Consider the following 72,089-nt stretch of genomic DNA (forward strand, 5'->3'; position numbering starts at 1 on the left):
AGTAAATAGATGTTGGGGTCTTCACCCATGTAGAATTTCTAGGTTGAAGAGACAGAGTGAAAAGACATGTTGGAATAGAAATAGCAATGTAAAATCTATGAAAAATTGTATGCAGGTTGGTTATGGATGGACCAAATGATCTTGTTGGTAGAAGATGCCAAAGATATTGAAAAGGTTGTACAAACCTCAATGTCAGTATGTCAAAATAAAAAGTGGTGGATCAAGGTTGTGATGTTTGAATGAAGTAGTTGATGACTACTTATTTTAATTGGCACATGAAAGTGTTATGAGTGTTCTCTATACCAGAGAAAGAAGTAGAAAAAGAGCCTTGTGACATCTCATGAATGAGAGAATTTGATAAATAGTTAGTTGACTTCTATTAGAAGTAATATTTGAGTCTATTAGACACTAGTAATGAAGAGTTTCACTTTGAGATGAAATGATCAAATTGTGAGCACACTAGGCATGATCACATTGTGAGAACACTCAACATCAAGGGGGAGTACGTTGATAATTAATGCTACTGAAAAAATAGATTTTTTCCCTTAAGAATGCTTTAGTTAGCTTTTTAGTTTTTTATGCAAATAAGAATGTGCTACATACATATATTCATGATACATATATTTATGCAAATAAAACATGTGTAGATACATGTGCATATAGTTTTTTTCTCATTTTTTCTTCTCGCTATGAATTCTTTATATTTTTTCCTTTGTAACCTTTTTTAGAGAGAGTTGCAATAAAGTTTTTTTTTTTTTTCTCTAAAATTTCGTTCATGTTTCAATTCTATAGAAAGAACCATATTGACTTCTTCACTTGTTACTAGAAATTTGAAAAAATAAATTAGAAAATAAAAATGATAGAAGGTAATGCGAATGTGTTCTCAATGAAAAATTAAAAAAATTAACTTTTCTTTTGTTGAATCTTGGTGGTTATTCTTGGTAGTCTCATCTATAGACTCTAACTCTTCATTTAAATGTAATCTCTAGAGATTGATCTCAATTTGTCAAATTTAAAAACAAAGTAGAATTAAAATTATTGTTTACCTACTCTAATGTAATATTTTTAAGCCTGTGAATGGATCATTTGAAGACCAAAAATGTTTACATCATTGTCTATCAATATTCTATGGTTTAATTTTTTAGATTTTTGACTCTAGAGGTACAATGACATAACACTCGGTTTAGTTTTTTCCCAATATTTTTCTATTATGCTAACCTTCATAATTCAATTCTTTTATTTTAATAGACCAAAATTAATTATGACTTGAAAAATGACTTTCATCATAAAAATCCTTCCCTGCTTGCGAGTTATGTGGAAAAATAAAATAAAATAAAGACATATCATTTATTTTTTTCGAATAGAAAAATATGAGCCCTCAAAAACTCGGGCAACTCAGTATCCTAGAAGTACTTAAAATATAGCCTTCATCCGTTTAAGGAGCTCACCCTTAAATTCACACCACACATGAAGAAGTCATTCCAATGTCTTTTCAATCCTTGCAATCACATGGAATTTTTCTAAGACATCTCTAAATAGGGGTTCCTTTCAATCAAAAAGAGATTTGGCAGATTTGTGTTATTTGGCATACTCAAAGGACCTTGAAACCTAAAAAACATATTAACATGGAGAACAAGAATAAGGTCTGCGTGATTTCAGAAGATTGATGATTCCTACATGTTGGTGAACAAATTTTTCTTTTCAAATTAAAGAAAAAGAGTGAAAGATCCTATGCCCCTATTCATAAGATAGATACCATTTCCCAACAGTTGAGGAGTCTTCACATTCATGATTCATCTCTAAATTTTGGTAAGGTTGAGCACCCTTATTAGATTTTGAATCAAAACCATCTCTTTACAAAAAAATTACTTTTAAAATGAAAGTAATAAGGCTCTTCATCTATTCTTGGATAGAGGAAACAATCTAATTAATTATAGTATAATAAAAAATATGAAAAAAGAAGAGAAAACAAAGTTTCTCTATTGATCACATTCCAAAATATAAACAAAATTGAAATATAATCACCATGAGAAAAGAAATATCCAGCACATGTGGAACCATTCAATAATTCAATATTGATTCAATACTAAATCAATAATGAACTAATTCAAAGCATACATCTCTAAAACTATCAACATTTCCTTTTGAAAGAACAATACTATTCATATATTGTTGGAAAAACATAGGAAGATATTGCATAAACATGAAATTTTAAGTAAATCAATCAGAGCATGATATTCATCAAAAACTGCTATCCCTTAGCACTACTGAGTTTTAAGCTTAAATAATAAGTTTTCTGTGAATCTCCTTGAAAACCAAATTCTTAGACAGTTAAATGTTGTTATCAAAGCCAATATTGAAATAGGGTACGCAAACCCAAAATTTAACTAATAAGAACTAAAACAAAAAAGTTTGATCAAATTAAGAGAAGAACATAAAATAACTGCTGATAAATCAAGTGATTTATTTGTACTCCTCATCCTCAGCTTCTTTAGCATCTCTTTGTCCATGCACCAATTTCCATGTCCTTAATTTGTTAATGAACTCAATGATGGTGGTTGTGTTTGGATTTTTGATGCTTTGAAGGTGACTTTTCCAAATGTCTTAATCGATCTTCATTTTGCTCACTGTGTCTAGGTAGCTTGGTAGTCGCAAGGTATAGGTTCTTTCCATCAATTCACTTTTTTTCGAAGAAGTTAAATGATGTGAGGTCCATTTTTTCCTTAACAGATTTCATACATTCTTCATGCTCCTTGAAAAATTGTCTCTACATCAAAACTTCCTTCTGTAAGGGGGCTAAGCAAAGGTAAACTGAAAGACTATAAATCTCTATCCACCTACTCTAGAAATTCTTTGAAATACCTTTCACAAGATTGCATTCTTCAAATGGTAGTATTGCAGTTGGATACTCTCCTATAAATATTTTTCCTTAAAACCTAAATTAAACCTACGAAGCAGGTTCTCTTGAAGGAACTTCTCTAGCCAAAACTCATCTACTTCTACTAGCTGAGACACCATAGCTAATAGTTTTTCAAATTCTATTTTCCATGTCCTGATTGACTATGGGATTCATTTAGAGAAACCCATGCTAGGGAAACAATCTCATGCACATTTTGCATATGTTTGGCAACTTGACTCATTTCCAAGCTAATCTAACTAAACACTACGAACATCATCATTTTTCCTTTTTTAGGTCTTCTAGTAGCTACTGGTTTTTGGGAGCATTGGAATCAAAGGTAGCTTGTGACTAATTACCAGAAATAGAGCTTTGTTATTTCAATGAATTTATGTACTCATCCATCACATTGTTTTCAACTTTAAGCCTTTTCTTTTCGATTCCATACTTTTGTGATTGTAGCACAATTTTTTTGGTGGAGGCTTCTACCCAATACTCCTTTGTTTCATGATTCATTACCCCTAGGTTAGAGCGAGTAACCTCAAAATTTCTCAAATCTGATTTTTCAACTCCTTCTTTACGATTATAAGTAGCCATTTCAGCAATGCTCCTTCTAGTTGCACTATCAAAAGTTATCCTTGTAGTGCTTTTGGTCCTCTTGGGTTTGGAAGCCCTATTAGTGTACTTATTTAAAATGTCATCCAAAGGGAAAGAAACTAGGACCAAACTCCCTTTCTTGTTTATTGAGGCCACAAGCTAGTTAGGAGTAGAACCATCCCATTGTGATATAGTAAACACTTATGGAGTAGTTACAGCATGTACCCTCATCTAAACTCTTTGACTATTGCAAATAAATTCTCTGCCCTTGTCTTTGTCTTACTCACTGCCAACCTAAATAACTTGCTAAGAGCTTGCTAGATTTGACATTCTAGCCTTCCTATTGGAATGTGTTTTCTATACAAGGGGATGTTTGTGAACCTTTTTCTCATAAATTCTAGAAGACCTTCTACTACCTACAATGGGGAGACTAATGTTAGAAATAGAATCAGCCCTGACATTAGCACGAGTGCCCTTTTTCAATTGCAAAAAAGATTTTGTCCTTTTAAATATATTAGTTGTTATTTTAAAGATATTGTCTTATTCTTTAGATTCCCAATTTATGGCAATATTTACAGGTAGAATTTCTTGAGAAGTTAGAATATTTGTTCCATCATCCTCTATATCTATGATATCTATTCCTCCCTTTAATTTAAATAGAATAATTTGGGAGATGGTAAATCTTGATAAACCCCACCTTTTCACTTCTATTTCATCAGTATAGTCTTCCCATAAATCATCCACTATAGGAACATGGGTAATTTTAGCTTGGCTATCAAACAAGCTATGGATGATACCTTTGCTGCCAAAGTTTGTTTTTGATTGATACATACTAAAACAAAACTTAACCAGATCAGAACTTATACATTTGGCATCTTCCATGCTTCCACATGTTAGCTTGGCTAGTTTGAGCGGGAAGACAAAATCATAGGCTTCTTCGCAAATAAGAATTTTTTTATCATAGAAATTAATTGTCACCCTACTTTCACCAAGATGAAATAGTCAAACACAAATCTAGGAAGATGCATAGGTTCTTCATCAATGCCTACTATTCTCAAATATGTAAACCTTGGGAATTGAACATATAGGCTACCAAAAGATTGGGAAAATTTATGAGACTTGGGTGAAACTTTGTGTTGCAAAGAACTTTTCAATTCAAAACATGATTTTCTAGAGAAAACATCATGAACCCTTCTAATATCATTTAAGACTAAATATCTTTATGCAACAAAGGGCAATAACTATATATGGTTATCTCCTTAGTCTAAGGTTCATGTGGCAATTGTTGCAAATATTGAGTGGTAGCTAACATGTAAAAGTATTTTGATTAAAATAATTTTATGTAAATTAAACAAGATGGTGTAAACAAGGGCATGCCCCTTTTAATGTGTATAATATAGGATTTTGGTCCTAGTCAAGAGTTGAGGTTTTCTTGCCCTATTCTTTCCTACCTGCAATACAAGGCTTTAAACATTTACTGATAAATTAAAAAAATTCAACATGTCCATAAAAAAAATTGTAAGCAAAAAGATAAGAACAAAAGTTTTGAATTATACCTTTTAAGTTAAAGAATCATTCAAAAGTTAAAAATCCTTTTATAAATTATTTGCTTAGGATATAGAAAACTTGAGTGGAAGATTAATAGTTAAGTACAAAATTTGAAATGAAGAATAAGATGAAATTTATTAATCATTGAAATTTTTTCAGCTAATCTTATTTTTAATTAAAGTTTAGTTTTAAAAAATAATAATTAATTTATAGGATGGAGAAGTGGATTTTTGGAGGATAATAATAAACATTTATTTTTTCATATTTTTGATAATTTTTGGGTTTATCAGTCACTTACTCAAATCATATGTGATCCCAATTTTTTTAACTTTTTTTTTGGTAAGGTGGAAGGGGTTATGGAAATTTACACTCATTGACTTTTTGGCCTATCACTATCAAATAATTATCCAAAGTATGCCAAAAGGCTTTAGCTTCCTTGACTCATGCAATTCCAACAAGAGAAGATTCATCAACAAATTGAAGATGAGAAAGAGAACGTAAGCCATTCCCATAGTGCCACCCTTGGATAGAGTTTTGGGATACTTTATTGTTAATGAATCTACAAAAACCCTCAACCATAATAATGAAAACATAGGGGAAAAGTAGATCAGCCTGGTGGAGATAGCTAGAAGTACCAAATAACTTAGAAGGTTGGCCATTAAGAAGAATACAAAAAGAGGAAGAAGTGACACAACTCATAGTCCAACTCATCCACTCTGAGCTAAATCTAAAGGAAAGAAAAATATTCCTTAGAAATTTCCATTTGACACTATTCTAGGCCTTAGCCATATCCAACATAATAAACATAGATCACTCCCTTGAGCTAGCCATGGAGTGGATAGGTTCAGTAGCAATAACCACCCAATCTAAGATTCATCTTCTTATGATATAACCTCCTCGTTCTTCTTGGATAATAGTCAGAAATCACCTTTTAAGTTTCTCAACAATCACCTTAGTAATAACTTTGCAAGACACATTACATAGAGAAATAGTTTTAAAAGTATCCAATTGATTAGCCCCATCTTCTTTTGGAATCAGAATAAGAAAGTAGAACTTAGTGCTCCAAGAATCTTCTTTCTAGAATAAGATTTCTTAATAACTTGTATCAAATGCTACTTAATGATGTCCTAAAATTCTTGTAATAATTCAATGGGAAAGTAATCAAGGCCAGATGATTTTGATTTAGGCATACGAAAGACCACTTCCTACAACCCAGCCAAAGAGATTGGGTGCATAAGATAATCATTCATTTCTTGATAAATAAGGGCAAGAATAAAAGATAAAATAATATGATCTTCATTATTAGCAAGATGAGATTCCTCAAAGAAAATGTTAAAAAGGTACGCAGTTGTTGGTCTTAGATTGGTTTTCACATCTGAGTGTCAACACACTTAACCAATTTTCCTATACATGCCGAGTATACTACATATGCCGAGGTACAATATGTGTCGAGCTTGAATTTCAATAGGTGTTGAGTGAACAATAGACGTCGAGTGATATATAGGTGTTGATTCATAGTTGATGCTAAGCAAGTTAGAATGCAACATGTCTCGATGAGCCTAAAACATACATGTGCCAAGCAAGACAGAGTGCAATAGGTTCCTAGAAAACCAGGATAATATATGTTTTGAGCACCAATAATCTAGTATGTGTCAAGTAACATAGAATCTACATATAAGTTTGTGCCTTTACAAATTTAGATGCAAAACCATTTTTTGATGATTCAAGAAGGGATAAGAAGATAAGATCAAATCTCTTACTTTACCTATGTTATCAACATGCAGCTAAATAGAAAACTGGAGACAACATGCAACCAATAGGCTAAATCTAAGGATTTGAGCGAGAAATTTGTGAAATCATTGCAAATCTTAAGTCTACAAAGCCTTTATAAGAAGGCATAAATCCCATGATTTTGAGTTGTTGAGAGAGAAGTTAAGGAAGTTGCTAAAGTAGATAGAAAATTGTAGAACATGGCTAGTAGCATGGGTGTCAAGGACTTCATGAATTGAACAACAATGACATATCTAGTTGATCATAACAGAGCAAGGACTATGAATAGATATCAGATCTGAGAGGGTAAAGATCATAGAGAGTAGATCAAGTGCCTAAGTCTAGCAATTGAAGATCACATGCTATTAGGTTAATGATTCTAATACTTTCTAGCCATTGTATTAGAAAAGGAAATCCTATATTGATAGGTTAGCCTAATAGCTAGGTGGGAGAGTGTTTGAGAAGGTGATTGAAAGTCCTATGGATTTAAGTGGGCGTAACATCCTTTTGTAAATCCTTTAATAGGGTGACACTTGATGTAAAGTGTTTGCAAATCTTTTAATTAGGTCACTATTGACATAGTGTAAAGCCTTTAGCAAGGCAAGCCTTTAATAGCATAGACCATTAGAAGTGGTCAAAAAATTATTGCTATAGTGATTTTGTGGGTATCATCCCCACCCCAGTTTTACCTTCTTATTCCTGAAGGATTTTTGGGTTAGAAAATTATGGTATTATGTGTGTTGAAGCATGTGTTTACCTTATGTTCATATGATATGTTTACGTGCATGTAATTTAGTTTTAGTTATGTATTTTAAAGAATTTGAAAAGGTTAAAGTGTGTTACTTTTGATTCACCCCCACTCTCAAAAGTACTCTTCCAGTTTAAATATTCCAACAATTGGTATCAAAGCAAGGTTCTCATAACGAGAATCCTAACAACTTAGAGAAAAGATCTGAAGATTGAAGTCTTCAAACTTGGGAAGATCATAGATAATCAAGTGATTGATGTGTACCTCGCTTTACACAAGTTAGAGGAAGTTAAAGAGGAACTGAGAAAGTCCTTGAACAGAAAGAAGGATATAGCCATAGCTAAAAATGACACACACTACAAGGAGATTGATACTAGACAAGTGTTTGCCAATGGATATTCCAAGGAATTTGATGCAGCAATAGCAGAACTAATGGAGAAGAATAGAGCCTAGGAAGAAGAGATAAGATCTCTTAAAATTGAGCAAGAGTCATAAGCAATGATGCTATGTAAGATAATTGAATGAAAGAAAAGAGCCATTGAGGACAGGGATATGCTTGAGGATGACAAAAGAAACCTTGAAAATAGGCTTGAGGAGAATTCCATAGAGCTCAAAAATATTTTCAACATGCAATTAGATACCCTTAGTCAAATAATGAATTCTCATCATGAGCTAAACATGAAGGATATTGAGATCTCCACCTTGAGAATGCAAAATGAACAATTGTAGAATGAAATAAAAAGGGAAAAGGAGATAGCATAGAGCTTCAAGAAATCAAGTGAAGCCATCAAGCACATTCAACAATTGCTGAAATCACCAAGATCAAGCAATGATACTTTAGGACTAGGTTTCACATGTACTGAAGAAGGAGAGTCATCAAAGAGTGCTAAGCAAAGTAGTGACAAAGGTAAGAACTCTAAACCCACTTGTCATTTCTGTGGTCAAAAGGGACACATTGCTAATTTATGCAAGAGTAGGAAGACCAATTAGTAGGAAAGACCCAAGAACAAGGGTCACTCTCACAAGTGTAATAAGTAAGGACACCTGACACAAGACTGTAGGACCAAGACCATGAGGACACCAAGATTTGATGGTCATTGCTACAACTGTAAAAAGTCCAGACATCAAGCCTTTGAGTGCAAATCAAAGCCTATGTGGACACCAAATCAACCTACAAGGAGGAATAACCATGCACACCACTATAACTGGGATTACAATACCAAGTAGAGCTATCATTACTATCAAGAATATGGGCATGTTCATGAGAATTGCATAAGAAAACATTTTAGAGGGAACTATAGTAGGTGGTTAAGTCAAACCACATGTTTTAGTTGCTTGAAGACTGGCCATATCAGTAAGTATTGTCCAACAAGGGCCAAGGCAACCAAGTCAGAAGTCAACAAGGGTATAGAGAAGGTTGATGTGGAACACATCAAGGTAGAAATGAATAGGACATGGCAAACAAGGAATGGAGCCAGTACATCCAATGGAGGGATCACTTCACCTAAGAGGTCAAGTGGTCACATCTCATCCAACTAAGCAAGGATAGGTGTATGGGACTGATATACAAAGTTTTATCATACATCAATCCCAAGACAAAGAAGAACTACAATGTAGAAATCAGCATGAGTGAAGATGCCAGGTCAAAATTTTGAAGTTTTTGTAGAAACTACCGAGTTGTCCTCAAATCTTGAGTAAAGCTCCAATGCATGCTAAGTTGCCAGTAGTGACCAAGTTGTTAGTTAGCACCAAGTTGAGAAATGTTAGTGGAAGCCAAGTGAAGTGCAAATCTAGTGAATGCTAAGTAATGAAATCCAATTGAAACTAAGCCATGTTGAAACCTTCAAGTGTCAAGTTTATAGCTATATGCATTATGCAATTAATGCTAGGTTTTCAAAGGTCTATGGTCTATTTTTCAATCTTTTCAAGCCATTCAAATGTAGAGAAAAGATGAGAAGAGCCTAGAAGTGATAAAACAACAACCTTGAAACCTGTTGCATCATTTTCAATAGCAATTCAACACAATTTTGTCGATCTAAAGGTATTCATCAAGTGCTGAGCTATGTAGTTTTAAAGTTTGTAATATATTGAAACCCTAGATCAGTAAATGGATTCTAGTTCTAAGAACCCCAAGGGAAAGGAAAGTCACAAGGTTCAATTGGTAAGCAATAAGGTGAAACAACCTAACTTTAGACCCATTCCTGAAGTGGCCTACAAAAATGACCTTGCCAGCACATTGTCCATAATTCCACCCAAAGTTCTTATGGTATAGGATGTGAGGTAGGGCTTTTTTTAGTGGCTATTATTCACCAATTGGCTAATATGTCCTGATTGGGCTATAGAAATTGGCTAAAAAAAACACGTTATACTAGTTGACTGGTTCGCCTAGATTTTATAAAATACTCATATAGTGGTCGAAACATTTGCAATTATTATTACGTAATTTTAGTTTGGTAGTCGGGTCCTTCGCCCATATTTCTCTTTAATATTTACTCTTATTCGCCACAAAATTAATTGAGTGTCTCTTTCGAAGATCATCATTCGCCAAATTCTCATTTTCCTATGTGAATTTGTTTTTTTAATGAGTGACCTATACTCCACAAACAACTTACCTTGATACGTGTCAATATTTCAATGACTACCTCGACAATTCTTCTTCCTTCAAGAAATGTTGGCTGAAATTAGACCTCAGCCATTGATCTTAGATCATCAGATAGTCTGAGTTCTCAAATAATACATTTAAAATAATTACATTTCAAAACATAATTCGCCATCAACATTAATAATTTTATTTAAAAAAATAATTATAATCGCCATTATTTTATAAAAAATGTCTAAACTATTTAAAAATTCGCCACCAACTATCCATCGATTGATGCATAATTCGCCAACACTATTAATTTTTTTTCACCCAAATGACATGTGATTCGCCACAATTTTATAAATTTTGGGAGGGGGGGGTTCCTTAAAGTTATCCCTGATGTGAGGAAATGTTACAACTGCAAGATAGGTGCCATAGGAAACCTAGAAATCTTTCAGGCCCATGATAAATTGTGTGACAATGGAATTATGAAGGACGAGTTTCAGATAGTTGAGAAGAAGGGTTTGAAAAATGCCCTAGTTTACCCAATGGTCTTTAAAACTAAATGGATTAGGATTGTCTTGAGCAAAATTTATGATGGATGTTTGTGGTTAGAAATAGTACCAGTTAAGATTACCAAGAAGATGGTACATAAGGTTACAAGTTTCCCAAGCCTAGATCGGCCTAAGACCCTAAGAAGTGATAATAAAGAGGCCACTGAAAGAAATACAGGGGCAAAATGGAACAAGAGGGGAAAGACCATTGATACTGTAACAGATTCCCTTCTAGATTTTGTAGTGAGAGGCATTTCTCACAAATTCTACCAATCTAGTAGATTGAACAGTGTACCATGTATAGTTGTAGATGTATCATACAAGCTTGTGAAGAAAGATCATACATATGATCTAGCATAATTAATGCTTCAGTAGATAAATGAGAACCTAGGAGTTATTAGGAGGTCAAAAAGTGCGCAATGCAAATTTGGTTTAGTGCTTGTCTACATATTCTTTTATGTCATGGAAGAGTTCCCATTAATTGGGGAAGTAAACTGGAACACAAACAAATCTGCAATCACACAAATCAATGAGTACATAGAGTAGATGGATGACAATTTTGAAGCCTAAATGACAAGCTATTTTGAGGATTTCAAGAAATCCATGAACCAAAGGATGAGGATAGAAATTTCCTTTGTAGAAAAACATGTCAATGGTATCTGTTTCTTAGTAGGATTAACTAAAGACTAAATACAACTTTGATTCTTAAGAGATTGTAAAGTTCAATGGAAAAGGGAAATTTTCTTGTCACCTTGTTGGAATTATAGATGGAGTAACTGAGAAGGGGGGTGAATTAGTTACCACAAAAACAAATCCACAGATCCCTTAGATGTCTTAAATAACTAGTTACTGCTGATACTCGGTAAATAGTACAAAAATGTTGTAACTTGGTTAATTAATTTGTTACTGATCTTCAAGCATTCATAATTATTAACATGCATGCAAAAGTAAATAACATGAACACAAGAGACACTAGATTTAATGTGGAAACCCAATATGGGAAAAACCACCAAGTAACTAGCTACCAATTTTCACTGTTCTAAAGTGAGCCTTGTTAAGAGCCAACCCTATTAAAGGTTACAAAACACACCGTTAGGTGTGACCCTGTTAGAGGATTTAATCACCCTATTAAGAGTGGCCTTGCTAGAGGTCTTTAGAACAATTCAACTAAACTATCACCTTGTTAGAAGATTTACAAAATGGCTGCTAAACCAACTCTGTTAAGATATTTCAAAATCACTACTACAATGGTTAGAAAGTAACAATGAATTGACTTGAATAAGATGTTGAGATAATGGGTGTTGCACACATTGCATAATATTGTTATTTTATTATTTTATTTTTATTATGTAATGTTGTACCTAGATGGACATGCAACATGTAAAGATTCTCATGAAATATTCTTGATGAGTTGTATTGTAACATTGTGATAATATTTTATGTAATTATTTAATATTGGGGAAAATAATTAAAAGCCCAATATTAAATGTGGGCTCAGTGGGTTAGGTAGCACATGGTTTTAGCACATGGTTTATGTAATACCACTTGGTGCTTTTGTGGGACTTGCTACTATATAAGAAGCCACAAGGGTAGTTATTGTGTGTGTGAGACAGAGAGAGTGACAAGGAGAAGATAAAAGGCAAGAGTAGAGCAGGACAAGGCTTGACAGGTTAGCCAAGGGAGCATTTGTGAAGGTTGAAGCATGGCATGGGATGTGTGGATTCATGCTTGTTCACATAGTTTTCTCGGTTGTGGCTATGGCCATGAAGGCTTCCATGGTTGTATGGCAATGGTATTTTTTGCTGAATAATACATGGTGATGGATGCTTTTGGAGGCTGGGTTTTTCCCTCAATGAGGGTTTCCCAGGGTATATCTTGTGTCACAATTTTGTGGGTATGTTGTCTATTCTCTTGCATGTGGATTTTAATTTCGTGTTTATTTTAGATTTATCTATTATGGGTTCTGTGGAAACGGTTATATTCTTTGTTGCCAAGTTTCCTTACATAAGATGCAACTAAATTTGTTGATTACAGATCTCTATTCTACACCAATAGATCCTCCTTGATCAAATAAATCTTTGCTACTCCTCAATGATCTCTGATCATCCTTCAAAAATTTTTCTCTCAATAATCAATCCTCCTTCACATTCATATCACATCAAATTCATTGCACTCTTAGAATTCTCAACTTGACTTCTTATATATACCATTCAAATTATCAAGTTGGCTCATTCACAAGTTACATTTACTAATAAACCATACATCAGTTGGCTACAAATATTACATTAAACAAATAAAATTTATTTCACAAAACAATGAAATCCTTCATTGGCCAACCCTGCTCGATAAATAGTACTCAAAAACAATTTCCTGAGTTAACCATCTCAGCTCAGTTAACACTGTAATTTTTGCGAAATCCTTTGGCTACCAAGTTTCCTTCCAATTTTAATTCCATGTTTATTTTAGATTTATCTATTATGGGTTATGTGGAAACGGTTATATTCTTTGTTGCCAAGTTTCCTTACATAAGATGCAACTAAATTTGTTGATTACAGATCTCTATTCTACACCAATAGATCCTCCTTGATCAAATAAATCTTTGCTACTCCTAAATGATCTCTGATCATCCTTCAAAATTTTCTCTCTCAATAATCAATCCTCCTTCACATTCATATCACATCAAATCCATTGCACTCTTAGAATTCTCAACTTGACTTCTTATATATACCATTCAAATTATCAAGTTGGCTCATTCACAAGTTACATTTACTAATAAACCATACATCAGTTGGCTACAAATATTACATTAAACAAATAAAATTTATTTCACAAAACAATGAAATCCTTCATTGGCCAACCCTGCTCGATAAATAGTACTCAAAAACAATTTCCTGAGTTAACCATCTCAGCTCAATTAACAATGTAATTTTTGCGAAATCCTTTGGCTACCAAGTTTTCTTTGGATTTTAATTCCGTGTTTATTTTAGATTTATCTATTATGGGTTATGTGGAAATGGTTATATTCTTTGTTGCCAAGTTTCCTTACATAAGATGCAACTAAATTTGTTTCCTTACAAGTGGTATCAGAGCTATGGTTTTATTATTGTAACCCTAGATTGAATCCATGGGAATGCATGAGAGGATAAAAGAAAAGGACAAGATATATGAATAATTTATTGCAGATCTGAGGGTTTTGGGTTTTTTGTTATGATGGGATGTTAAAAGATATGGGCATTTGAAATTGTTGGACAAATTTTTTTTTCTTCGGATGTTTCATTTAAATGAGGGTTTTGGGGGGTAGCATGTAGAAATGACCTCCTGGGTAAAAACAGACCTCACCATTGGATCTGGGTCGACATTTCCATAAAATTTGATATATAATATGCCCTAGCTTGGCCATGTTTAGAGGAAATGAAAGAGTTTTTTGGTTTCAGCCCATGATGGTCGTCAAATTTAATCCCGTCGGAATTTTCGTCACTAAAAAAAATTAAAAAATGAAAAATCGTACTGAAAATGGTAAAAAGACTGTCTTAGTAAAACAGCCATAACTTTCTCTCAGAATATCGGATTTCAGAGTTCTTACAGGCGTTGGAAAGCTAATTCAAAGAACTAAAACATTGTGTAGGTTTGGTTCTATGATTTTAAAATTTTGTTAGATTTTAAGAGCCCTAAATTCAGATGTTGTTTATTTGGAGCACGGATTAGGGCATAACTTGGGCATATGGAGTCAGATTTTTGACTTTGAGTAGTCAACGGAAAGCTCTTGGAGAGCGCTACACATTAGTTTAGATTCAGTGCAAGTTTGGCATGATTTATTTGGTGATATATTTATCTGAACAGCTTATAGATATATTTTGACTATGGTAACATTGTGAGTTTATGGCATTGGAGATTTAAGATTTGATGTCATTGTATACTCATTTCATATTTTAGATTGGTCTCATGATGATATGGTTATCAGTGGGGGTTTAGATATGCATGATGACTTGTTGGATCTACAAGTTGTGTAGTGTTGTAAGCGGTCTATACTTACAGGTTGCATTTATGGCTTGGTTATGGGTTGTCTTTGCCCATTGATCTTCATTATTGATGCATATTTAAATTGGTGGCTTGGATTTGGGTTGTCTATGCCCAAAGTCACATGATTTGCTGACTATTTTCTTCATGTAAAAGGGATGAGATGTTGTTACCAGGTACAGTAATGGTAGAGGATTGTGGTTGACTATGCTGACAGGTTGGACACTTTGAGAGACAGATGCTCGGTTCATGGATGTGATCATGGTGTCATGGATTTTGGCATGACATGATTGTTTATATAGGTACATCCTTGATGTTCATTAGCTTGGATTTTCTGATTTGGTTATGGTGGTATATGTTCGTGGTTGAGGATCATGGTTATTTGGTTTCTTTTGAGGAGCTCATGATGTGCACTTTGAGTTCTTTGATGGTTTGATGCCTTAGTTGATTCTCATGGTTAGAGGATGATATTTTCATCATGATGTCATGGATAGCTTAGATACACGGTTTAGTGGGAGCTTGTGACAGTGATGAGGTGACAGTGCAGGATTAGTTCCTAATTTGGTTTGGATCTTCATGTAGGAGATGGATTTTATGATGCCACAGGTGACTTGGTACCACGGTTAAGTGAGAGTTGTTGGCATTGATATATTTATTGAGTGTTTGCAGATGTTGGAGATTTGTCTTAGATCCTGTTGTTGCAGAAGCATCTTTGACATTTGCATGGTGCACTTGTTATCTTCATGGTGTTTGAAGATGGTTAGATCTTGAGGACTCATGGAATTCTTGGTTATCTTCATGGTGTATGGAGATGGTTCTTCTTGGTATGTGGAGATGGTTTTTCTTCATGGTGTGTGGAGATGGTTGCATCTTGAGGACTCACAAGGTTCTTGGCAAAGGTGTGGTTTATACTTTTATTTGGCATGTTATCCTTGGTGTGAGGATGGTTTCAATATTATGCCATGGTATACTCTTGATACACGTTTAGAGTTGTGACATGTTATGGTGTGTTCATATGGAGCATGTTATCTCTTTAGTTGAGATGGTAAGATCATGTTGTCATGTTTATGTTCCTGAGGCCATGGTTGGAACTTTGACATTGATCTTGGTTTAGTTTCTTGGTATTGAGTACACTGATCATAAGCTAGATACTTCATGATATTGCTATGTTGCATTTGGAGTTGGCATGGATTGATTGGTTATAGGTGCTCATGGATACTTAGAGATGGTGGTGACACTGATTTCTCTTGGATTAGAGAAGTATTTGTTGGGATGGTTGATGGTTTTAGCAGGAAGTCCGAGGGGCAGTCACCTGATATGGGCTTGAGAGGAGATTATTCTTAGATGAGTCTTGGTTGGAGACTTGAGTATCTTGATGAGCATTCTCATTCCCCACTCTTGGTCTACTTGGTGGTTAACTACTTGAGAGGTATAGCCCATTATTTTCTCTCAGTTGCATTATATTTATGCTTATCTTTCATGGATATGGATCTTGAACTACAGCACATGAGTTAGTTCTGGAGGGTTCATTTGAGAGATGGTTTAGCATTGGTTATCTCCATGTGCATATGTTGTTATGTTGGTTGAGTTTGGGAGATGGTTTTATATTGGGCATATTCCTTGGATTAGGAATGGTTATTCCTTGGATTAGGAATGGTTATTCCTTGGTTTAGGAATGGTTTATTGAGTTTGATCTTCTTGTGAGAGGCTTACATCCATGATTAGTTATATGGTATGGTTTGGGTGTTTTTGAGGCTTCTTGTTGGGGTTTTATGGAGGAGATCATACTTGCACAGTTTACATCTAGAGGTGTGTGTAGAAGGACATGATACAGGTTATGATTTGCATGGTTTCTCCAGTCTTGGTTATCTTCTTGGATGTTCAGTTTTGCCTATATTGGATTTGTGATTGGTTAGAGATTGTGATCACTAGTTTGTGCTCATGTATGTCATGTGAGAGATGACATGGTTATTCATTTATCTCTTTCCTTTGTTGGTTGTGGTGAACTTGGGAGACTATTGGAGACTTTTTATGAGAGTTGTTCTTGCAGGATATCAATTTATGTATTGTGGATGTCCTTGATACTACATGGATTCACTTCTTTGAGATGTGTTGAGTGGATTGGTTATAGATTTGACATTATATTTTGTAGTGGGAGCTTCTTGGTATATATGTGGTAGGTATTGCTCTTGAGGCTTGTGATTGCAGGTTATAGATTGGATATGTCGGTGATATAAAATTCACTTGTTATACCTTTGAGGTATGGATAGTTGGATGGGTTTGGCACTTTGTTGTGGGTGCTATTTCAGCTATGGATATTTTGACAACTATGGATACATGTGATTACCTTTGGATAAGGTTATTTGTGCTTGGAATTTCAGTTGGTACAAGATTTTATGATCTTCTAATGTGACAGGTTGGGTGGCTTTCTCTTTTGGATGGCTTCTATGTATGTCCAGTGGTAGTGGCATAATAGGAGGTAAGATCATTCATGTTTGAGATGCTGGATAGTTTGATTTTTGTTGCGAGTACCAGGATGGAGCACTTGGTGTATTTTGATCCATGATGGTGGATGTGCTGGGAGGGATTGTTCTCTTGTTCATTTATGTGGCTACGGATTGACCCTATGCATTGTATACAACAAGTGGGAGATTGTTGAGATAATGGGTGTTGCACACATTGCATAATATTGTTATTTTATTATTTTATTTTTATTATGTAATGTTGTACCTAGATGGACGTGCAACATGTAAAGATTCTCATGGAATATTCTTGATGAGTTGTATTGTAACATTGTGATAATATTTTATGTAACTATTTAATATTGGGGTAAAGAATTAAAAGCCCAATATTAAATGTGGGGTCAGTGGGTTAGGTAGCACATGGTTTTAGCACATGGTTTATGTAATACCACTTGGTGCTTTTGTGGGACTTGCTACTATATAAGAAGCCACAAGGGTAGTTGTTGTGTGTGTGAGACAGAGAGAGTGACAAGGAGAAGATAAAAGGCAAGAGTTGAGCAGGACAAGGCTTGACAAGTTAGCCAAGGGAGCATTTGTGAAGGTTGAAGCATGGCATGGGATGTGTGGATTCATGCTTGTTCACATAGTTTGCTCGGTTGTGGCTATGGCCATGAAGGCTTCCATGGTTGTATGGCAATGGTATTTTTTGCTGAATAATACATGGTGATGGATGCTTTTGGAGGCTGGGTTTTTCCCTCAATGAGGGTTTCCCAGGGTATATCTTGTGTCACAATTTTGTGGGTATGTTGTCTATTCTCTTGCATGTGGATTTTAATTCCATGTTTATTTTAGATTTATCTATTATGGGTTATGTGGAAATGGTTATATTCTTTGTTGCCAAGTTTCCTTACATAAGATGCAACTAAATTTGTTGATTACAGATCTCTATTCTACACCAATAGATCCTCGTTGATCAAATAAATCTTTGCTACTCCTCAATGATCTCTGATCATCCGTCAAAATTTTCTCTCTCAATAATCAATCCTCCTTCACATTCATATCACATCAAATTCATTGCACTCTTAGAATTCTCAACTTGAATTCTTATATATACCATTCAAATTATCAAGTTGGCTCATTCACAAGTTACATTTACTAATAAACCATACATCAGTTGGCTAAAAATATTACATTAAACAAATAAAATTTATTTCACAAAACAATGAAATCCTTCATTGGCCAACCCTGCTCGATAAATAGTACTCAAAAACAATTTCCTGAGTTAACCATCTCAGCTCAGTTAACACTGTAATTTTTGCGAAATCCTTTGACTACCAAGTTAACTTGGTAAGAACTAGATTTCTTTTGCTATTCATGAGAGCTCAGTAAGAACTTTTTTCTGCCATATTTTCCTATGATGATTGAATTAGCTCAATAAATACTGAATTGCCTTGCTTAACCTTGAAAGCTCAATAACAACTATCTACACAAGGTAAAGCCTGAGAATGCTCAATAGACACTATAAACCTTCTTTGCTAACCTTCTAAGCTAGGTAGACTCTATCTTTTTCTTTGCTAACCAATTGAGCTTAGTAGACTCTAACTGATAACTGATATGACATTTGTGTAACATTAAACACAACACACAATTGAACAATTGTATCCAACAATCTCCCTCTTTGGCATTGATGGCAACACAACATGTCATAGCAGAATGAAATTTGAAAACAAGTCTTCACTAACAAAATGCTTCTTCTTCTTACATTTCTCTAAATAAAACTCCTCAAATACAATAATTTCCCTCCTTCATATTAATCTCTCCCTCTTGCATAAATTCTCTTTTTCTTACAAATTTTAGGAAGATATGATAGTAAACTCTCCCTCTTTGACAACGCATGCCAAAGACAACACAACTCAAACTTAAATGAAATTCAATGTAGCTTAAGTACTGATTCATATGCAATGTTTTCATTACTTTGCTGCATCAATTGATAGATCTTCAATTTTGTTCCTATTGATGCATCATTAAAACTATATTTTATTGAGCTTCAGATAAGAGAATGACCCCAAACTTACCTCTTAGATTGAAGAATGCATCCTTAGGTAAAGGCTTTGTGAATATGTTAGTAATGTGTTCCTTTGTAAGGACATATTCCAATCTGATCTCCTTATCTTGCACCAATTCTCTGAGAAAGTGATACTTTATAACAATATGCTTGGTTTTTGAATGCATCACTAGGTTCTTGGATATGTTAATTGCACTTGTATTGTCACAAAACATAACAATAGGTTCTCTGATTTCTTCTTTCATGCCTTCTATAATTGTTTGAACAAAATAATGTTTGAATAGTTTATTGTTGCTACAACATATTCAAGCTCTTCTGTGGACTAGGATGTACAATTCTACTTTTTACTTGTCCAAGAGACCAACCTTTTTCAAGAAAGAAAGCTCCTCCATTTGTACTTTTTCTATCATCAACATTCCCTGCCCAATCTGCATTAGTAAACACTTTTAAATCCAAATTTCCTCCAAGTTTATACCATAATCCATAATATTTAGTTCCTTTCAAATATCTCATGATCCTTTTGATTGCCATCATGTGATTTTCTTTTGATTTTTCTAAAAATCTTGCTATAATACCAATCGCAAGAGAAATGTCTAGTCTTGTATGCACTACATACTGCAACTTTCCAATCATAGATCTATACAATGTCTAATCCACTTCCTTCTATTCATCATCCTTGGTAAGTTTTAATCCAGTACACATAGGAGTCCCAACTAGTTTGTAGTCTTCCATACCAAACTTTTTCAGTATCTCCTTCATGTATTTAGATTGAGTTATGTAGATGCCATTCTTATTCTATTGAATTTGAAGACCAACAAACAATTTGATCTTACCAAACATTGACATTTCAAATTCCTTGTTCATTTTTTTTGAAAATTCTTTGCAAAGATCATCATTTCCTATGAACAAAGTATCATCTCCAAATATTTTTTCTAGAATAATCTTATTATCTAGTCCTTCCTTGATATACAAGATACTATTATCATTAGTTCTTTGAAAACCAATTTGAATAAGATAGTTATGCAGTCTTTCATACCATGCTCTAGGGGCTTGCTTCAAACCATACAATGCTTTATGTAATTTGCAGACCATGTCCTTCTAGTCTGGATCAGCAAAACCTTTAGGCTATTCAATGTAAACCTCTTCATCCAGTATAACATTGAGAAATGCTGACTTGTCATCCATTTGATAAACTTTGAATCCCTTGTATGCAGCATATGCAAGTAAGATTCTAACACCTTCCAATCTTGCAATAGGAGCAAAATTCTCTCCATAGTCTACACCTACTTCTTCAGAGTATCCTTTGCATACCAGTCTAGCTTTATTCCTCAACACCTTACCATCTTCATTTAACTTGTTTTTGAATACCCACTTAGTTAAAATCGCATTTTTGTCTTTAGGCCTAGGCACAAGAGTCCATGTCTTCTTTTTCTCTATCTACTCTATCTCTTCATTCATAGCTTCAATCCAACTTTCATTTTATAATGCATCTTTGACATTTCTTGGTTCAAAATCAGTAAGCAAACAAGTGCCTTTCAACTTACTTCTTGTCATAGTTTCTTCAGATTTATCTCCAATGATCTAATCTGGTGCATGATGCCTCCTAACATACTTAGCTAATATAGGTTCCTTGCCTTCTGAACGCTTTGCATTTTTATTCTCTTACACTTCATCTTTAGGTTTTGGTTGCTTGGGCTCAGTATCTATTGATTCAGTAGCTTTTGTTTGTAACTCAGGTCCTTGTAGCCTGATAGGTATTGGCTCAGTTTGCACTTCTTGCAACTTGGTTAATGAAGACTCAGGAGTTGAAGATTCCTGAATCATAGGTGTATCTGGCATTGTATCAAGTTCAATGTAAACAAATCTCTTGTAGTCTTCTAGTTCCCTTTTGCTTTCTTCTTTAGTTCTTTTTGCAAACTCATCAACTTTGACATGTGCACTTTCTATGACTTTGTAAGTAGACAAATTCAAACATCTATATGCTTTACTTTTGCAAGAATATCCCAAAAATATTACTTCATAACCCTTCATGTCAAATTTACCTTTTCTAGATTCTTTCAAAATGTAACAATTTCTTCCAAATACTTTTAGGTAACTTACATTGGGTTTGTAGCCATACCATAACTCATAGGGAGATTTGAATGAGTCCTTCCTCAGCTATACTTGGTTCAAGGTATGAACTGTAGTGCTGATGGCTTCCTTCTAGTATTTGATATCAATTCTCTTTTCAATCATTAAGGTTCTTGAATAGTTCATGATAGATCTATTCCTTCTTTCAACTATTCGATTTTGTTTAGGAGTTCCAGGAACTGAAACCTATCTTTTGATTCCCCTTTAAATGCAAAAGTTATTGAACTTGTGAAATGAATTCACCACCTCTGTCTGACCTCAAACATTTCAATCTTTTTCCTATTTCCTTTTCTACTCTCACCAAATACCATTTGAACTTTTCAAATGCTTCTAATTTCTCTCTTAGGTACATGACAGTCATCATTCTTGAGTAATCATCAACAAAAAGAATGAAGAACTTTTCACGAGTATAACTTTCAATTCCAATAGGTCCACACAAATCAGTATGCACAATTTCTAAAACTTCTTTAGACTGATAGTTTTTACTTTTAAATCTAGTCTTTCCCATTTTTCCAATTTGACAATTCTTGCATAGACCAACCTTAGGTTTCTTTATGATAGGAATGCCTCTTACTTTCCTGAATTTACTTATTTTTACCAAGTTATCAAATTTCACATTACATAACCTCCTATGCCATAACCAACTTTCTTCAAGTTGAGCAATAAAACATGAGAATTCACCAAGTTCAAGATAAAACAAGTTACCTTTTGTTTGAGTGCTTGATCCAATTAGCTTTCCTTTGCCATCCAACATTCTTTCTTTTCCATGCATGAATTCCACTTTGAATCCATTATTGAGTAGCTATGCCAGACTTAACAGATTGTATTTTAGTCCTTATACCCAATATGCATTATCACATACAAGTTCTTTGGTTAGTGAGATTCTTCCTTTTCTTTTCATGCAACAAGGTTCATAATTACCAAACCTCACAATACCACCATCATAGTCTTCAAAATGTTCAAACTTAGTTTTATCACCAGTCATGTGATGAGAACAACCACTATCTATAATCCATGTATCATTTTTTCTTGCATGAGAAATAAGTTCCATTTCCTCATCATTATCAGACTCATCCTTTACAGAAATGTAAACAATTTCATCTTCTTCTTCTTCATCAGAATCATTAGAATCTTTAGCCATGAAACATGTTCTCTTACCTTTATCCTTGAATGATTTGAAGTCTTTCTTGCTGTTGTTCTTGTGACATTTCTTCTCATCCTTGTTCTACTTATTTGGGCATCTAGCAACAATATGTCCAATTTCTTCACAAGAAAAATAGATAAGAGGAACCTTACCTTTGTATTACCTTTTGCCTCTTGAATATTTTCTTGCTAGCAGAGCTTCTACCACCCCAAGATCACTGTTTGAACTCTATTCTAATTCTTCATCACTATCTAATTGAGAATCCTTTATCTTCTTGACTTTCTCCTTGAGTGAAAGCTTGGCTTCAAATTTTGTTTCAACATTCTTGGAAGCTAGAACATAATTATCATAGTTGTCTAGCTTGAATGTAGTCAATCTTCAAACTATGGCCTCTAAACTTATCTTATAATTTTCTTCACATCTTCTTTCTTGAATTGCAAAAACTCTGATTACATAAATGGGAAGTAATGTTCTAAGAACTTTACTTATAACTGTTTCCTCCTTCATATCTCCTCTAGATGCTTTGATTTCACTAACACATGCTTTAACTCTTTCAACATATTTTGTAATATTTTCATCTTTTTTCATCCTCATTTGATCAAACTGACATCTCAAACTTTCTTCTTTGTCTCTTCTCACATTATCATCACCTTTGTAAATCTCTTTTAGCTTATTCCACATTTCAAAGATAGTTTTGCACTCCTTGATGTCATCAAATTCTTCATAACTTAGCGTAGATGCAATATCTATCATCATGTTGTTGTGAGTCTTCTTTTCAACAATATCATTAATAGATAATGTACTAGCAAGTTTTTCATATTTCTCATCAAGGTACTTTAGCCCTATATCACCAATAGAAGCTAGATGAAGTCTCATCAACCCTTGCTATGTTGAGAAGTTGCCTCTGTTAAGTCTTGGAATTTTCCTCTTGTAAGACATCCTGATCTTTGGCTTAGATCCTTGAAATTTTTTCCTGAAAGCACCAAAGGTTTTGATACCAATTGTTGGAATTAAAAATGGAGTAACTAAGACTGGGGGTGAATCAGTTACCACAAAAAAAAATCTACAGATCTCTTAGATGTATTAAATAATTAGTTACTGCTGATACTTAGTAAACACTACAAAAATGTTGTAACTAAGTAAATTAGTTTGTTACTAATCTTCAAGCATTCATACTTATTAACATGCATGCAAAAGTAAATAAAATGAACACAAGAGACACCAGATTTAACATGGAAACCCAATATGAGAAAAACCACCAAGTAACTAGCTACCAATTTTCACTCTTCTAAAGTGAGCCCTATTAAGAGCTAGCCCTGTTAAAGGTTACAAAACACATTGTTAGGTGTGACCTTGTTAGAGGATTTAATCACCCTATTAAGAGTGGCCTTGCTAGAGATCTTTAGAAAAATTCAAGTAAACTATCACCTTGTTAGAGGATTTAGAAAATGGCTACTAAACCAAATCTATTAAGAGATTTTGAAATCACTACTATAATGGTTAGAAAGTAACAATGAATTGACCTGAGTAAGATGCAACTGAATTTACTGATTACAGATCTCTATTCTACACCAATAGATCCTCCTTGATCAAATAAAGCTTTGTTGCTCCTTAATGATCTCTGATCATCCTTCAAAATTCACTCTCTCAATAATCAGTCCTCCATCACATTTATATCACATCAAATTCATTACACTCATAGAATTTGCAACTTGACCTCTTATATAAACTATTCAGATTATCAAGTTAGCTCATTCACAAGCTACATTTACCAATAAACAATACATCATTTGGCTACAAATATTACATTAAAAAAATAAACTTTATTTCACAAAATAATGAAATCCTTCATTGGCCAACCCTGCTAGATAAACATTGCTCAGAAATAATTTCTTGAGTTAACCATCTCAGCTTGATTAACACTGCAATTTCTGTGAAATCCTTTGGTTGCCGAGTTAACTTGGTGAGAACTAAATTTCCATCACTATTCATGAAAGCTTGGTAAGAAACATTTTTTTCCATATTTTCCTATGATGACCGAGTAAGCTCGGTAGATACTGAATTTCCTTGCTTAACCTTGAAAGCTTGATAATAATTGTTTGCACGAGGTAAATCCTAAGAACACTCGATAGATATTGTAAACCTTCTTTGCTAACCTTCTGAGCTTGGTAGACTCTATCTTCTACCTTTCTTATCAACTGAGCTCGATAGACTTTGACTAATAATTTTTATGACATTTGTGTAACATCAAAGACAATATAGAATTGAACAATTGTATCCAACACACCTTCCTGGAGCCAATCTTCCCTAGATTTTTGCTTCAAGAATATTTCTACCTCAGGTTTCCATTTTTTTACATTTCTATAAGCAAGTGATTCAACATTACCCAAATCCTCTGAGAAACCAAGATCCCAAATTAGTCTAGTAATGGCATCTAGATGCTCCTGAGTAAGCCCCTTCAAGGAATCAAGGCTCCCAAAACAATCTCTATTTCTTCTCTTGAGCTACCTTTTGACATATTGAAGTTTTTAGAAAGAGAAAACATAGAAGTACACAAAGTAGGGGCACCATACCTACACTAGCTAGAAATAAGGTCATGAAGATAGGAGTCCCAAAACTGTAATACCTCGAAATTGGCTCATTGCCATGACAACCAATTTTGGTCTATTTTGATCAATCCTAAAATCTTATTTCACTAGGCAATTCTTATTCTAATTTTTTCTACTTGACTTAATTGTCAAATGTAGAGACCCTAATCTACATTAATCATGCTATATATATATATATATATATATATATATATATATATATATATATATATATATATATATATATATATATATATATATATATATATATATATATATATATATAAAATTCCTAAAGTATTGACTTGAATTAGCCACATTAAACTTATTGATTAAGATTTAATTTAATCTAAAGTACTTATAATTAAATTAAATTAAATTATCTCCTAAGGCTAATGTACTAAGGAATTAAAAATATTTAATTTAATAATTATGCTCACTTTAGTTAATTGAATATGATTATTCAATTAAATGAAAAATACATTTATGAGTTCATATCTCATTTCATTAAATTAAATAACTTTCCAAATTCTACTCTTCAGTTCAAAAATGGGAATTCCAAGTTATGTACCACTCGAATTAGAATTGAATTAATTCACTCATTTTCACACTTAGGTGAATTTTAGTTAACTGTTTAGTACACTCAGAATTTGAGTTAGTTAATTGCACCTATACTAGGAATTTTTCACTTTGACTAAATATTATCTTCACTCCTAACGATTGATTTGAGTTGATCTCATCTGTTGGTGGATTTTAGGAATTCTATTTAAGAGAGTCCTAATTCCTCATTACATAGGTTGGAATTTAAATTGCACTAAATTGCTATCAAAGTGATTACTCATTTTAAATTCTATCTTTCAATATTGTTAGAATTTTTAATATCATTTTAGATTACAAATACATTCATTTAGCTTAATTTCCTTTATTTCTTATTAGAATAAATTGCATAGCATCTATATTAATTACATAATCACATACTTTGCATAAACCTTTCATAGTAGATGGTCTGGTTGCTTGCTTCTCAATCTGAGAGCAAATAGGCAAAATCCTTCTAGTTAGAAGACAATAGGTCACTCTGTAGGGTGTCTTGGATACACAATTCCATGTATATTCTAGGATGACTCTGTAGGTAATGACCATGTTGAAGTGTCTATGAGGTTAAGAAGCTCACAATCCACACACACATTTTTGGCACCCATCGTCGGGCTAAGAAAAACAATTTTTTTGGCCTCATTTATCTTATTTTCTAATATTTTCATGATTCTATCATACCTGCATGTACAGATTTTTAGATTTTCATGAAAAAAATCTCATTTTTGCATGAAGATTTGAGGTTTTTGCCTATTTCTCTACACTTTCTCATGCAAAAAAATGCCCCATTGCATGGTTTCTTGTGTGACACCTCATTTTCTCATGTGGGTCTATGTAATAGTTCACATGGATCTATGTAAGAGTTCACACGAAATCTTCTAACAACATAGTTAAAATGGAAATTTTTTGGACTATTGTTCATCATTTCATTTGACTAACATGTTTTGTTTGAAGCATCTTTATTTGAGCTTTTTGATTTTCTACCACATAACAGTTGTCTGCAAGACATTTTGACAAAGATTCCTTTTACACAAACTTCCCAAACATGAACTAACTGTGTGTTTGCAGGATGTTGTCAAAGATATGATTGTCGAAGATCAATTTTGAAACCCACATAAAATATTGTGTCTTTTGCTTGCTTTCTAAATATATTCTAATTAGGGCTTGTGAACTTTTTCGAGTGGAAGACAGGGGAATAGGGGAGTATGCTCTTTACCACTTAGAGGTCATAACCAAGGGTAAATCAAAAACATAGAAGCCTCTAAAAGATGGCATCCAATGGAGGTAAGAAAATTAGTGGTTTTCTAGTATGAGTCCTCTTCTATGAAGGGATGATGATTTCCTTTTAGGGAATTAGAATCTTGAGAAAGGGATAAGTCTAGATCGATTAAGCTAACTCGGTGATGAATGTGTTTTGTAGTTTTGGGTGAGGTGACAAGGTAGAGGAGTATGCCCTTTCTCCTTGAGAAAAATCAAAAACTTGGCAACCCTTAGAGGGCCTACTAGAGTGATCCAACCTCTGGGAATGACCTAAGTGAGCACACTCCTTTTGCTAGAGATTCCAACTCACTATAATAAAGAAGCTTTGTAGAGAAAAAGACTCCAAAGCCATATTAATTTCCTCTCCTTCATTCTTGATATCACATATCAAGGGGAGGGTTTGTAAACTACACTAGTTGGCACTGGCCCTAGTCTTGTTAAGCAAGTTTGTGCACTTATAGATGCTAGTGTGGGTTGTTGGTCTCAACTCTTCTTGCAGAGCCAACAAGGATTAATACAAATGAAAGCGTAAAAACATTTAGTTAGAAGCTATCCAGTTCACCTCTAAAAGGGGGCATAATGTTTGGGCAAGGAAAGGGAAGAATCTCTCTTGTAGAACTCACCATAGGCATGCTATTGGGTGTTGGAAGGTGGTATATGTGCTTGACCCCTACCACAAGGGTGTTCATTAAGCATATATTTTATTGAGCTCTTTGAATACACCAAAAACATGGGCGTGCTCTAGGGGATGACATGAATATGTGAGGTGCATGCATGTGCATAAGTTGTGGGACACAAGTTTTTCCTTCTCTACCATTTTTGGTTTTAGGGATAAAGTGTGTTTGTTATTGAGTCTTAAACATGTCCAAACCTATCTAAACAAACTGAAGGTCAAGACTCCCCCATCGCTCCAAGTTTCTTTGTCCTTAGCTGGATTGTATTCAACTACTACTTGTTTCCCATGTCTTTGTTGAAACACTTGTCTTGTTCAAAACCAAATGCTATTTAACAACTTAAAAGTTAACCTTGCTATCTATTTGAAACCTGTCAATCAAACTAGCAATCTATCTAAAATAGTCTAAAATCTTCAAAGTCTCTTCAAAATCTAGTTTTAGTTGTCATTTTGGTCTCTGTTTTCATGTACCATTTGCAAATTTTTGCACAAGTACCTTTTGACTTGTCATTTCTTTGCACATCCTTTTCCAAGTTCTTGTGTGAACCTATGGGAATCTCTATGTGAGATCTTGCAAAACTATCCCATTGTTTGAATTCTATTTTGACTATCAAATTCTAGCAATTCTTCACATGGCCTAATGTATTTCCTCGTGTGAGTTTGAATTGTTGTTCTAAGTCTTCACCTAGTTGTATGTGCTTTCTCACTTAGTTCCTAGAGAGTTTTTTTGTAGGATCTTGAGTCAAAAATATCAAACTAGTCTATTAGAGCTATCTGCACTCTAAGTTTGGTCTATTTCCTAAAATAGTTTACCTCTTTTCTATATGCAAATAGTCTAAAATAGTGGCATCTTTCTTAGCTAATGACTTGTGATTTATACTTCAACCAATCTTGTCTTTCAATTGTCTTGTTCTTGTCCTCTAGTACTTGTTATACTCTATGTCACAATAGTCATGATATTTGACTATTCTAGCCTTCACTCAAACTATTTGTACGTTAGTATACAACACTCTTATCTTGTCCTTTTGAGAATATGTTCTAGTGTGGTCCTTGTCTAGGTTTTCACTTCTTGTCCTTGTCTATAACTATGGAAACAAGGAGTGGATACATGTTTTATCCCATTAGGCTTAGATGAGGTAGAGCTAGAGATCATAATCACTACATGGGTTGCTTTCCAATTTTTACACAGTTTGTGTCCAGTTCGTCTAGTGAGGAGTCCTTACAATCTACTTATTCTTCACCTATTAGGTCACCTTGAATTTAAAGAACTTTCTCTATAAATCTAAGAAAAACTAAGAATCCCTTCTATCGAGAGGATTCTAAAACTAGTAAAGATCATACACCTTCGAATAGCACAGTTGAATTCTTATTCAGAGGACCTTTCCAGACACAACATACTGAAACTACTCACATCCGAAAATGGTTGATCATCAACCTAAATTTGGTGAACATAGTAGAGATCAAGAATAACCTAGAAATGATAGATAGAAAGACCCCTTCACTTATGATGAGGATGAGGAAGAGCTATAAATTAACTCTGAACACCTTGAAAAATGTCATAATGATAAGCATTTCAAAAAGGTCAGGAAATCTTGCTCAACGAAGAGAGAGAAATACTATCTCAAACTTGCACAAGAGGGAGCTAAGTTACCTCATCACTTCAATGTTGAAACCATTATCACACCTCAAGAGGAAACTAAAACTTCTAAAATCCAAAAAAAACTGAAAATCATGCAAGACTAACTAGCTCAAATGATGTGTGACAAAGTCAAACCTTCAATAATATACACTCTAGACACTCTTTGTTCAGTCCAATTTGAGAAGAATATAGACATGCCTCCTTCTCCAAGAGGAGTTGAATTACCTAAGTATGACAAATACTTCGGAACTACTAATCCCCAAGATCACTTGTGGGAATTCGAAGCCTTGTCTATGGAATTCATGCATAATCAGACATATCTCATGCATTTATTCCCTAAAAATCTAGGTGGTGAGACTATGGAGTGGTTTTCAAACTTGCCTCTAGATATCAAAACATTTGATGAGATTGCCAACTTTTTTGTACACGAATACTCTCATAACATTGTACATCCTGTTAACATTCAATATTTGTGTAATCCTAAATAGAGAGTTGAGGAGCCTTTCCTCACATTCCTCTAGAGGTGGAGACAAATTGATACTAAATATTCATGCAAGATTCTTGAAACAAAAAAGTTTGACATTTTCACTAATAATCTCCTACTTGATTTCGGGTATAGAATCCATCTTCAAGGTCCACATACCTTTGAAGACATCGTTACACAAGCTATCCACATAGAGGAATACATGGTTAAAAGGGTAAACTCACTCTTAAAAAGGACACAAAACAAGGATCCACCTCTATCAAAGACAAATCCAAGTATGTGAGCAAAAACCCAAAGGTTGTGCATGATGGAGTTATTGATAACATTACTCCTAAAATTGCCAAGGAAATGTTCAATCTCATAGACAACCTTAAAGGGTCCAAAAGTGTTGAAATTTCTCCTCCTAATAATAAGACAAGTGGAAATAAACCAAGGAACTCATGGGCCAAACATCCTAAATGAGAGTATACACCTTTGGGTGAACCTCTAGATGTGGTTTACAAAACCTTGTTGCAAAAAAAATGCATATCCCTATTGGTTAACACTCATCCTTATGATCTGCAACCTCGACCACAATGGTGGAATGAAATTGCATTTTGTGAATATCACTAAAACAAAGGTCACAAAATTAGCAACTGCATTAATCTATATCGCAAAATCCAAGACTCAATCAATGATGGTGATACAGTTGTGGATGGATATAACAAGAAAATGGATCACAAGGCTTTTAAGGAGCCATTCCCATCTTACGAAAAGAGAGAGTTCAAAATAAAAAAACTAACAACAAGATCAACTATACATACTCTAAAAATGATGATGAGATAGTCCATATGGTCGAACCAATAGGTGTTGAGTATTGTGATGTCATCACCATCAAGGGAAAATAGGATAATTCTAAACCTAAGACACCATTTGTCTTAAGGGGACCTACCTCCATCATGTTTGATTATGAACCATCACAATCTTGTGGTAATGTTGTCACATGTACCCATGCTAAGTTGATTCTCAAAGGCCCTACACCTTCCTCTCCTTAGATAGAGCAACACAAGGACAAAACCCTTGTTGGTCAATCTAGAAAAGGCATAAAACTTGCAACAAATTCTATGGCTACTAGCTACAGTATTCTTGATTAGCTACAATGAACTAATGCTCAAATTACAATATTTGAGCTACTTAATATCTCGCCTACTCATAGGGAGATCCTTGACAAAGCCCTGACCAAGGAAAACATTCCTCAAGGTCTTGATCTTGAATGATTCCAATCGATGGTAGGTCATTTGACCTCACCTTATTACATGTCTTTCTTTGAGGAGGATGACAATTCATTGAGTCACCAGCACAATCAACCTCTACATATTGATGTCATGATACAATAAAAATGTGTCCGTCGGGTGCTCATCAATAATAGACTTGGTTTATACAATGTCTCTGCCGCTTTTCTTAGATAATTAGACTATTCTAAGGAGTCTATTGATCCTCATCGCAAGATCAAAATCAAATCATATGACAAAGTTGAGAAAAAGTCCTTAGGTCTTGAGGTGTTTCCGCTTCATGTCGGTCCCATAGAAAGGGATGTCACTTGTTAGGTTCTTGACATTCCCTTGGCTTATAATATCTTGCTAGAAAGACCATGGATACATGAGATGCATGTTGTGCTATCTACCTATCACCAATGCATAAAATTTCCATTCCATGGCTCTAAGGTCACTATTGTTGCCAATAATAGCTATACCTACAATATGCTAAAAGTTACTGAAATTTTTTTACATACCAATAGAGAATCTACTGATTATCATAATAATAAGTTGAAGAAAATAAAATAGTCACTCAAGCTAAAAGAAACTGGGATGGGTGAGTATCTTATAGAACCAATACTATCATTGATTGCTCTTCCTGAGTCTCCTTGTCATTGTGGGAGACCATCTAAAGCAAAGAGACCATTTGTGTTGACACCTCAGACCAAATTTAATGGTACTTTTGTCAAGGCTATAGTTCCCCTAGAGGATGAAAATGAAAATAGAGCCATCATTGTGTGGCTTTACAAGCAAGAGACACCAGTCTATCTCATAGAATAGGCTCATGAGATCACTACTAAGAAATATGGTCCTAGTCTTAGACTCATGAAGTGCTTTAGCTATAAAGGAATAGAGACACATTTGGTATAGGCTTTAAGAAGATTTCCTTTCATTTAGGGATTAACAATTTCATATCAGAACCTAAGAGTTCATTTGAAAATGAGTTTGATGGTCTGGAAGATAATGATGACAATGAGGATCCTTATCCTTATCCTATTCCTCATAATCTTGCTAAATTCTTTATTGAACCAAATGGCTTTGTACCACACATCAATGTTATGGATAGTGATAGTAACTTGTCTGAGGACACTACTGATTCACATCATACTCAACCTAAGTAGGGAGAGTCTAGTTAGTCTTTGTGCATTGAGTACCTTTGCAAAAATATAGGGGAAGAAGGGGAGTACATCCCTATCACTATTGGAGAATTATACAGTTTGTCACCATGTAGCACTAATTCTAGGGAATATAAACTTGACTCTCTTTCAAGGGCTACTATTGATAAGGACATAGATCAAGTTCATGCCTATGAATACCAACTCAAAATAGTTGAAATGTCTAGGGTGAGGTTGGATGAGTTTATTCCAACTAGTGTCCTCAAGTCTTCGATTGATGACGTTAGTGCTCAAAGGCATTTGAAAACACTTGTGGACAAAGCTTCTCTAAGTATCAAATTTCTTGTCCAAGCATTCAATGACTATAACATGAATGCAATTGAACCTACGACTACTCTTTCACTCACATATCCCGAGCCTATAGACTAGAATTCCAATACATCTAGTGAAGTCATAATATTCTAGAATGACTATGCTCTTGCTTGCTATCTAAACATTGTTGAACTAGTAATGTCTTCCACCAAAGAACAAAGTGTCAACATGACTAACGCTAAAATCAAATATCTTAGTCATACAATTAAAATGAAAAACAATAGAAGGTTTGATGATGAAAACCACATTGTGGCAGTGTCAAAACTAAAAAATGTAAAAAAATAAAAGACATATCCAAGGGTGAAATCCTCTCAGAGGTGCTTGCAGATGAGATAGTTTATGTGATTCCAAGTCATTTCTAGGAAAGATCGTCAGTGTTGATAGAGCCTACATAGCCAATCAGCTTGGGAATAGAAGAGCACCCTCACATGATACATCTTGCACAGTCACTGTCTCTAGAAGAAAAATAGGAATTCACCTCCTTCCAAAAGAAAAAGATAAATTTTGCATGGACATATTTAGACATGCCAGAGTTAGATTCTAATCTCATTATGCATCACTTGTCTATTGCATTTGCAGGTCTCACTCAAACGGCTTGACACTAGCTCACAAAATTATTAGAGCTAGTTACTATTGGCAAAATATGGAGCAAGAGGCAATCAAATATACAAAGTCCTACAAGAAGTTCCAACTCCATAGGAATTTGATTCATGCTTGTTCTAGAGAGCTCATTCCATCAATCACACTATGGCCATTCCAAAAATGGGCCTTTGATCTTGTGGGTCATATTCACCCATCTTCTTCTAATGGACATAAGTTTATTATTACAGTTATAGACTACTTCACAAAATGGGTTGAGGCAATACCTTTTTCAATAGCCAATGGAAAAAAAGTAGCTCTATTTTATCACAAACTACATCATATGTAAGTATAGTGTACCTTTGTCCATTGTTACTAAAAATGGAGGATAGTTTAAGAACAAGGACATTAAGGAGTTATGCAAAAAGTTTAGAACCATGCAAAATTGCTCTTCTATCTATTACCCCTAGGGTAATGGTCAAGAAAAGGCATCCAACAAGGAAATCCTTAAGATCTTACACCGCACAATTAGTAAATTTGGAAGGGACTAGCACCTTCAAGTTAATCCTACTTTATGGGCATATAGAATAGGTATCATAACTCCAACAGGTACAATGCCCTTTTCTTTGGTTTATGGAGTGGATGCTATGCTTCCAATAGAGGTTGAGATTCCTACCTTGAGAACCTCTATGAAAGGCTTCATTACTAATGATGACTACATAATATCTCATCTTCAAGAGCTAGTACTATTAGATGAATATCGAAAAGTGGCATGCAGTCATCTTCAAGCTTATTAGCAGTAGATGTCCAAAAGCTACAATAAGAAAGTTAAGCTATGTGACTTCCAACTAGATGATCTCATTCTAAGAGAAAACCCTAAGAATCAGTAACAAAGAGTCCAAAAAGGGAAGTTTGAACCAAATTGGCTTGGTCCTTACATAGTCATTGCATTGTTTGGATCTGGTGCTTACCAGCTGTCTACAGCGGAGGGAGAGGTGCTCAAGGATCCTATCAACACTCTCTACCTGAAGTGGTTATATAGCTGATATGATTACAAAATTTATTTTTATATACTTAAATGTCCTAAAAAATCTAAAAATTTGCAAAAAATCCTTAAAAAACTCATTACCCTGGTGAAAACCTAGCAAATAAGTGCCTTGGTAATACCAAAAAAATTTAAAATGAAAAATACCAAAAATATCCAAAAAAGAGAAAAATATTTTTTTAAAACTAGAAAAAAAAGGTACCATTGATGAAAACATGGAAACAGACATCATGGTAGCAAAAAAAGAAAGCTTTGCTAGGAAGGTGAAAACCTGGTAAACAGGCGCATCTTGTTCCCAATGCTCCATCTTGCAGTGCATCTTCTGGCTTTTCTATGTAGTTGCTTTCTTTCTTTTTCTTCCTACCTTATTTTCCTAATTTTTGCTCATTTATCCAAGGAATGAATCATGTCATGGCTCGAGAACAACACCCTATAGTATCATAAAATCTCTTTCATGACAGTCACCAATTGTTTTAACTGTGTTTGCCTACTATCACTTGTGTCACTCTCCTTTCGAGATTGTCCTCATAGAAACTCCTTTACAATAGTCACCAGTTGTTCTAATTGTGTCTCCCTACTATTGGTAGTGTTACTTTATTTTTGGGATTCTCCTGATAGAATCTCTTTTGCAATAGTCACTAGTTGTTCCAACTTCATCTACCTATTGTCACTAGTGTCACTCTTTTCAAGATTCTCCTCATAGAAATATCTTTCATGATAGTCACTAGTTGTTGCAACTGTATCTGCCTAATGTTTCTTGTGTTACATCCAAGATTCCTCTCATGGAAGATTTCTCTCATGTTAGTCACCAGTCATTCTAGTTGTGTCTTTCTACTATCACTCAGTCTTACTCTGGATCTTCAAGTTAAAGATTCCTCTTTGACTTTAGTCACCAATCATTCTAATTGTGTCCATCTACTATCGTCACCCTACTAAAGGGAATTCTTTCAAACATGTTCTAAACATTGACACTTGATATCAATCCTATAACACAAAAGTTTGAACTCGAAACAATGAATTTGTTTGGATGTATTGAGCTTTTCTTTGTTTCCTTTGCTTTCGCTTCTCATGTCTTCTCGAGTGACTCAATAATGTCATTTTTCACTAGAGAACAAAGGAGTAGGGGCATGATCTTTTCTTTTCTTTCTATTTGTGATTTAGTTCCAAATGATCTAAAGTATCTATATAAGAGGGGTGCCCACAATAAGAGCCTCCATCTCGTATTGGATGGCTGTATGTACCTTGACTCCTTTTTATCTAGATAAATTAGTAAGGTTGGTTCTTCCCCTTGTTTGTTGGAGTGAACTCTTTATGATATAGTAAATATTCATACTTGTCTTGCTATGTGAACATATGGGTCACTGTGAGTATATTTAGCAAACTTTTGTCTCAAGTTGTGGATGCAATGGCCATTGTAGAAAAAATACTTACTAATTACTCAGCATAAGAGGGATCTTCCATGTGTTTGGTTTGTCTACATGCAAGCAACCTTCTAGTCATCCTAGCATTTATGATTTGATGCTTATGTTAAGTTGCCACATCAAAAGGGATAAATGTTCTGGTCATTATGGATTCTTGTGCCCCGCATGCTTACATTTAATCCAAACAAAACTAGAACATATCAAGGGCAACACTATAGTATCATAAAATATCTTTCATGACAGTCACTAGTTGTTCCAACTATGTCTGCCTTCTATCATTAGTGTCACTCTCCTTTTGAGATTCTCCTCACAAAATCTCCCTTGCAATAGGCACTAGTTGTTCTATTTGTATCTGCCTGTTGTCACTAGTGTCAGTCTCTTTTTGGGATTCTCCTGATAGAATCTCTTTTGCAACAGTCACCAATTGTTCCAACTACATCTACTTACTATCACTAGTGTCACTCTTTTTGAGATTCTCCTCATAGAAATATCCTTCATGACAATCACTAGTTGTTCTAACTGTTTCTGCCTACTATTTCTTGTGTCACGTCTGAGATTTCTCTCATGGAAGATTTCTCTCACATCAGTCACCAGTTGTCCTAGTTGTATCTGTCTATTATCACTCAATTTACTCAGGATCTTTATGCTAAAGATTCCTCTTTGACTTCATTAACTAGTCATTCTAACTGTTTTTTTCTACTATCATCACCCTACTAAAAAGACTTATTTCAAACATGTTTTGAACATTGACACTTGATATCAATCTTATAACAAAAAGAATTGAACTCAAAATGATGAATTTGTTTGGATGTATTGAGCTTTTCTTTGTTTTCTTTTCTTTTGCTTCTCATTTCATCTTGAGCGACTCAATAATGACTAGAAAAGTAAGGACTAGGGGCATGATCTTTTCTTTGCTTTCTATTTGTGGTTTAGCTCAAAATGATCTAAAGTATCTACTATATAAGAAGGGTGTCCACTATAAGAGCCTCCATCTCATATTGGATGGCTATGTGTATCTTGACTCCTTTTTATCTAGATAAATTAATAAGATTGGTTCTTCCCCTTATTTTGTGGAGAGAACTCTTTATGCTACAATAAATATTCATACTTGTTTTGCTAAGTGAACATATGGGTGACTATGAGTATATTTAGCAAACTTTTGTCTCAGGTTACAGATGCAATGGTCGTTGCAGACAAAATACTTACTGATTATTTAGCATAAGAGGGATCTTCTTTGTGTTTGATGTGTCTACATGCAAGCAAATATTTGGTCATCCTAGCATTTATGCTTTGCTACTTATGTTAACTTGCTATATCAAAAGGGATAAATGTTTTGGTCATTATGGCTTATTGTGCTCTGAATGCTTACATTTAATCCCAACAAAACTAGAACATGTTTCCTACTCATATTTCCATGATTGTAATGTCAGTGGGAAATGTATAACATATGGGATTTTTTTATATGCTCAGTGATGATAATTTTGGAAGCTTGGTAACCAAACCTAGGGTTGCATCTAGTTTGAGGTTGCATCTAGCATAGAGTTGCATTACATAAGCACATGGTTTGATTGTAGATCTACTTGCATCTTCTATGATGAGAAATTGTTGACTTCTTCAAAGGATCATGTTCTTCATGACTGCATAAATGATCGATTAATACCTTCTTGGCTACTTTGGATGTTTTGAACCCATTTTTCTAGATCAAATTTGAAATTTGATACACTTTAACAGCTCAAAATTTCATTTTGAAATTTTTGGACCAATGTGATTAAACGCGTGTGCAATTCATTTTTATGATACATTGTGAATCTTAGAATCTTTTCAACTCAAAATTTCTTCAAATATCATTACTAATCTAGAGAAAGTCAACAATAGTCAAATCTAGTCAACTTTTGGTCAAACTTGGTTTTTTGGAACTCAAAATCACTTCGAATTGACTCCAAATTTTCTTCTGATCATTTTGATCTCTTCTCAATTTTTTTGAATCTTAAATTTCTTCCATATCTCTTTATCTATTGCTCAACATCATATTTCTAGTGTGTCACCTTTTGATTTCACTCATGAGGGGACAAGATGATTACATCATTGAACTCGAATCATCTGAATCTTCATATCTTAGGGCATCTTGTTCCCATCTTATGTCCTCATTACTAGGGGCATCTCATCACTCAGGGAATCTTGTTCCCCTCTTTCTAGCATCTGTGTCATTTGTTTCATTTTTCAATCAGTTAATCAATCTTATAACATTTTTTGGTCAGAGCTCGATGGACAAGTATTAGGACAATGTAAACCCTGACTCCTGAGGATGAAGCCTCGTTCTAAGGATGATTCTATGACTCATGATTGGATCTTGTTATCTTTTATGGACCAATATTCAAATCTTCTATCTAGACTCTAGGGTATTAAGCTCTATTCTGGAGATAATTCCAAGTCATGCTATGAATTAAGCTTCCTTTTGGAGATTGTCCTAACTTTCATCAAGAATTAAGCCTCATTCTGGGGATAATTATAGAATCTTGTTGTTGATCGCTATTCAATGGATAGGTATCAGGATAGTCTAAACCTTAACTCCTAAGAATTAAGCCTTGTTCTGAGGGTAATTCTATGAATCATGATTGATCTTCTCATCTTTTAATGGATAGGTATCCGAACAGTCTAAACCCCAACTCCTCTGCATTGAGTCTCATTCTAGGAATAATTATATGAAATTTAACAATCTTTGTGTTATCAATCCTAGTATCTAGGTGTTCTATCTAGATCCCTAAGGGTAAGCTTCATTCTAGAGAAAACCTTTAAAATGATTATTAATCTTGGTATCTAGGTGTTGTACTTGGATCCCTTAAGATTAAGCTCCATTTTGGAGAAAATCTTTAAAAGCTTATCAATTAGTCTCTATGGAATCAATGTTGGAACCAATCTCATTTCTTAATCTATACATTATGTTTTTTATTTTTTCTTTGAATTAAATATGCTGGTCACACATTCATTCAAAGAGGGGAAAAATGGAATACCCCAAAATTGCCTAATTTCCATGACAACCATTTATGGTCTATTTCGACAAATTCTAAAGTCCTATTTCACTAGGTGATTCTTATTCTGATTTTTCCTACTTGACTTAATTGTCAAATGCAAAAACCATAATCTGCATTAATCATGCTATCTATTTAATTACTAAAGTATTGACTCGAATTAGCCACATTAAACATATTGATTAAGATTTAATTTAATCTAAAGTACTTATACTTTAATTAAATGAAATTATCTCCTAAGGCTAATGTACTAAGGAATTAAAACTATTTAATTTAATAATTACGATCACTTTAATTAATTGAATGTGATTATTCAATTAAATGAAAAAGGTATTTATGAGGTCATATCTCATTTCACTAAATTAATTAACTTTCCAAATTCTACCCTTTAGTTCAGAAATGACAATTCCAAGTTATCTAGCTCTAGAATTGGAATTGACTTAATTCACTCATTCTAACACCTAGGTGAATTTTAGTTAACTATTCATTACACTCATGATCTAAGTTAGTTAACTACACCTATACTAGGAATTTTCCGCTTTGAGTAAATCTTATCTTCAATCCTAACCATTGATCTGTGTTGCTCTCAACCACTGGTGGATTTAAGGAATTGTATTTAAGATACTCCTTATTCCTCATTATAGAGGTTGGAATTTGAATTGCATTGAATTGTTGTCAAAGTGATTACTCATTTTAAATTCTAGCTTTCAATATTTTTAACATTTTTAATATCATTTTACATTAAAGATACATTCATTTAGCTTAATTTCATTTATTTCTTATTATAATAAATTGCATAGCATCTAGATTAATTTCATAATCACATACTTTTCATAAACCCTGCATACTAGTTGGTCTGGTTGCTTGCTCCTCAATCTGAGAGAAAATAGGCAAAATCCTTCCAGTTAGAAGGCATAAAGTTCCTCTGTTGGGTGTCTTGGATAAATGACTCCATGTTTATTCTAGGATGACTCTATAGGTAATGATCATGTTGAAGTGTCTATGATTTTAAGAGGCCCACAATCCACACACACACAGAAACCACATCTAGTAAAACATAAAATGAGGACCTATAGGAATAATCACCCTAGTAGCAAAATTTTTTTTTGGCTAGTGATAAAAACCCTTCCAGTCTAGAATTGTAGAAGAGAGTGAGGATAGCACTAACACCAAAGAAAGAAACTATAAATCTATCAGGACATTATGAGATAGCATCAACTCCTTTCTTTCTATTATTACAAGTATAGAGACCATTAGTAGGCTTAATATCAAAAAGATGCAAGAGATTTATATTTTGGTAAAAAAAATTAGATGGAAGCCCTAATTGGGTCAACCCACCTTGCCTCTCTTGTAGATTTAAAAATGAATTAAAATATCCTACTAACACTAAAGGATGATAAGAATAAAAATTTTTAACATGTCAAATATACTTCCAAAATTTCACCTTTACCACAAAATTGACAAGTGCATACACATTTGTAATCAGGATCACCTCACTAGATTCCATAGAAGAAGCCACCAAAGATAGAGGTGAACAAAAAGACACCTAGATAAGAGGAGAAATTTGATGAGGGTCTCAAAAGATAGCCAAATTAGTAGCCATCCCCACAACCCCAACACACTGGCATATCTTGCGAGGCCAATTATTAGAGGAAAATTAGCCCATAGACTCCACTGAAATCTTAGTCTCTTGGACACAAAAAATATATGGAGAATGATCAATCACCAAATCCTATAAAATTGAGCTTCTGTTGGTCTTTTTTAGGCCCACTCTTTAGAGGAGTAAATGAAACCCTCTTAAAAGACCTTTGTAGAAAATTGAAAGGGATCAGAGACCCCATACCCTTACCAAATGGTAGCACATCTTGAGTTAAGTCCGCCAAAGAACTAACATTATCTTGAGGCATGAAAGGAGTTACTAGAGCTCTAGACTCAAGAGTAATAGAGATGTTATTTGGCTAATGAACCACAACTTGAGATACTTTAGAAGAATCATGAGGTAGACCTTCCCCATCACAAACTGGATCAGTTGAGATACTAGGAGGAATACCCTCCTTTAAAACCATACTAACAAGCACCTCAAATGAATTAAAACTAGAATTTGGCCATACTCATGACATTTCTAACATTGGAAAGGAATAGATTAATAATCCAATTGTTTCACCCAACAAGAACACCCAAGTAAATTTTTTGTAGAATTTGGTATTGGGTTATTTGAATCAATTTCAACATAGACTATGGCATAAGAGAGAACCTTGTTATCAAGACATTGATTCACAATTGCAACTATCTTTCTAGACAAAGAAACACTATGATGAAGAATGTCTTCTTGCTACAATTCAAGATGAAGATGTGATAGGAGAACATGCACTGGCACATTTGATGGGATATCCTCAGTAGAATTAAATCCTGAATGCCAAGGTTTAACATATAACCCCACATGGTTGTAAAAGTAAGGACCCCCTTCAAAAACACAATCCTGCTTAGACATGTAAGCGAAAACAACAAAGACATAACTATTTCCAGCCAACATGATCTTCATATCTCCTTCCACATTCTATGAATGATGAATCCATCCCTCAAATGAAGATAATATAATCCTAATTCAAATAAATTTACATATCAAAGCATGCTTATGCTATTACTCAATGTCCTCCATCATAACCTCCAGAGAAATAACCAGAATAGGTCAAGCATGCCTTTGTGGCAAATAGTTCAACTATGTTTTTTAAGCCTAGATCTCTCTCCCACACAAAATGAGTCTAATCCTATTGCATTCATGTTTATAAGAGAACCATGCATGTGTGGAAAGGATTCATGCATGTTTAATAAAGAGACATCTGTTACAACTAGGGTGGAAGAAATTCTAGACCAAGATTCTGACTTTATTGCTTATCCATGTTGTTTGGAAAATTTGTAGCTAAAATAGTAGCATTATTACCATGAGATTCTATAGGTTTCCCAAATGTGTGTGGTTGATCCTTCAACACTCCCTTCTTGGCTAAATCTGGGTCAAAACGACCTTGTTCTTGTGCCGATGATAACTCTACTATTACAATAAATGGACACAAACTCTCTTGAATTAACCACCTCTACAACATCTCACACAATTGTCTATTCAACTCTTCACTTTATGTTGGTGTCACTCTATGTGTTTCCTTTTTTGAAAAACTAGCTCCTAGAATCAAGTCCATCTCATGGCTGATCTTCCATATTGGTTGCAATCCATCTAGTACATTATCATATTCAATATCTAGAAACTCTTCCAATAATTCTATAACTTTTGTAGGTACCTCTTCTAGTTCTTTACCATGTTTTTGAATTATAGAAAAATAAATATGCTCACACCTCGTACCCTCTAGGAACTGATTTTCATCATGTACTCTTGTAGTACTATATACATTTTTATCTATATCCTTCAATGGCTTCAACTTATGTCCAACATCATAAGTGTAGGTAATTGAACAATCATGTCCAACATGTCTCTCAAAATGTCATGTTCTACACAAAAACACATGACATATGTTTGTAGGTATTATATCACATAACAACTCATTGTGGTAGCTTCCAATCTTGAATTTCACTAATCCTTTCTCATTGATCATGACCTTGTGGTAATCCTACACCAAAGCAATACAATATGGATGTAGGTGTTTATGCCTCCTAAGTTTTAAGTTGGAGACCATATTTTATGACACCATATTGTTATTACTTCTACCATTAACAATCTTCACATTTTCCCCTTGTGTAAAACAAGTCCCTTCTTTGATTAGGCTCATTACAACCACTTAGTGTGTCTCTTTTATTAAATTGGCTTTCTTCTCTTTTTAACACATTCAAAAATATGATGATTTGGCATCCTGATGAACATGTGTACAAATCTGGCTTGAAATTTAGTTGTCTAATATATCCTTCCTTGGAGTTAAGGCCAATCAAATTCCCCATGCCTTCTTCTACAGTGTGAAAATAGGTTTGACAAAAACCTCATCTACTAGATCCTTTCTCTCTTCCTCTTCCTCTCTTATCTCTATTATTTTGATCATTGAAATCTGACTATTATTTCTACCCTCATACTTCTTCTTCTAATCATCATTTTAGCCTCCATAAAATCGTGCACTAGATCTTCCACCTTGACCTATTCCACTATTTTTGTTATCAAACTTATTCCTTATCTTTTCTTGAACTCTTAAGGAAAATTGGTATGTCTCCTCAATACTATTCACTTAAACCATACTTAGTTATTCCTAAATTCTTGACCATAAACAATGAAAATAATATGCAAATTTCTCCTTGTCAACTTCGGCCTACCTAGTTTTTATGAGAACTTTATAGAACTCTTTTGTATACTCCTACGTAAATCTTCCTACTTGCTTCAACCCTTGCATTTTCTTCAGTAGACGAAGCTCATAATCCATTGGAATAAATTGTCTCTTCAAGTTAGCTATTATTTGGTCCCATATTTTAATTGTATCCTTCCCTCTTCTATTTAGCTCCTATTGGATCTCCTACAACCATATCTTTATGTGGGCATTTGGTTTGGCCTTCACAAATTTTACTCTATCTGTAATTTCAATATCTTATTACTTAAATTATTCTATTAATTCATTGATCCAATTAATCAATTACTCTAGGTTAATATATCCTAAGGGTATGTGCAGGATCATGGTGTGCCAAAAAGTGGTGATGTGAAAAAAAAAGATTTTGAAGACGCCTAAAAGCGCTTCAAAATCCGCTCTAACTTTTTTTTCACCTATCTAGGAACCAAACGTGGAAGGTAAGGCCGAGCCTTATCGGATATTCAATTTGACATCAGATATTTGATTTTAAATCGGATATCCGACATGTGGCCGGATATCTGATAATTAGAGTAATAATATTATACTGCTATTATTATTATTTAATATAATAATATTATTAAATAATAATATTATTATTATATTAAATAATAATAATATCATATTAAATATTATTATTAAATAATATATCATACTATTATATTATAATAATATTATTATTATTTAATATAATATTATTATAATAATTATTATTATACTATAATATAATAATATTATTATTATTATATTATAATCGTATAATATTATACTATAATAATAATATTATAATGTATTATATTATAATAATATAATATAATATATAATAAAAAAGTATAATATATTATAAATTATAATAATATAATATAATAATAATATTATTATATAATATAATATTTTATATTATAATATATAGTAAATTAATATAATATATATAAAATATAATACAAAAATATATAAAATGTAATATAATGTAATATATATTATATGTTATATGTTATATTATATATATTATACTCATTATATGTTATTGTGGCCATATCGGATATCTGATACCTATGCATTGGATTAAATAAAATCACAGACCCACGGGCCCTCATTTTACGCAAATTTGGGGCCAGTATTACTGTTATTGATCAGATGTCAAATACGAGATTGGATATCAGATATTTAGGTATGTTTTTTTTTCCCCCAACTCATTTTTAACCTAAATTTAATAGATTTTAGGGTGATTTTGTTTGTTTTAGTTGAATCTAGGTTTTTTTTGAAAAAAATGGTTAAAACTTAGATTTTTTTATATATATATTAAGTTTTGCAATTCAATAGGAATGGCTAATCAAAATGATCTGAGGCAAGGAATAATATTTGTGTAAACCACCACCAAACGATCCAGTATCCCCACAAAACCATCCACCAAATGATCCTCTACCTCCTCAAAACCCTCCTTGAATCAAGGATTTGATAAATGAAAATCTCACCGAGTTGAGAGGTTTGCATAGAACATATAATAATGTACCTACACTGGCTCCTATGTTATCCACGTTAAACACCATAGTGGATAACATTGAAACCCCTACGAACCAACAAAATGCCGCTCTTCATTGGCATGATGAAATGCACCGGGTGTTTGATGATGGTTTGGATTATGATGAGGTCGTGGCCCTCAACATAACCAAAGACAATTTGGCTAGCCTTTTTGCTAACCCAAAAATGGGTATACCAGTTGACCCAAAAAAAACCAAACTATCGATTAAATGGTGCACAAATGACACCATACATGCAAATTTTTGGGATCGTTGGTGGATGGTCTTTGATATCCCTCCACATGGAAATTTAGACATACCATTTTATTTCCTTAGAAAATTATATGCAGAATTTGTGTTGAAACTTAAAGTGAACTATTGGAGCATGAAGCCCAACATGGGCTTAGGACTAGGAGCTCCTCAGGATAGACCCTCTTCCCAGTGGAAGAAACTTGGCACTTTTGTGCCCCCCCCCTGATATCTCCCCCCCTCCTCGAGTGTAGCATCCAAATATTATGGTAGAGGCTAGCTCTCAGACCATCAGAGCCATTCATAGGCTGAGTAGCCTAATGATATCTCAGGCTAGGTCAGTCCTGCCTCCTCGTGTTGATGATGTTGGTGCCAGTTCATCATCAGCTAGCTCATTACACGTTTGTGTGGCTCACACTTGAATTACATGCAAGAATATTTTCTTGGGTCCCATAGGTGATCTTCCTAAGTATCATTTTGTATTAGACGAGGATACACCAGACCCACATGCAGAGGCTACAGACCCTAATGTGAGAGAGGAGGGGAATGCAGAGGCATGGACTCCTTCGGTGTTGGTATGTGTATACATTTTTTTGTTATGACATATGCGATTTAAAGTTAATTTTTATAATAGATTAATTTTAATTTTTAAGCCATACTGACTTTGACATGTATGTGATCTTCATTCATGTTTAGTTGATGACCGAGGAGGAGCTCAAACAGATAGACGATGCTACACTCTCGACCATTTCATTTGTCCTTGAGACATCTACAGTACATTATGTTGTGTTCACATTTTTTTTTTCTATTTGATATTGTAGCATATATGGTTGCTAATCTTTCTTTTATCTTGCAGATACCACCTGCCCCGGGGGGACAAAGTGCAGGGGGGTGAGCCAGCATGACTGACAAAGGAAAGGTAATTAAATGTTTTCTAATTGATTAAATATCAATGCATTCTTGTAAAATGTTTGTGGTAATCTCATTTAATTACATTCTTTATTGTCTATAGAGTGTGGCTATTGGCGATGAGCCTATACAAATTTGGCATCCTAGATCATCAGGGATTTCCATTCGCATAGAGAGCCCAATTATATGTATAAGTATCATTTATTTATTTATTTTCTTATTGATGCAGAGGAAATTATGATTGTTGTTCCGTACAATTTCTGTGATTTTTTCTGTACCAATAATGATTCATGTCTTACATATGTTCATTACAACTTAAATAGGCTTATATGCACTTGTCCAACCGACCAAGTTGGTTACAAAGGTTTATTTAATCAAACAAATACCTAATTACTACTTTCCCTCCAAAACTAATATGACTGTTTGAATTTGAAATTCAAATTTCAAACTATAGGTTTTATGGATTCCCTAACTTTCTAAACTATTCCATTGACTCAAAATTGGTCATATGGATTTATTAAATGCAACTAAGTATGAAACTATCCTAAGACTACCCCATATGGCTCTTTTGGTCATTTTACATCATGTTGCCCTTAGGTCCTTACTAGGACTTTTATGACTTTTGTCTTTCAAACTACATTGTTTATTACACAATTCCATTATTGGTTTTAATATATCCCAATTAAAAATCAATGATGTCTTTGATCCTCTATCTTCATCTAGTACCAAGGCTCTCTTAGATGATTTAATAGGTGCCCCTACACCAAACAGCTCACCTTCAAAGCAACTCTTGTCCCAAGAGTTAAGGGGTACCATCTTCTTTCCTCCCATCCTTCAAGAGGGATGTTTGCAACTTTGCACCTGCAATGTATTACCCTGCACACCTGTATACAAATCATTAGAAAAAAAAAGCATTGGATCCTTGTTACCAGTCATGGTAACCTTACTACCTACTGATTGTGAATAGTCATGTTTTATCCTTGACAAAGGCTGAATAACTTTTTGTCTGAGGTCATGCTGACCCTATCTCTTATCCTCCATGGATATGTTCACTTCTTTGTTCACTCTTGTCACCAAAGGACACCATACTATTCCTATCATCACTCCTTTTGCTGTCACTATCTGCTTGTAAGAAGAATTATGAGTTTTTTCTTGAACAATCTCATCCTTCATAACCAAAAGAGATGGCTTTAGTGACAGATCTATCATATCATGTTTACTCTCCCTCTGCTTCTGCAAGTCCACAAATGCTTTCTTGCCAAAACAAATAACTCTTTCCTCATCATGACCAGTCAAAGGATTTAGCTTAAACTTCACACCATCTTTGTGTACTATATAAATATTTGATGAGCCAAAATGAATAGTGTTCCTTGAGGCTTGCCAAGGCCCTCCAAGGATTACATGGCAGCATGTCATTAGAATGACATCACATATAACTTGATTTTTATATTCTCCTATAGAGAAATCCACTATTGCTTGCTCCCTTACAACAATATTTTGTGCATCACTGACCCAAGATTCCCTATATGGTCTATCAATAGGATACTTCTTCAATCCTAGTTTATTTACCATTTCATAAGACACTAAATCATCAAAGGAACCAAATTCTATTATCATCTTACAAATCTTACCATGGCTCATGCAATTTGTCTTGAAAAAGGATGGTCTGGTCTCCTTTTGCTGCTGCATTTGTGGTCCTCTTCTCACCATCAAAGATTCTCCTTCAAGTTTAGGGTTTGCATTATCGTACTTCTTATCTTCCTCTTCTCCTTGGGTCAAGGTGACTCTCCTCTCCTCCTTCCTAAAATCCACACCTTTCTCAGGGCACTTGTAGGATTGATTTCCTACTCCTCCACATGTGAAGCATTTACCTATGAAAACACTATTACCTCTTCCACTTCCAAATCTTTCTCCCCTGAAACTTCCTCTTGTCTCAGATGTAATCTCTTTTCCTTTATCTTTGTCTTGATTTTTTGAAGTGTCAAACTGACTTCTTACACCTCTTCCTCTCATTGTTCCACCTCCTCTTTGATTTGCTTGCCTCTCATTCTTTCTTTTCAACTTCTCCTCTACCCGGATTGCCAACTAAAAACATTCTCCAAGTTTCCTTGGTACATTCAATCCTATTTCATCTTGAATATTGTATTTGAGGCCATTAATGTATCTAGCCACCTTCTCATCTTCATCTTCTAGTCCTCCCCTAATACTTAGGGTATGGAATTGCTCAGTATAGGACATGACATCCATATCCCTCTATTTCAAATTGTTCCTTCTTATCTTTATTTGGATTGCTAAATCAGATGGCAAGAATTGATTTCTCACCATGGTCTTCATTCTCTCCCAATCTGAAATCTTATTCAATCCCCTTTTGATGCAGAGTCTATAGCAACTACCTTCCACAAGCCAATAAATGGTTGTCACAATCTAGCTTAGGATTCTAGGACTTCTCACAAGTCCTCTTACCCACTCCGGGTATACTCAACCTCCAAGCCAAACAAGGCAATCCCACTTCAAAAGCTTCACCAACTGTCACCAGAAATGGAGACAATCATGAGTCTATTGATGACTTTGGTCATGCTACTCACTCTAAAGATGTTGAAATCCCTAGTCACTATCCCTTTGCATTTCGTAATTCTCTCCTTGGTCCTTATCCATCTAATCTAAAGTCTTCAAACCTTCTCGTACACTTTCTACTTCTAGCTCTCCTAATGTACCTCAAGATCAACAAGACATTCATCCTAGAAAATAACCGTCCACTCAACCATCTAAACCAGTCATATCAGCCTTATTCATCCATAAATCCCAAATCTTTTGGAAGCAATTTGGATGTTCAACACAAGAAATACAATAATAAATTAAAATATAGAGATCATTATGTCTCATCTAATCAACATGTGAATGGACATAATGAAAATATATTGAAGATACCACAAAGGTTCACTATTCAAAAAGTGAAATCAAAGAAAATATGGGTTCCTAAACCCATTATTGAAGAAATGTGTTATAAAGTATCCAAAGGAAAATCTAAAGCTATATGGATTCCAAAGTCTCTCTTGAAAGACTTTAATATTGAACATAAATCTAAGTTGACATTTAATATTCCAAAGGCTTCCACTCCATTTTCTTCCAAACATCTTTCTCAAAAGCTTACAAATATTCCACTCAATCTTCTTCTAACATTGTCCTACCAGCTCATACATCTAAACCTTGATCCATTTCCTCCATGATTCCTCCATCATTCGAAAACCCTCCAAGGTGTGTGTAAAAGTTGATCTTCCCCACTTTGTCACCTACCCTTATGCAATGTTTTCAAAGCTACACTTACCTATTATCCATACTCATACAATCCTTCCAAGGAATGAACTCGTATCCTACTATCATCTCACTTCCTTCACCCTATCAACATCATTGAGCATACTTATCTATGGTCTTGGCTTATCATAACTTATCTTTCCTTTAGGAACACTATCTAACTTGAAAATAGTTGACCTATTTCTAAATTTTTTTTTTAAAAATAGAAAAGAAGATAAAAAATGTGCCTTCGTGAAAACCATTATCTTATCCATGAGATTCCCTATTTTACTTTTTCATTCACTCATAGCCTTCATATACAACTTCATATCATGTCATTATGCATATGCTATCTTGCTTATTGGCTTTAATTGCTTATCCTACATGCTATCTTCTTTCATGGATTTCATGGCTTATCTCAAATGTGCTTCATACAAATTTTCAATATGAAAGTCTTTCAAAACATTATACAATATTATGACTCTTTATGCTTTCAAATGCTATGATTGGTTGCAAAATGGAAGAAATCAAGGATTCTAATTGTTCATCCGTACTTTCTAGATTTTTCTTATTTGATTAGTTTGATAAAAATAGTTTTAATAATCATAATGTTAGCTTTATGTCAAATAAGGAAAAAACAAAATTTGTAATAATATATCCACAAGCAATTATCTTTAATATAGTTATAAATGCTCTTAAAATTGTCCTTATAGCCTTGTATCACATGCAAATATGATTTGTAAGAACTTGTTCAATATCTTCCTCTTATAATTCCTTACAAAGAACCTACTAAAATACAAAAACCATATACAAAAAAAGTACACATTTTACATCATAATACATCATAAATTTTAGAAATTCTCCCCAATACCACTCCCCTCCAACTCTTCATGATGTACCTACATTTCAATATCATAAAAAAATTAGTAACTTATAGTATTAAACAAGATAATCATCAATTCATTAAATAATTATGAACAAAATAACATAAGAAGTATATATACCGAGTTGAGTATTCCAATAGGGTCCTCTCTCTGTTTTAGGGTCTCCAATATGGCTTCATGATCAGGATTAGAAATATTAAAAATTTCTTTTAATTTTGGTCTTCCTTGATGCTTCAATAACTTTACATTTGTTTCTATAATAAGATGCGAATATATGAGAATTACTTTGTGCTTTTGATAGTCTTTGAATGCAGAAATTCCTTTCCTTCTAAGCATGTATGTCCGCAGCCATGTTCCAGCAACAACCACTAAACCAGTAGAATATGCAAATCCATCATCATCTGTGATCGGTTGTGCAAGTTTTTGTTTGCCTCTTACACAACGTGCTAACCAATAATCAAATTTTTCATCATTCCCCTGTGGTGCAACCAATGCAAAGACATGTCCTAGCTAAAGTAGATCTGATAGATGGTTATGCTCAAGTGAACTTTCCATGGTTATGCTCAAGTGAACTTTCCCATGTGTCCACCCACTCACTTGACTCACAGTGATCCCAATCACACTGAAAACAACTAGGACAAAAGCAAGCTAGCTGTCATGTCCAAATGGTCCATGTACTAGAATCAGAGCTCCAAAATGAATGCATTTTTGATGAGTCTCTCACTATAGCACAATCTGATCTATCACCTATGGACCCTTCCTCAACCAACCAAAAGAACCTGCATACCATTGAATAAAGAGTCCCCCCCTGTGATAATGCTAAACTACACCAATCAACAATGCTACGAGCATCAATAAAATATGTTGTTGAAATCTTCAGTTGCTCCTTAACTAGAGCTCTCTTCACACATGCCCCTGCTCCATCATGTTCCCCTTTTCCATGGCCATACTCAAAAAAACTCCAAATATGAGGCACCCCTCTCTCTATGTGCATCCTACACAACCAATAAGACATGCGAGCATTCTTGAATTGACCTATATAGTTATCTAACCAAATGATATGTCTATCCATAGCAAATTCATGCTCATGTAAGAAATCAAAAAAATTCTCAAAACAATGTTGCACAAACTCCTGAGAGTGAGATCTATCATCACTCATAAAAAAATGATACTCTCTAATAATCTTTCGATTATCTTCCGCACTATTAGGGGCATTTCTATATGTTATGTGAACAAAAATTGCAATCTGAATAGAGTTGTAATACTAAGATTGTGTCTCATTTTTTGAGGTTGCAATGTGTAGTTCTCAGCAAAATCAACAACTGATATAATAGTGCCAATGGGAAAAGTCTCCTTACACATTCTAAATTGTTGATCCAACTACTGAGACCTGTGACTATGTCTTGCATACTTGTAAAAAAGATTTGCCTTGAAATCTAAAATAGAATTAGCCACACTGATATCTTTTCCAACCAATTCACATCTAGAGCTCTCACTCCCACCCTTCAATGTGTATTTCACCATTTCATATACCCTTTTTTCAGTATTGTCTTTCCAAGATATTGTTCGCACCTCTCATGCCAACATGTGTCAAACTTAGATAAGCCACCACATTCTGAACACTTCTCATTTAAGCAAGCATTTCTATAAAAGGAACAACCATCAACTCTACGACATAAGAGTTGATCTAGCAAGTTTCTTGATGATTTTGGAAGCCCACTAGCCCCAAAATCCTCCAACATTTCTTTACTATGCAAAGTACAACGGATGGAGTGTAATAGTTTATGGTGCATAGAAAACTCAACATGATATTTGCAACAACAAGTATTTCAAATTTTGAGCGGCACACAATAAAATGGCTTCAAAGATTCAAAAGCACTTTGTGATATATGAAGACTTGGATGACTCTCTCTAAATTGTTTGAACAACATAGTTTGACTTACCTCTAAATGATATTTAGGATGTGGCCTGAAGTCTCTAATGCCAATTCTCAACTTTAAGAAGTCTTTATCATTGGGCGATACTCGTGAGTTAGAGTGCCAAAATTGTGTAATTTCTTCCTTCACATCGTCGGATAGCTTCTTATCAAAACATGGAAGTCTCGTACTAAATGCCTGTGTTTCATTTTGAAGAAGATCATCAATTTTCTCTAATTGAGTAAGTGCTCTTCTCAAAGTAGTACGATTTAGATTCAAATCAATACAAGTTTGTCTCATATATCTACCCTTTCTCAAATGATGACTTACCAAAGAGGTTGTAATAACCCTTCGAGTAGCTCTATTATCCTTCTCTCTGCTATTTTTTGCAATGCTATTAAGAGCACTAAAAACATTCTTCACGATAATGGCATTTATTTCCAACTTTCTATTAACACAAATCTTCAATTTGGAAAGCATAGGTCTCATCTTTTGCATCTTTAATAAGTGCATGAAAAGCTGACATTGCTCTACCACTGTCTTGTTGCCGAAAAATATCTGATATAGTCTTGAAGCCCATAACCGAATGGTTCTTTCTAATTTTTTCCTTCCAAACTAGTAATAATCATTTCATCAATTTTAATTATCTATTTTGGTGTTTTAGAACCTTCATGTCAATTATAATTAGGAGATATGTAAGGTTCTTGTGCATTAGGTTCCTGTGCATTTTCATCTTCGACATGGTCAATCATGCAATTTGGATTATGACTTGGTGGCATTTCTTCTTCAAAATTTTCATTCTCCAAATTTTCAATTTCGGCATTATCGTTTTCAATAGGTACATTTTCATTCTCCAACTGTACATATTCATTATCTGACTCTATGATTTCACCTTTGATTAATTCATCATCAACTTGAATGATATTTAGCATACCTTGTCTTTTTCTTCAGTGTTCCATTTTGTCCATTTCCCTATATGCCACAATGTCTTCATTGGATATCTTCCTTTTTCATTTATCCTTTCGACAACTACTCCTCTCCATTCAGATAACAAATTCGAACAACTAAGGTTATATTTGTGAATTTTTTTTGATTGGTTGGGCCCCAAAACGTGACTTTTTGCAGAACCCGTGAAAAAAGAAGTGAAAAAGTGATGTTGTCGAGTCTAAAGGGACAAGGAAATATTGGGAATCGATGCCAGTAAAATCGGATATCCGATTTTGTAAAGTGAATTTTTGAGAGGAAAACTTGCTATAATTTCCCTCCTTTTCCATAATTATATTAATATTATGAAAATCATTGGAGGGAAACTGAATTTGGTTTATTACTAAACTAATAGTATAGTAGTATTAATATATAATAGTACTAATAGTATAATAGTATTAATATAAAGTATCAATAGTATTAATATACAATAGTATTAATATATAGTAATATTAATATATAGCATTAATATAGCTATAGTATCAATATTATTATTATACCCATAATAGTATTAATATTATTACTATAGATATAATAGTGTAAATATTTAGTATTTATTTATATTATTATTATTATTATTATTCTACAATATAGTATAAATAGTTTATATATATATCCTTTCATTTTTTAATGCATATACATACTAACAATTCAAATATGTCCATAAGGGTCCTAGGACCCCTAGGGACATATGTCATCATTTAATGGGTCAAAAGAGGTCATAGGTCACCTATGACCCCCTTGACCCATATGAATGATTTGAATATGTCCTTAGGGGTCCTAGGACCCCTGGGGACATATGTCGTTGTTTAATGGGTCAAAGGGGTCATAGGTCACCCTATGACACCCTTTAACCCATATGAATGATTCAAATATGTCCCTAAGGGTCCTAGGACCGCTAGGGACATATGTCATCATTTAATGGGTCAAAGGAGGTCATAGGTCACCCTATGAGCCCTTTTGACCCATATGCACAATTCGAATATGTCCCTATGGGTCCTAGGACCCCTAGGGACATATGTCATTATTTATTGGGTCAAAGGGGGTCATAAGTCACCCTATGACCCCCTTTGACCAATATGAATGATTCAAATATGTCCTAAGGGGTCCTATGATCCCTAGGGACATATGTCATCATTTAATGCATCAAAGGGAGTCATACGTCACATTATGACCCCCTTTGACCAATAAAAATTATTCAAATATATCCCTAGGGGTCCTACAACCCCTAGGGACATATGTTGTCGTTTAATGGGTCAAAGGGCGTCATAGGTCACCCTATGACCCCTTTTGACCCATAAAAATGAATCGAATATGTCCCTAGGGGTCCTAGGACCACTAGCGACATATTTCATCGTTTAATGGGTCAAAAGGGGTCATAGGTCACCCTATGACCCCCTTTGACCCATATGAAAGATTCAAATATGTCCTTAGGGGTCCTAGAACCCCTATGGATATATGTCATCGTTTAATGGGTCAAAGGGGGTCATAAGTCACCCTATGACCCCCTTTGACCCATATGGCCCATTCGAATATGTCATCATTTAATGGGTCAAAGGGGGTCATAGGTCATCCTATGACTCCTTTTGACCCATATGAACAATTTGAATATGTCCCTATGGGTCCTAGAACTCCTAGCAACGTATGTCATCGTTTAATGGGTCAAAGGGGGTCATAGGTCACCCTACGACCCCCTTTGACCCATATGAACGATTCAAATATATCCCTATGGGTCCTAGGACTCCGAAGGACATATGTTGTCGTTTAATGGGTAAAAGGGTGTCATAAGGCACCCTATGACCCCTTTTGACACATATGAACGATTCAAATATGTCCCTAGGGGTCCTAGGACCCCTAGGGACAAATGTCGTCATTTAATGAGTCATAGGGGGTCACAGGTCACCTTATGACCCCCTTTGACCCATATGGAGCATTTGAATATGTCCCTAGGACCTCTAGGGACATATGTCATCATTTAATGGGTCAAAGGGGGTCATAGGGCACCCCTTTTACCCATATGAATGATTCGAATATGTCCTTAGGGGTCCTAGGACCCCTAGGGACATATGTCGTCCTTTAATAGGTCAAAAGGAGTCATAGGTCACCCTATGACCCCCTTTGACCCATATGAATGGTTCGAATATGTCCCGATATATGTCGTCATTTAATAGGTCAAAGGGGGTCATAGGTCAGCCTATGAACCCTTTGACCCATATGAACGATTCGAATATGTCCCTAGGGGTCCTAGGAAGCCTAGGGACATATATCATTGTTCAATTGGTCAAAAGGTGTCATAGGTCACCCTATGACCCCCTTTGACCCATATGAATGATTCAAATGTCCCTAGAGGTTATAGGACCCCCACAAACATATGTCATCGTTTAATAGGTCAAAGGGGGTCATAGGTCACCATATGACACCCTTTGACCCATATGAAGAATTTGAACATGTACCTAGGGGTTCTCAGACCCCTAAAAAGAAATGTCATCATTTAATGGGTCAAAGGGGGTCATAGGTCACCTATGACCCCCTTGACCCATACCAACATTTCAAATATGTTCTTAGGGATCCTAGGACCCCTAGAGACATATTTGAATCGTTTATATGGGTCAAAGTGGGTCATAGGTCACCCTATGACCCCCTTTGATCGATATGACCCATTCAAATATGTTCCAAGGGGTCTGAGGACCCCTAGTGACATATGTCATCGTTTAATGGGTCAAAGGGGGTCATAGGTCACCTTATGACCCCCTTTGACCCATAAGAAATAATCAAATATGTCCCTAGAGGTCCTAGGACCCCTAGGGACATATGTCATTATTTAATGGGTCAAAGGGGGTCATAGGTCACCCTATGACCCCTTTTGACCCATATGAACGATTCAAATATGTCCTTAGGGGTCCTAGAACCCCTACGGACATATGTCATCGTTTAATGGGTCAAAGGGGATCATAAGTCACCCTATGACCCCCTTTGACCCATATGACCCATTCAAATATGTCCTTAGGGGTCTTAAAACCCCTAGGGACATATGTCGTCATTTAATGGGTCAAAGGAGGTCATAGGTCACCCTATGACTCCCTTTGACCCATATGAATAATTTGAATATGTCCCTATAGGTCCTAGGACCCCTAAGGACATATGTTGTCATTTAATAGGTCAAAGGGTGTCATAAAGCACCCTATGATCCCCTTTGACCCATATGAATGATTTGAATATGTCCCTAGGGGTCCTAGGACCCCAAAGGACATATGTCGTCATTTAATGGGTCATTAGGGGTTACAGGCCACCCTATGACCCCCTTTGACCCATATGGAGCATTTGAATATGTCCATAGGACCTCTAGGGACATATGTCCTCATTTAATGGGTCAAAGCGGGTCATAGGGCACCCCTTAGACCCATATGAATGATTCGAATATTTTTTTAAGGGTCCATGGACCCCTAGGGACATATGTTGTCATTTAATAGGTCAAAGGGGGTCATAGGTCACCCTATGACCCCCTTTGGCCCATATAAATGATTCGAATATGTCCCTAGGGGTCTTAGGACCCCTAGGGACATATGTCATCATTTAATTGGTCAAAGGGTGTCATAGGTCACCCTATGACCCCCTTTGACCCATATGAACGATTCGAATATGTCCCTAGGGGTTATAGGAGTCCCACCGACATATGTCATCGTTTAATAGGTCAAAGGGGGTCATAGGTCAGCCTATGACACTTTTTGACCCATATGAACAATTCGAATATGTACCTAGGGGTTCTCGAACCTCTATAGATAAATGTCATCATTTAATATGTCAAAAGGGGTCATAGGTCACCTATAACCCCCTTGACCCATATGAACGTTTCAAATATGTTCCTAAGGGTCGTAAGACCCTTAGAGACATATTCGAATCATTGATATGGGTCAAAGGGAGTCATATGTCACCCTATGATCCCTTTTGACCCATTTGACCCATTAGAATATGTTCTTAGGGTTTCGAGGACCCCTAGTGACATATGTCATCATTTAATGAGTCAAAGAGGGTAATAGGTCACCCTCTGAACCCCTTTGACTCATATTACCCATTCAAATATGTACTTAGGGGTTCTAGGACCCCTAGAGACATATGTCGTCATTTAATGGGTCAAAGGGACTTATAAGCCCCTTTGACCCATATTACCCTTTCGAATATGTCCCTAGGGGTCCTAGGATCCCTAGAGACATATGTCGTGGTTTAATGGGTCAAAAGGGGTCATAGGTCACCTTATCATCCCCTTTGACGCATATGAATGATTTGAATATGTCCTTAGGGGTTGTAAGACCCTTAGGGACATATGTCATCATTTAATGAGTCAAAAGGGGTCTTAGGTCACCCTATGACCCCCTTTAACCCATATGAACGATTCAAATATGTCCCTATGGGTGCTAGGAGCGCTAGGGACATATGTTACCATTTAATGGATCAAGAGGGGTCATAAGGCACCCTATGACCCCCTTTGACCCATATGAACGATTCGACTATGTTCATATGGGTCCTAGGACCTCTAGGGACATATGTCATTGTGTAATGGGTCAAAGGGGGTGATAGGTCACCCTATGACCCCCTTTGACCCATATGGCCGTCATTTAATGGGTTAAAGGAGTTCATTGGTCACCCTATAACCCCCTTTGACCCATATGAACGATTTGAATATGTCCTTAGGGGTCCTATGACCTCAAGCGACATATGTCATTGTTTAATGGGTCAAAGGGGTCATAGGATGATAGGTCACCCTATGACCCCCTTTGACCGATATGAATGATTCAAATATGTCCCTAGGGGTCCTAGGACCCCTAGGGACATATGTTATCGTTTAATGGGTCATAGGGGGTCATAGGTCACCCTATGACCTCCTTTGACCCATATGAACGATTCGAATATGTCCCTATAGGGGTCCTAGGAACCCTAGGGACATATGTCATCGTTTAATGGGTCATAGGGGGTCATAGGTCACCCTATGATCCACTTTGGCCCATATGGCCCATTTGAATATGTGCCTAAGATTTCTAGGGACATATGTCATCGTTTAATGGGTCAAAGGGGATCATAGGGCACCCCTTTGACCCATATGAATGATTCGAATATGTCCTTAGGGGTCCCAGGACCCCTAGAGACATATGTCATTGTTTAATGGGTCAAAGCGATTCATAGGTCACCCTGTGACCCCTTTTGACCCATATGAACAATTCGAATATGTCCCTAGGGGTTATACGACCCCCACAGACATATGTCGTTATTTAATAAGTCAAAGTGACCTATGACCCCCTTTGACCCATATGAACAATTCAACTATGTACCTAGGGGTTCTTAGACCCTTAGAGACAAATGTCATCGTTTAATGGGTCAAAGGGGGTCATAGGTCACCTATGACCTCCTTGACCCATATGAACATTTAAAATATATTCCTAAGGGTCTTAGGACCCCTAGAGACATATTGGAATCGTTCATATGGGTCAAAGGGGTCATAGGTCACCGTATGACCCCCTTTTATCCAAATGAACTATTTGAATATGTTCCTAGGGGTTCGAGGACGCCTAGTGACATATGCCATTGTTTAATGGGTCAAAGAGGGTCATAGGTCACTAGGGGTTCTAGGACCCCTAGAGACATGTCATCATTTCAAGGGTCAAAAAGAGTCATAGGTCACCCTATGACCCCCTTTGACCCATATTACCCATTCAAATATCTTTTTAGGTGTCCTAGGAGCCATAGTCACATATGTCATCATTTAATTGGTCAAAGGGACCTATAACCCCCTTTGACCCATATTACCCATTCGAATATGTCCCTAGGGGTCCTGGGACCCCTAAGGACATATTTTATCATTTAATGGGTCAAAGAGGGTGATAGGTCACCCTATGACCCCCTTTGACCCATATGAATGATTCAAATATGTACTTAGGGGTCCTAAGATCCCTAGGGACATATGTCATCGTTTAATGGGTCAAAAGGAGTCTTAGGTCACTCTATGACCCCCTTTAACCTATATAAACGATTCGAATATGTCCCTATGGGTCCTAGGAGGCCTAGGGACATATTTCATCATTTAATAGGTCAAAGGGGGTTATAAGGCACCCTATGACCTCCTTTGAACCATATTAATAATTCAACTATGTCTTTAGGGGTCCTAGGACCTCTAGGGACATATGTCATTATTTATTGGGTCAAAAGGAGTCATAGGTCACCCTATGACCCCTTTTGACCCATATGGCTCATTTGAATATGTTCCTAGGGCTCCTAGCACCCCTAGGGACATATGTCGTCATTTAATGGGTTAAAGGGGATCATAAGTCACCCTATGACCCTCTTTGACCCATATGAACATTTCAAATATGTCCTTAGGGGTCCCATGACCCAAGGGACATATGTCAAAGTTTAATGGGTCAAAGGGGGTCATAGGGTGATAGGTCACCCTATGACCCCCTTTGACCCATATGAATAATTCCAATATGTCCCTAGGGGTCCTATGACCCCTAGGGACATATGTCATCATTTAATGGGTCAAAGGGTCGTCATAGGTCACCCTATGACCCCCTTTGACCCATATGAACGATTCAAATATGTCCCTAGGGGTTATAGGACCCCCAGAGACATATGTCATCATTTAATGGGTCAAAGGGCCTATGACCCTCTTTGACCCATATGAGCAAATCGAAATGTCCTTAGGGGTTCTACCACCTCTAGAGACATATGTCATCGTTTAATGCATAAAAGGGTGTCATAGGTCACCTATGACCCCCTTGACCCATATGAACGATTCGAATATGTCCCTAGAGGTCCTAGGACCCCTAGAAACATATTCAAATCATTCATATGCGTCAAAGGGGGTTATAGGTCACCCTATGACCACCTTTGACCCATATAACCCATTTGAATATGGTCCTAGGGGTCCGAGGACCCCTAGCGACATATGTCATCATTTAATGGGTCAAAGACTTATGACCCCCTTTGACCTATATTAACCATTCGAATATGTCCCTAAGGGTTCTAGGACCACTAAATACATATGTCTTCACTTAATAGGTTAAAGAGAGTCATAGGTCACCCTATGAACCACTTTGACCCATATTACCCATTCGAATATGTCCGTAGGGGTCCTAGGACCCCTAGGGACATATGTTGTCATTGAATGTGTCAAAGGGACCTATGACCCCTTTTCACCCATATTACCCATTCGAATATGTCCCTAGGGATCCTAGGACCCTTGGAGACATATGTCATCATTTAATGGGTCAAAGGGGGTCATAGGTCACCCTATGACCCGCTTTGACCCATATAAATGATTAGAATATGTCCTTAGGGGTCTTAGGTCCCATAGGGACATATGTCATCGTTTAATGGGTCAAAGAGAGTCATAGGTCAACCTATGACTTCTTTTAACCCATATGAACGATTTGAATGTCCCTATGGGTCCTACAACCCCTAGGGACATATGTCATCATTTAAGGGGTCAAAGGGGGTCATAAGGCACCCTATGATCCCCTTTGACCCATATGAACGATTTGAATATGTTCCCAGGGGTCCTAGGACAACTAGGGACATATGTCGTCATTTAATAGGTCAAAAGAGGTCATAAGCCACCTTATAGACCCCTTTGACCCATATGAACGATTCAAATATGTCTTTATGGGTCTTAGAACCACTAGGGACATATGTCGTCATTTAATAAGTCAAAGCGGGTCATAAGTCACCATATGACCCCCTTTGACCCATATGGACTATTTGAATATGTCCCTAGGGGTCCTAGGACCCCTAGGGACATATGTCGTTATTTAATGGGTCAAAGATTCGAATATATCCCTATGGGTCCTTAGACACCTACGAACGTATCTCATCATTTAATTGGTCAAAGGGCATCATAGGTCACTCTATGAGCCCCTTTGACCCATATGAATGATTTGAATATGTCCCTATGGGTCCTAGGACCCCTAGAGACATATATCATCGTTTAATGGGTCAAAGGGTGTCATAAGGCACCCTATGGCCCTTTTTGATCCATATGAAGGATTCGAATATGTCCCTAGGGGTCCTAAGACCCTTAGGGATATATGTCATCATTTAATGGGTCATAGAGGTCATGGGTCACCCTATGACCCCCTTTGACCCATATGGCCCATTCGAATATGTCCCTAGGACTCTTAAGGATATATTTCATCATTTAATGAGTCAAAGGGGGTCATAGGGCACCCTATGACCCCCTTTGACCCATATGAACGATTTGAATATGTCCTTAGGGGTTCCAAGACCACTAGGGACATATGTCATCGTTTAATGGGTCAAAGGGGGTCATAGTTCACCCTATGACCTCCTTTGACCCATATGAACGATTCGAATATGTTCTTAGGGGTCCTAGGACCCCTAGGGACATATGTCATCGTTTAATGGGTCAAAGGGTGTCATAGGTCACCCTATGACCTCCTTTGACCCATATGAACGATTCAAATTTGTCCTTAGGGGTTATAGGACCCCCAGAGACATATGTCATCATTTAATGCATTAAAGGGGTCATAGGTCACCCTATGACCCCCTTTAACCCATATGAACAATTCGAATATGTACATAAGAGTTCTAGGACCCCATAGATATATGTCATCATTTAATGGGTCAAAGGGGGTCATAGGTCACCTATGACCCCCTTGACCCATTTGAACGATTTGAATATGTCCCTAGGGGTCCTAAGACCCTTAGAGACATATTTGAATCGTTCATATGGGTCAAAGGGGGTCATAGGTCACCCTATGACCCCCTTTGACCCATACGACCCATTCTAATATGTTCCTAGGGGTCTGAGGACCCCTAGCGACGTATGTCATCATTTAATGGGTCAAAGAAGGTCATAGGTCACCCTATGACCCCCTTTGACCGATATTGCCCATTCGAATATGTCTTTAAGGGTTCTAAGACCGCTAGCAACATATGTCGTCGTTTAATGAGTCAAAGAGAGTTATAGGTCATCCTATGACCCCTTTTGACCCATATTATGTATTCGAATTTTTTTAGGGGTCCTAGGACCCCTAGGGACATATGTCATAATTTAATGGGTCAAAGGGACCTATAACCTCCTTTGACCCATATTACCCATTCGAATATATCCCTAGGGGTCCTAAGACCCCTAGAGACATATGTCGTCGTTTAATGGGTAAAAAAAGGTCATAGGTCACTCTATGACCCCCTTTGACCCATACGAACGATTCAAATATGTCCTTAGGGCTTCGAGGACCCTAAGGACATATGTCATTGTTTAATGGGTCAAAGGGGGTCATAAGTCACCCTATGACCCCCTTTAACCCATATGAACGATTCGAATATGTCCCTATGGATCCTAAGACCCCTAGGGACATATGTCGTCATTTAATGGGTCAAAGGGGGTCATAAGGCACCCTATGATCCCCTTTGACCCATATGAACGATTCGAATATGTCCCTAGGGGTCTTAGGACCCCTAGGGACATATGTCATTGTTTAATAGGTTAAAGGGAGACATTGGTCACCCTATGACCCCCTTTGACCTATATGGCCTATTCGAATATGTCCCTAGGGGTCCTAGGATCGCTAGGGGCATATGTCATCATTTAATGGGTGAAAGCGGGTCATAGGTCACCCTATGACCCCCTTTGACGCATATGAACGATTCCAATATGTCCTTAGGGGTCCCATGACCCCTAGGGACATATGTTGTCATTTAATGGTTCAAAGGGGGTCATAGGGTGATAGGTCACCCTATGACCCCCTTTGACCCATATGAACGATTCTAATAAGTCCCTAGGGGTCCTAGGACCCATAGGGACATATGTCATTGTTTAAAGGGTCAAAGGGTGTCATAGGTCACCTTATGACCCCCTTTGACCCATATGAATGATTCGAATATGTCCCTAGGGGTTATAGGACCCCTAGAGACATATTTCATCATTTAATGGGTCAAAGGGGGTCATAGGTCACCCTATAACCCCCTTTGACCCATATGAACAATTCGAAATGTCTTTAAGGGTTTTAGGACCTCTAGAGACATATGTCGTCATTTAATGACCCATATGAACGATTCAAATATGTCCCTAGGGATCCTAGCACTACTACAGACATATTCGAATCGTTGATATGAGTCAAAGGGTGTCATAGGTAACCCTATGATCCCCTTTGACCCATATGACCCATTCAAATATGGTCCTAGGGGTCCAATGATCCTTAGCAACATATGTCATCATTTAATGGGTCAAAGAGGGTAATAGGTCACCCTATGACCCATATTACCCACTCGAATATGTCCTTAGCAGTTCTAGGACCCCTAGAGACATATGTCATCGTTTAATGGGTCAAAGAGAGTCATAGGTCACCCTATGAACACCTTTTACCCATTTTACCTGTTTGAATATGTCTCTAGGGGTCCTAGGACCCCTAGGGACATATGTTGTCATTTAATGGTTCAAAGGGACCTATGACCCCCTTTGACCCATATTACCTATTCGAATATGTCCCTAAGGATCCTAGGACCCCTAGAGACATATGTCATTATTTAATGGGTCAAAGGGGGTTATAGGTCATCCTATGACCCATTTTGACCAATATAAATGATTCAAATAGCTCCTTAGGGGTCCTAGGACCCCTAGGGACATATGTCATCGTTAAATGGGTCAAAGGGGGTTATAGGTCACCCTATGACCCCGTTTAACTCATATGAACGATTAAAATATGTCCCTATGGGTGTTAGGACCCCTAGCGACATATGTCATCATTTAATGAGTCAAAAGGGGTCATAAGGCACCCTATTATGCCCTTTAACCCATATGAATGATTCGAATATGTCTCTAGGGGTTCTAAGACCTTTTTAGAGACATGTGTCATCGTTTAATGGGTCAAAGGGGGTCATAGGGTGACCTATGACCCCCTTTGACCCATCATTAAACGATGACATATGTCCCTAGGGGTCTTAAGACCCCCAAGGACATATTAGAATTGGCCATATGGGTCAAAGGGGGTCATAGGTCACCTTATGAACCCTTTTGACCCATATGAATGATTTTAATATGTCCTTAGGGGTACCATGACCCCTAGGGACATATGTCATATTTTAATAGGTCAAATACCTATGATCCCCTTTTACCCATATGAATGATTCTAATATGTCCCTTGGGGTCCTAGGACCCCTAGGGACATATGTCATTGTTTAATGGGTTAAAGAGTGTCATAGGTCACCCTATGACCTCCTTTGATCCATATTAATGATTTGAATATGTCCCTAGGGGTTATGGGACCCCCAAATACATATGTTGTCATTTAATGGGTCAAAGGGGGTCACAGGTTAGCTTATGGCCCCTTTTGACCCATATGAACAATTTGAAATGTCCCTAGGGGTTCTAGGACCCCTAGAGACATATGTCGTCGTTTAATGGGTTACAGGAGGTCATAGGTCACCTATGACCCCCTTAACCCATATGAACGATTCGAATATGTCGCTAGGGGTCGTAGGACCCCTAGAGACATATTTGAATCGTTCATATGGGTCAAAGGTTTTCATAGGTCACCCTATGACCCCCTTTGACCCATATGACCCATTCGAATATGTTCCTAGGGGTCCGAGGACCCCTAGCGACATATGTCATCGTTTAATGGGTCAAAGGGGGTCATAGGTCACCCTATGGCCACCTTTGACCCATATTACCCATTCGAATATGTCCCTAGGGGTTCTAGGACCCGTCAAGACATATGTCACCGTTTAATGGGTCAAAGAGGGTCATAGGTCACCCTATGACCCCTTGTGACCCATATTACCCATTCAAATATGTCTCTAGGATTCCTAGGACCCCTAAGGAAATATTTCATCATTTAATGGGTCAAAGGGACTTATGACCCCCTTTGATCCATATTACCCATTCGAATATGTCCCTAGGGGTCCTAGGACCCCTAAAGACATATGTCATCATTTAATGGGTCAAACCTATGACCCTCTTTGACTCATATGAATGATTCAAATATGTCCCTCGGGGTCCTAAGACCCGTAGAGACATATATCATCATTTAATGAGTCAAAAGGGGTCATAGGTCACCCTATGACCCCCTTTGACCCATATTAACCATTGTAATATGTCCCTAGGGGTCCTAGGACCCCTAAGGACATATGTCATCATTTAATGCATCAAAGGGGGTCTATGGTTGACTTATGACGCCCTTTAACTCATATATATTAATAATATACATATCTATTAATAACATACATATTATAATAATAATAATATATATGTATATTATGTTATTATATTTAATAAAAATATTACGTTATTATATATATTAATAACATATATTGATGTATTACGTTATTATATTTAATGAAAATATTATGTTATTATATATAGATATATATTAATAACATACATATTAATATAATAATATATAATACATATTATATATTTATATTTAATATTATTATACATATTAATATAATAATATATAATACATATTATATTTAATAAAAATATTATGTTATTATATTTAGTAAAAATAATAATAATATAAATGATATTTATAGATTGTAATAAGATTAACATAATATATTATTATATATTGCTAGATTATATCTTATATCTATATATATATATATATATATATATATATATCTTTACATAGTAATATAAGTAAAATAATTTATAAATCATAAGCTATGATGTTTAAACCCAATTTTTCCTCCAAAATGGGTTGGGATTTGAAAATTTCCACCGCAACATATCGGATATGCGATTTGGAATCGGATATCTGATTTAAAATTGGATCTCCAATTAGGCTTGGTATTTACCAAGCCTACCCGGTCAACCCAAAAGACGTGTTTGAAGAGGGTTTTAGTGATACTCAGACTTCGGGTAGCTGTGTGACAATGTTATTTTGATCGAAATTTAATAAAGCGAAAAGGGTTTTTTAATATCACTCTCTAAATTCGATCAATATAATTTCTGTCAAATTTGGAGTTTGATAAGTATTTATTAGTTAATTATTAATGAAGATTATTGTAAAGTGTTGATTGACATACTGATTGAAAAATATCTATAACTTTCAAACGGTATAACATTTTTTAAATCTAAAAGTTGCATCACATTCTATACTTCGGCTAGTATAAGAAAAAAAATTAAATATTTAAATTTGGTAAAATTTTCTATTAGTTAGAGTGGTCAGACACGAGAATTTTTTTTTTGAAAAAGTTTTGGTAGAAAATTTATATTTAATTATTTATTTGGAATAAAAATACCAAAAAATATGTGTCACATCCGAGCATGAGTCTACTTTTCATATCTATAATTTTATTAAAAAAAATTATGATTTGATTTTGATTGAGGTGGTCAGACATACACCTACTTTTTATTTTCGCCCTAAAATTTTCTTAGTAGTGCATTAAAATTCAAACTTTTGACTAATTAATTAATTTTTTCTCCTAATAAGGCCTAGTAGTTTAGAAACTACATTCAATTTGTTATAGATTATTTTCTTACAAATTTTTTATATAAAGTCAATAACCACTTCAAAATTATGTGTCAAGTTGACATAAACTTGATTTGTTGATTTTTCACTACCACTTAGGGCCATAGTTTGGTACACCATGATCCTGCACATACCCCTAAATATTTAGGAACCTCAAACTTAGTTATTTTTCCAATCTTGAAAATGGCCCTAAAAAGCCTCTCTACTTGTGGGTTTAAAATTACCTCTTCTTTGACATTTTCATCTTCTTCTCCTTCATTCTTGCTTTCTTCTCTTACAACAAGATTCATTCCTTAAAAAATTTATTCTTCTAATGCTTCCATTTTTCTCTAGAGGGATCTAGAAACCCTCATGTGTAAAACTAATAACTCTTCCACCAAGCTCCCTTTATAGAGGCATTTTTGTATTTTCACTGAAACTCGAGTGCAAATTGCCTCACATTTGATGATATTTTTATACTTTTAGGAACTACATCTCTAATACAACTTAAAAAGGGGTAATTATCATACCACTTGATAATGGGTTCTACCTTTAATACCATAAATACACACAGAAACAAAGAACAAAAATAAAATCTTAGAACATAAAATTGGCTTCTTATTATCTCCACTAATGTGGAATTATTAAATTTTTACAAATATAATATAAAATTAACACTGTCAATTTCTTTAAAGTACTCTTCATCATAGAGCCACAAACTACCACCCCAAACTACCTAAATATTACTATAGGCCTTCTTTATATAAGAAAACTTTCAACACCCAAGAAGGTTCTAGACATTAACCCTAGTCCTTGTGCACAAAAAAATTTAATTTAAAATATTTTTCTAATTTATTAAATAAGGTCTTCTGTAATTATGATTTTAGGTGCCCCAGCTTTCAAACTCCATAACTTTCAATATATACGTCCAATTATAACCTATAACTAGTTTTTAGAATTTTTAGCTCCTAAGCTACAATTCCTAAGATGTGCAAGCACTAGTAAGCCCAAGTACAAATTTTCTTTTGATCTTCTATTGCTTTCAAATCCAAGCTCAAAATATTTTTATGCAAAAACCTTCAAAAAATCTATAATGCATATGGTATGACAATGTAACTCCACCAGCAAGCCAATATTTTTGGGTGATGCAAGATTGCCCTTACACCTAGGATGTTCCTCCTTTAGTGAACCCATATTTTGTTGAGCTGAATAGGGAGATTGTAGTTTTCACTCAAAATGATAGTTAAATTATTTTGTGTACTAGAAGACCTTTATCAACCTTTCTCTCTCAAAAAATAATTGAGCTTTCTCTAATGGGTGACTGCCAATGTGTTATGAATTTCCTCTCTTTTAACTATAATTTGAGTATCCTTTAGATTATTTCCTCCCTATGATCTGCTGATTGTTGGAAGTTTTGAAGGGTGTATTCTAGTGTCTCATTTTTCTTTTTCATCAAATCTTGTTACTTTTGTGGGGGCTTGTCCTAATATTATCTTTGAGAATGTTGACCATGTTTGGTGGCTTTGTCACTTCCAAGCATATATTTTTGATAGAGGTTTATCTGAATAATAATTTTCCTAGTTTTATGGTAGTAATTATTGTTAATGTGTCATTAATGTATTTTTAATAGATTGTTAATGGACTATAATGGACTATAATGTGTCATTAATCTATCAAGATGAGAAAGTTGTTTGTCAATACTCTGTGCATCCTTTTCACATTCAAGAAATATAACATCTGTAGAAATAAAAAAATTTAATTCTCCACATCATATAGACAATAAGATTTGGAAGTAGTAGAATATGCCAAAAAAAATGCATTTCTCTTCCTAGCTTCAGATTTATTTTTGAGTTGGGTAGGAATTAGAGCATAACAAGAGAAACCAAAAACTGAAAAAGTTTTGACACTTGGTAGATGGCCTTGCAATATTTCATAGGGAGTACTTATGAGCATATCTTTTTGCTACAAGTCTTTCTTTGTGTTTTTCAAGTGAACCATCAGCTTTATATTTGTTCTTATATACCCACTTGCAACCAATAGGTTTTGTTCCAATCGGAGGATCCACTAAACTCCAAGTTCCATTTTTTATGAGAGGACCATGCTCTATTTGTATTGCACTTCTCCATGCATCACTTGTTGTTTCTTCTTGAAATGAAGAAGGTTTATCAAAAATAGAAAAATTAAATTCAAAATTTTCAAACCTTTTTTAAAATTTTATGTTCCGAATTGATCTACAAATTGATTGCTCTAATTTTTTATCAATCTCATGAGCCATTGAATTAGATTCTTCATAAGATGGTTCATATTATTTTTCAATAGGTTGTTCACAAACAATTTCAGATGTTTAAGAACTGTTGTCTTGTTTTTCAATAGGTTCTTCACAAACTATTTCAGATTCTTTAGAAAGTTTTTCTTTCATATTATCTTCATTCTCTATAACTTCCAAAGATTTACCTAGAGAGGGAATCCTCCCTTATAGAGTTGGAAGTTCATTATGCCATTCATGATAGAAATTTTTTGATTGAAATCTATCAAGATGAGAAAGTAAATTGAAGAAATATAACATCTCTAAAAATAAAAAAATTTAATTCTCGTCATCATAAAGGCAACAATCTTTGGAAGTAGTAGAATATCCCAAAAAAAATGCATTTCTACTCCTAGCTTCCAATTTATTTATGAGCTGAGTAGGAATTAAAGCATAAAAGGAGCAACCAAAAACCAAATTTTTTTTGACACTTGGAAGATGGCCATGCCATATTTTGTAGAGAGTTCTATTTTGTAGTGCAACAGAAGGACTTATGTTCTTTATGTAGACAAAACGTAGAATTTATTCTCTCCAAAACATTTGTTTAATATATTTTTAAAATATCATAGATCTTACCAAATTGAAGAGTGTTCTATTCATATGTTCTGCCACACCATGTTGTTGCAGATTATAAGGAATAGCTACCTGATGCTTAATACCATTTTCCTAGAAATATTTCTCAAAATATTTACAATGTTCTCACCACCAATATCACTTCTTAGGGTTCCAATATTGAGTTGAATCACATTTTTAATCCACAAATGGAAATTTTTGAAGGTATCAAAAGATTTAGATTTCTCTTTTAATAAATAAACCCAACACATCCTATTATAGTTAACAATAAAAGTCATTATTTATTTGTTTCCATTTACTAATGGAAAATCCATAGGCCCACAAAAATTTGAGTCAATGAGACCCAACTTTCTAGTAGCTCTAAATAGAAAAACATGGAAATGTTGTTTACTTTGTTTGCCTAAAATGCAAGCATCACATTGATAAAAAAATTTGGGGATAGTGGGAAGTCCTTGAAGTTAATTTTTGTTTCATAATTCTAAGACTATCATAGGTAATGTAGCCAAATATTGCATGTCATAACAAGCTAGAAGAAAAATTAACACCATGCCATGAAAATCTTGCATAATTCTGAGAACTTGACGAAGTTCCTTTCAAATATAAAAGTTCATCATGTTCCACTCCAATCGTTACAATAACATGATAATCATCTCTTCTAATCTCAATAATACCATCAAACACATGTATTTAATGACCTTTTTTTCTAATATCCACAAGTGATATTAAATATCTCTTCAATTATGGAAGATAAAGTACATTAGAAAGTATATAATCAGCAAGACTTGGTAATTTAAGTCTAATAGATCCAATGCCTAAAGGTTTTAACTTAGATTTGGAAGAAAAATATACTACTCTATCCACTTATTCATTAAATGTCTCAATAAAAAAGAACTTCTAAATGTCATATGACATGTAGCTCCAGTGTCTAACAACCAAGTATCATTCAAACTAGAATTTGAAGTACTGAAAACTTCTTTAATCCCAACATTACAATGTGAACCTATTGTATATGAGCAATGTTAGTATGCTAATAGAAACTAAATTTAAATAAAGCTTCTACAAACTAAACAAAATTCATAAACTTCAAGATAGACTAAGATGAACTTTCAATTGAGAATATGAGCCATTAATGGACTCTCTCAATGAGAAGCTCTCTTGTTGAGTGGCTTTGTCTAAATAGATAGGATGTATGCTCAAGCTTATGCTTCAAAAAGGGCTTCAAATGGAGTTGGAATTTGGGTGTGAGTGTATGGTTTTGATGTAAAATGGCTTCTCAAAATGGCATTATGACTTTACTTCATGGATTGTGTTATTTTGCAAAGGGGAAGGATCCAATTTATAGGCAAGAGGCTTGAGCGACTGAGGGCTAAGATGCAAGGATGGGAAAAAGCTCATGGAGGGCTCAGATTGCATGAGAAGAGAGCACATGGATTGTGCTTCCTTATAGCCAATCAAGGAGTGACACATGTCACATGGTGAGAGGATGGAGGAAAGGGGAAGGATGAGTCAACAAAGGAGGGTCAAGGGATAAAATCTTCATAAAGACCCTCATAATGACTTGTAAGAGCAATAAAAGGGCTTGTAAGAGTCATTTATGACCTAGTGGACTTCATAAAGTTTTATGGTTGAGATATTTTAAGGGTGATGAGAGCAATTTCGACTTGGACTTGATTAGGAAGGTTTTAAGCTTGTTTAGGCTTGTGCAAATGATTAGAGGATGGATTAGGATGGTTTAGGATTAGCTTAGCGATAGGCAAGTGGATGGCATTTAATGAGGGTGGGTGAAGGAGGAGATATTTGTTAACTTTGGCTTGGGTTAGTAATTCTTAACCCATGTTTAGGGAATGTGACAAGGTTATGAGGGGATTAGGATTAGGTTTAAAGACATCTTCTAGAAGAGTCTAGACTTTGGATGAGGATAAAGACTTTCTAAAATAGTCTAGAATTTCCTAGGATGAGGATGAAGACTTTCTAGAAGAGTCTAGAACTTCTTAGGATGAGGATAAATTAGATTTTTAGAAAATAAATAAAGTTTTATTTATTTCAAGGGTTTGGGTTGAGGAGATATTTATTAAATCTTTTTTAATAAACACGAGGATTAATATTCAATCTTAATTAAATATTTTGAGTTGGGATTAGGGGTAGGAAATGATGGGATTAGCCTTTAATCGAAATTAAAGAAGGATTAGAAGATTTTGGAAGAGGTTATTGGTCATAAGGAAATTGGCCAAGTTTTGGGCAAAAAATAATTTTTTAATTTATTTTAGGATTTTTGGTCAATTTATTAAGTAAATAATTAATAAATAAGGAAATAATGTTTAAATAATATTTAAACATTTTTGGGAGGGATTCTTTAATTAAATATTTTTAATTAAGATAAAGGGATTTAATGGCATAAAAATTAATTAATTAATTAATTAAATAATTAATTAATAAATGATGATGTCATCAGGACTTTTTCAGAAAATAAAAATACTTTATTTTCTAAAGGTTTTTACGTGTCTACATTTTGCCCCTCTTTGATGTGATGCCGCAAGTGGCATGGCATCAAAGATAAGAAAATAAGATGCCCAAGGCTAGAGCAGAAGAGGAGAGAATGGACTGTGAGATGCCCCCTCAAGAAGGCGATGGGGAGAGAAAGCGAGGCTCGACGACTTGTTGAAAAGTACAAGAATCCGAGATGAGCAAGAAGACTCAGATTTTCTTAAGAGAAGAGGTTTGGTTAGCTCAAACTCTCACTACGGGAGAATGATAAAGGGAGAATCAGAGGCACAAGAGGAAGCAAGCTTAAGATCTCAAGGATTGCAGAGGATGAAGGAGCGGAGCACTATAAAAGGAATCCAAGATGGGGAGATGGATGAGGGGATTAAAAAGATGATGCAGCAGGATTTCAAAGAGTCAGATTGGTAGAATATGGGTTTCAAAGATCCCTAGGACTAGGATTATGGATCTCGAAAGATGAGGCTTGGTGGATTGATTTGGATTGGTGGATCCCTAAGACTAGGATTGTGGATCCCTAAAGCTAAAGGTGAGGAGTGATTCAAAGAGATATTGA

The sequence above is a fragment of the Cupressus sempervirens genome, chromosome 10, assembly GCF_028749045.1.
Source record: "Cupressus sempervirens isolate cs-2001-9-10 chromosome 10, ASM2874904v1, whole genome shotgun sequence".
Lineage (NCBI taxonomy): Eukaryota > Viridiplantae > Streptophyta > Pinopsida > Cupressales > Cupressaceae > Cupressus > Cupressus sempervirens.